This window comes from Megalops cyprinoides, chromosome 7 (genome assembly GCF_013368585.1).
Source record: "Megalops cyprinoides isolate fMegCyp1 chromosome 7, fMegCyp1.pri, whole genome shotgun sequence".
In the NCBI taxonomy this organism is placed as follows: Eukaryota; Metazoa; Chordata; class Actinopteri; order Elopiformes; family Megalopidae; genus Megalops; species Megalops cyprinoides.
The window spans coordinates 34,845,076-34,917,164 of record NC_050589.1 but is presented as its reverse complement, the minus strand read 5'-3'; the positions used below and the strand labels follow the sequence as shown (position 1 = coordinate 34,917,164).

At 44.1% G+C, this 72,089-nt stretch overlaps 2 protein-coding genes across 4 annotated transcripts; one reads left to right on the top strand and one right to left on the bottom strand.

Annotated features, from left to right (window-relative positions):
- The first annotated feature begins 13,407 nt into the window (after window positions 1-13,407).
- On the top strand, window positions 13,408-33,289 carry LOC118780676 (solute carrier family 41 member 1-like). Of its 3 annotated transcripts, none has more exons than XM_036533307.1 (11): window positions 13,408-13,456; window positions 15,373-15,696; window positions 22,339-22,446; window positions 23,141-23,212; window positions 23,633-23,777; window positions 25,607-25,753; window positions 26,762-26,906; window positions 27,766-27,845; window positions 30,994-31,128; window positions 31,521-31,669; window positions 33,046-33,289. In XM_036533307.1, exons 2-11 carry the CDS (start codon window positions 15,385-15,387, stop codon window positions 33,217-33,219), a joined length of 1,467 nt encoding a protein of 488 aa, XP_036389200.1. In that variant the 5' UTR covers window positions 13,408-13,456; window positions 15,373-15,384; the 3' UTR covers window positions 33,220-33,289. The 3 variants fall into 3 exon arrangements, with proteins under 3 accessions (XP_036389200.1, XP_036389199.1, XP_036389201.1); XM_036533306.1 differs by lacking the exon at window positions 13,408-13,456 and adding an exon at window positions 14,488-14,560; XM_036533308.1 differs by lacking the exons at window positions 13,408-13,456; window positions 15,373-15,696 and adding an exon at window positions 19,676-19,870.
- Window positions 33,290-38,182: 4,893 nt separating this feature from the next.
- Window positions 38,183-64,603, bottom strand: LOC118781213 (carbohydrate sulfotransferase 11-like). The gene is made up of 3 exons (XM_036534144.1): window positions 64,107-64,603; window positions 42,962-43,044; window positions 38,183-39,028 (listed from the first exon to the last, which is right to left on the bottom strand). The coding sequence occupies exons 1-3, from the start codon at window positions 64,198-64,200 to the stop codon at window positions 38,183-38,185; spliced, it is 1,023 nt and encodes a 340-aa protein (XP_036390037.1). The 5' UTR covers window positions 64,201-64,603.
- Window positions 64,604-72,089: the final 7,486 nt, after the last annotated feature.

Genomic DNA, 72,089 nt, shown 5'->3' with positions numbered 1-72,089 from the left:
ACCTTAATCCTGCCTAGTCTTTAGAGCCATCAGAGATTTGTGCGGAGTTTAGCATCGCTAACAGACACTCGCACATACACACCAAGGCTTACAAGACTGTGTTCAGTTTGCAGTTCATGTCTCTATGCATGTATGTTAGCATTCCTGTGTGCGAGTGTCAAAATGCCCACTAATCAAATGTATTAGTATAAAAGTGAGTGTAAAGTGTTACAACAGCCTTAATAAGCAGAGGCCCTCCTGTTCATATATTTTAGTGAGACAGAACCCACATTGTAGGCCATGTGTCAAAGATGAATAAAGACTGCAATGTAACAACTCAGATCAGGGCATCTCAAAGAGAGGGCTGTCATAACACTAATGGCATGTCACTAATACCACACTGTGGCCCGTATTCAGGGCCTGCATGTCCCCTTTGTCACTGGCAGTGTTACTGACATGTGACAAGTCACATGTCAGTCACCATGCACTTAACTAGGAATGTGCGAATGAGGGATGGATTGTGTGTGTTTGTGTGTATGTGTACGCATAATTGTGTATGCCTGTGTGTGTGTGTGTGTGTGTGTGTGTGTGTGCATTTGCTCCTGTGTGTATGACCATGTGTGCATGTTTGTGAGTTTGTTTGTGTGTGTGTGTGTGTGTATGCAGTTGTCTATGGCTGTGTGTGTGTGTGTGTGTATGCTGTGCAAAACAGAAAGACTGGATTTACCGGGAACAGCTGTGGTGTGGAATGCCTCCTGACCCAGCAGCCCCACCCTGCCCACTCTCTGTTCTACCCATCTTTCAGAATGTCCTGTTCCTTTCTTCTCCTCTTTCCATGAGTGCAGTTCCTAAAACAGCCCTCCGCAGTCCCATGGCCAACATCCTCATGATCCTTTTGGTTTCACAGGTGTCTGTTTAACCGAATCAAACCTCTGGTGCTGAGAGTGGAGCAACTCCTTGTCACTCTTAGCTCTTTTCTGTGTTCTTTAATTCATATTGAAGTTTGTCACCAAACATATTAATCATTAGCCTCAGTGTGTTATTAATTTCTCAAGCTAATTTCAGTTATAGTAACGCCAACTAATTACTTCAAGTAATTACTCCAACCAAAACATATATTCATGCAGCACTGTAATTATATGGATATGCCTTTACATGAAAGGAGGGAATTTTAAGAAACGATCAAACATTGCTTGACACTAAGAGAGAGGGAGGAAGGAAGCACCTCAAAGCTGTGGCCTTGCCATTCACTGGGTGATCCAGTGAACAGCCTTTTAGCCTGCAAGGTCACTGATAAAAAGGTAAAATACGTTTCCATGCAGACAGCTAATGCAACAGGAAAGAGAGGTTAGTTGACAGTTAAGATACATCATTTGCTTCGTTTGTGGAGAATAGGCATGAATAAAAGAACTTCCTGTCCTCCTGAACTTCAGTTATTAAACTTCGGCTCAGAAAGCAAAGTTCGCATTTCGGACAAAGTGACTGTTTAATGAAGCAATTTGGTGGATAGATACACACAAGAACCCATCCGCTGGCTCCTGTGTAGCTCAGTGGTTAAGGTTCTTACCTTGAGCACAAGCTGAGCTCTACAGTCTGGGTTCATGCCTGCAGCATGAAAAATAACTGTTGCAACTGTTGCAATAACTGCTGCATGTAAGAGTATAGGAGGATTGCGTTCATCTCACCTCACGTTTGACATTTTTCATCCAGAAAGTATTATTTGTCATGTGAATCTCTATATCATTGTGGTCGCCACAAAACCAGACAGCTGTGACATAAGAATTACCAAAAGCAAAACATTAAAATGAAGAAAGCACACAGCTCTTTAATGAGTGCTCTACATTCGGCCATACTAGATATTTACATTGTGATATGTTATTCTTTGTGTGCTGCTGACAGTCTAACCTACAGCATGTGAAAGGCCACATAGAAAAGGAACACCCGACAGCTTAGACAGTCATGATGTAAAGAATGGATAGCCTGACCATGGTGTGATGGTGAGAGCATTTTGTGAAGGTTACCAGTTTTCATTATGGAAATGTCAAAGGGAACTGTTCAACCTTTTGTGCGCTCAGATTATTTTTTACAGTATGATTTTTTCGAGCATTTTTTCCTTGAAATTTCTGTCGTTACATTACATTACATCCAAGATAAAAGTGTGATTGTGCTGTGAGATGTTTGTTGGGATAGAAAATCACTGAGCTTATTGTTTAAAGTATGAGCATTGATTGCATTGTATTTTGTGTCATTACAGACAAATTGTGCTTAAAGAGATGAAAAACATCCAAGATGGCTAAACCAAGGTTTTATTAGTAAACATTAACTTGCATCAGAGCTGGATAATTGCTTTAAATGCTTGCATATAACAAAAGTCTATTTAAATCTTTTTATATCTGCTGTTACGTTCTTTTGAACACTATCATTTAAACTTTTTTCTGGTCCTGAAAATGTGATTCAAATTGCAATCAATCACTATGCATTTCTTTGATGTGAATTAATAGCATTTGGATTTTAGAAATATTTGACTGCATTAATTTTGACATTTTACGGACAAAGCGCTTGTGTGTGCATGAATGTGCATTTGTGCAAGAGTGTGTGCATGAATATATGCGTCTGTGTGTGGATGGAACAGCAAGGGCATGTGTTTTTGTTTATGTCGTTTGTGTGTGTACATGTGCAACTGTGTGTGTGTGTGTGTTCCTACACGTGCCTTGCTTGTATATGTATGAGAGTGTGTGTGTGTGTGTGTGTGTGTGGGTGTGTGTGTGTGTATGTGTATGTGTGTGTGTCTGTACATGTGTGTGAAAGAAGATAACACCTGCTTCTGTTCTCGAACGGAACGGAACTCCTTCACAGTAGGAGTGAAAAATGTGAGATGGAGGGGCCACACTTCCACTTGCAGTGTGTGTCAAACAGGTTCCAGATTGGCTGCATTCCCTCCAGCGGGTCCAGCTGCTCTTGGTAATGTCAGTACATTTGCAGGTTCAGTGGGTGACGTGTGCTGCAGTTTCAGGGAAGCACAGGGTCTTGCTCTCGGGCTAGGGGTTCAGCTGCTGTGGGTGGAGGATGGAGGCCTCAGATCCTGTGGGGTGGGCTATGACCGTACTTGTGTAACACATACAATGTCAACCTTGTGATATAACATCCTCCTATCCATGAAATACCAACAATACCAACATTAGCAATATGCTCAACTTTTGTATTACACTGAATAAAAAATTCCACTTCATGCCTGATATGGGTTTGGTCATTCACTCTTCACTCAATACTTTGACTACGCTGTAATTTCAAGTGGAGAGTCAATTATGTCACAATTTTCACAAAGGATGCATATTTTCCTTAAAATCCAATGTTTCTCACACGATTCCATGATTTATTTCATTTCAAAAAGTTGGGTTACAGAACCCTGTTTGTAAACTACATGTAGCTCCTTTACTAGTTTAATTTACCCAGATGTGGCCACAATAAGTCTTTTTCAGCTCACTTCCTGTGTCATGCCTTTCAATAATGTGTTGCAAATAACTCTCAATGACACAGTGCCTGCTAGCCTGAGAGGTGAATACACGCCCACTTTGTAAAAATAATGTATGGGTGAGATTTTGGCTTGATTGTAAAATGGCCAGACTTTAACCTGTGAAGTTGCAGGTTCACATTCTAGGTAGGGCTCTGATGTTGCCTGAAGCAAGGATTAATGTAAAATACTACTAATGCAAATATCTAGCTGATGAATGAATGGGAAATATGTAAACTGCCCCAGGTGATCTGCTAAGAAAATGAGTAATTAAAAGCAACAGTGCCAAACATGGCTGCCATCTCTATATATTGGCTCCAGGTTTATCTGAATCAAGCTAAATTATTGGACACTGATCACTGCTTTGCTGTCATTCAAGACTGTGCCATGCCTGTAATTGAACTTGGAGTATGCTGTCATTTTAAGGAAACTCTGCTACCCGCCCTATTTATGGAACATTTTCTCCGCTAGACTTCCACTGTGTGAAACATATACTTATTAAATCTGTGCACAATTACAATATGATTAACTTACATGTATATGTAGTATATACAGACACACATACACGCATTCACTGTATGTGGGATTGTAACAAAAATGACTCAATGTGAACGTCATCTTATGCCTTTTGGTACCACACAACATTCAGCACTTAACCTTTTTTGTGTTTCATATACTGTGGTTTTTGTCTTCCTCTTAACATGTGGCAAAGCCAATGTTGCAGCCATTGCTAATGTCCACTGATGAAGAAATGCCATTGTGTCATGATGCTAGAGGAAGTACATGGTTAAAGGTAACATAACAACGTGCTGATCAGTCAGTACACGGACACACCTTCAGCTCATTAAAACTATATTCCCAGCCCACTTCCTCCTCATGCTGTTGCCTGTACCACATTTTATGTACTGCCACAATCATATTGGCTCCAACCAGAGATTGACAAGCCTATGCAATAAACTACTATACTTACGGTGTCAAAACTAGGCCCAGTATGTTACATATTAAAATACAGATTAATATTCGATAGGGCTCCTCTGGCAGCATCCTGCTTAGCCAGTGGTCAAGCACAAATTCTTTAGGTAGAGATTTTAGGAGGATAAAACATGTGACATTTATGGAGAGTGGGACAGCCTGCTTTCTCTTAGCTGAGCAGATGAGCCCAGGTTTGTGTGAAGCTGAGTTCAAAGACCCCTGACTGATTCTGAGGAACATATTTCTGTCATTTTTCGCTCTACATCTTCTCTGTACAATTCCTCTCCCTTCCTCTTCCTCTCCCACTCTTCCTCCTAAGGTGTGTTTACAGGGTGACCATCCAAAGGCTGTGGTCAATACCGTTCAACAGAAAGTGATGTGCAAGTGACCACAATGCCAGAAAGGATTTTGTTTGCCTGTAAAAGAACCTCCTTTAATGGATGTGACTTCTTATTTTCTTACACTTCATTGGAACAGCACTCCAACAAACTAGCTTTTTCGGCATAGCAGTCATGTCACAAAATAACCTGTGGTCAGGATGATTGATGAACTGTCAATTTTTTACAGTCCCGTGGTCTTCTTGAAATGTGACCGCTGTGTGCTAAGATCACAATGAAAAAAAAAACAACTGGGTGTGCAAAAACACAATATCAGTCTCACGGCTTCTTCCTGTTTGTCTCAGCTTTCACAATGTGCTTTCCTATAGAGATCATGTGACACCAGTTAAAGGGCGCATGAGGTTATTCACTGAAAAGTCATGATCATCACATTACTAAACATGTTTTTGGAGTTTGAATTTATTTTAGCAAGTTTTGTGAAAAAAGTATAGTATTTTAATTGTATAGTATTTTACAACCCCAGGGTAAGTGTTCAGCTGGACATCCAAAACCCTAAAGCTGATGGGCACATCTTTAGTTCTAACGAAGCACTTTCTCTGGGGTTTTATTTTTCCCATGGTGCCACACCATCAGCCTTTTAAATATGACGCCACCATCACTCCCAGACGTTAAAAAAGTAGGATATAGTTTCAGATTTGAAGATGGACTTATTTGTTGCATTTTCTTGTCTTTTGAAGCCAGTTCATGTTGGAAATAAAAATCTCTTCCATCCCGAGAGAACCGGGGGGGCCATCACCCGCGGCGGCTCCACTTCTTGGAATCGCAAACCCTCTCGTCTGATCTTTGTTCCTGTCATCACTCTAAATAAACCACTAGCATCCCTGCTGTCATCTTTGTATTTTGGGAGGGAGGAAGAGAGGGGTGGGCACAAAAAACATGTTCGTGTCACAGAGAGAGAGAGAGAGAGCAAGAGCGAGAGAGGAAGAGAAAGACAAAGTAGGCAATAAGCAGTATTATGCTGTTGCTGCCTTCTCAGTTCTGCGACGTTATGTAATGTTATTTTGACAGAGAGGGGTGGCAGGCGCCACGAAACAGCTGGCAAGCTTTCACACCCTCAGTCACGAACGCGTTTTTTGAAAAGGTGAGAGTGTTTTTGTTACGTATAAAAAGACTGCAATTTTCACCTCTGCCTAGGCTGGTGTACGTCAGCATCACCATGGCCCTCAGCTCACATCAGCTCAGATCAGCTCAGGGAAATGGCCTCCCTTGCTCATGACACTCTGGGACTTTGTTTTGACCATATTGGCTTAAAAAAGTATAACATGAGACTGTCTCTCTTTGTCAGAGTTTATTTGAAAAGCTTCTGCATTAGGCTTGACATGTTGACTAAATCTCTGAACTCTAAGTGTAAACTCATGGGTAAGCAATAACGGACAAACACACACACATATATTTACACATTCACTAAAATCATTTTTGCTCTGAGCAGGAAAACATGATCTTATGTGGACATTTTTTCTTTCATATCATGTTTTTTAATCTGTTTACTGTAATCAGGGGTGTGAAGTATGAATAGACAAAGAGGGCATTTTGTTTAAGGTCACCCAATCAAGCATATGCTTGGCGTACCCAACTACACACTCTCTGGAGTTGAAATGAAACACTTAATAACTTTGTTTTTTTTTTACAAATAATTCTTTCTACAAATAATTCATTCTTGAAAAATAAGACATAATTATGGTCAGTGATAGGTCTCCCATATTGAAAATACATAATGTAAATCACATCATTAACACTGCTTTAATCTTGCCCTCACAGACAATCCTCCTTTGTTTACAGATAGAGAAAATTTGCGCAAGCTGTTATTGGGATCTGTGCATCAAAATCCAGACAGTAACGCAGACGTCAGGTGTTTCGAACTCCCCCCCCCCCCGACTGCCCTCCTCCTGGTTATGTGAAGACATACCGAGGGGTCCGCAGCAAATTGAGGCCTTGCATTCGTTATCCATATTTTTCTCCTTTGTGAGCTTGTGAAGCTGTCCTTCCTTTGCGGATCTTTGGTAATAACTGTTAAATTCATTGGTTGGTGAAGTCATGTTCGGGCTGGAACAAACTGATCCCAGATCCCAGAACATCACGTCACTGCTTTCGAGCACGGCAGGAAGCAGGAGGCATTGGGAGGGAGGTGAGAGGAGGGAGAGGAGGCCGGTCGCCCCGGGGAGCCCTCGGCTAATCTTTGGGACGCTTTTAGGACCATCCATCCTGCAGGAGAGGCTATCCGCACCTGGGAAGCAGCTGTAGTGGTGATCTTCTCCTGTGATGTCAGCAGAAGCTTGTTTCTCTCACAGACCGGGCTATGGGCTGAGCTCACACCGTGCTGACTGCTGGAATGGGGACAGTGACCAGCGCTTCCCAAAAACAGTGGGGCCATGGCGGGGGTCAGATGAACCTTTCCTTTAATTACAGCCAGTGTAGATTTGACCCCTATGTGAATTTCCCACAGAAATATTCACAGAAACATGGTCTTACACAAGCGTAGAGTTTTGAATTGATCGTTATATCATTTTAATGTTGTGCAGATAAATGCCAGCAGACCACCACAGCTCTGAATGGATTCAACAGTAAGGATGTGTTTGTGTGTTGGACTTCCTTCCCATGCTCAGAGGTGTGTATGAATGTGTGTGCCTGTGCATGCATGTAGGTGTGTCTATATGAGTTATTGTGTTAATGTTTATGTGTTAGTGTACATGAATATGAGAGTGTATGTTTGTGTGTGTCCGTTTATGTGTCTGTGTGCTTATGCATATGTGTGCTTTTGTGAATGTCTGTATGTATGCATGTATGTGTGTGCATTTGTGAACGTATGTGTATATGTGTGTGTGCATTGTGCATGTATGTGCATGCATGTATGTATGAGCACCCCTATGGCGTTGGCCCTGGTGTGTGTGTGTGTGTGTGTATGTGTGCGTGTTCCTTGCAGTCCTGAGATGGTTCACCGCTCAGGATGCGTGTGTATGTGTTGGACTTCCTCTGCAGGAAGCTGTGTGCTCTGATCTGAAGGGTCCGCTGCAGTGGACATTAAGGCCTCTCTTTACTGTTATTGTTCTCTTGAATCTCACGCTCCAGCCATGACATCACCAGACCAGAGTCATCACCACCCTCTGCCAATACTGCCAATACTGTTCCAGTCCATCAGAGGGAAACACATGGAGCCTTTGTTTGCACCAGGATGGAGGAACAAGGTATTGGAACAAGTCAGGACCTGAGGATATTGTATCCTTTCAAGCAGTCCCTGCAAATGGAGTGCTAATACACTATAGAGGTGCCATGGAACATTTAGTACTTCTTCAGTTAAAAATGTTCTGTTTAAACAGTTGGACTATATGTCTTCTTTTTACTCCTTATTTTACTTCATCTTTTGGTGATGAAGATGTAAAAAACCACACAAACCCAGAATAGCATGCATTTTTTGCAAACTGTAAGTAGGAAAGACATCTTTCAAATTCCTCTGTCCCCAGCCCGTGTCCAAAGCTGTCTACAGACACAACATCCTTGTATACGTAAATATAGCAGTGGAGATATAAATGCACATGTATAAATACTCACAGTGCTCCATTCATAGAAAGTCTCACACTGTAGTCTCCAAAACTGGGGGGTCTGGCTGATCTGAGGTCAGCTGAGTCTTCAGGTCCCCCAGTGATACACACTGGATCTACTAACCACAGACTTAGTGGCAGCCACCGGCTCTAATTCGTCTGGCTCTAATTAACAACAGGGAGTCAGAGATGACCGCAGATGTGCCTCCTGCTCTGAGTGGACTCAGTCAGGCCTGCACCAACAGGGTTAAGGTGGGTGTTGGGCGAGGCCTGAGTTCAAAGGTCAAAACCTGGAGCCCTGGGTCCTTTTCTCACTGAGCAGTTTCTGGTATAATGGGGCCTACAAGAGGCCCTGCTTTTCTAAGTAATCATTACCCTTTGCCTTTCTTTTCCTTCCTCTCTCTGACTTCTTTTCAGGCCACAGCTTTTGTCTCTCTCTTTATCTCTCTGTTTCCTTTTCTCATCTCCCTCCCCTCTTCCTCTCGATAGCTCTCTAATTTTTCCCTCTCTCTCACTTCTTTGAAGGCCTCAGTATTTTCCTCTCTGCATATATCTCTTTCCCTCTCCTCTCTCTCACTATCTGTCTCTGTCCACTCTGTTTTTTCTCTTCCCTGCCATTGCCATCCATCAGAGGTCTAATTGCATTAGCAGGGCTCGCTGAAGATCCCTGTCATCTTGCCGAAGTTTGCTGTGATTGCGCGCTACTGTGTATAACTTAACTGCCACAGCTCAGCCAAGCGGCCCTGCCAAAGTCAAGACGTGTCATTAGAGGGAGCCTGAGGGTAACTGGAGAGGCCCAGGATGCGGACAGATACTCTTGCCGGTGCGTGCATGCTCAGACAACTTTACTAGACAAATCTGAGCAGTTGAGCTCCTAATGGAAAACCGTTAATGCATTTTAAATGGCACATCGGGCCTTTCCGTATGAAATGATCAGTGGTCTACCTAATAGCTACCATTGTACTTGGATACCTAATCGGAATCTAAATGAGCTGTAAATGTTCTGCTAAAAGTTCCAAAAACAAAAAAAGGTTCACTGAAATATGTCTGCTGAAAAAGACAGACTGTTGAAAGCACTGGCTTGTGTGACTCATTACCTTGACACCAAAGTCGTCACCTGCTCTTCAGATATCTGGCCAGGTTGTATAAGACCCTACCATATGTATGTTTTTCCAAGCATGAGAACAAAAGCATCCAACATATTTGGCTGAGTAGGATGAAAGTGCATCCTGTGATCTGCATGTGAGCGATGAAAACAGTGTATGGTTCAGGCATGGTTTAACGGGATCTGAGGCGGTCCTCTTGGCTCCACGGTGATGACGATTGTGTCACGCAGAGGTGTTCTGGGGAGGGAGAGGTGGCGAGAGGGGCAGCAGCACTGGGCTGAATGCAGAGACTCTGCGGGGAACAGGTGCCACAGGTCCTTCGACGGACAGGGACATTTATTTATAGCGGATGAATTTCCACCGCTCCGGCCAGAGAGTCATGTCTGAAAATACCCACAGATACCCTACAGTAACCCCGCTTGGGGGCTGCCTGGGCCTGGACATGGCTTTCAGGGACAGGAAGGAAGGAAAGGGGAGAGAAACAATGAGAGGGAGTGTGTACAGAAGAGTGTGTGTGTGTGTGTGTGTGTGTGTGTGTATGTGGAGGGCGTGTTGTGTGTTTCTGGATTGTATTGTATTTGTATAGGTGCGCAGGTACGTGTATGTATGGGTCAGCTTAGGTGTGTGTATGCATGTGTTTGTGTATCTGCTTGTGTATGTGTGTGTGCATATCGTCTGCATAAGTGTGTGTGTATTTATCTGAGTATGTGTGTGTGTGTGTGTGGAGGGGGGCGTGTTGTGTGTTTCTGGATTGTAGGTATTCATATAGGTGCGCAGGTATGTGTGTGTATGGGTCATCTTAAGTGTGTGTGCATGCATTTGTGTATCAGCTTGTGTATGTGTGTGAATGTGAATGTGAATGTATATGTGTGTGTGTGTGTGTGTGTGTGCGCGGGTGAGATATTCATTTTTCCTCCCTGTTCGGTTGTAGCTGATCCTGTATCTCCCATATTTAACACTTCACTTCATACTGTGAGCTCCCTCTCTCTCTCTCTCATTAAATTTAGCGGCTGTGTTTGTCTCCCTCTGTAGACAGCAGTGTTGTTTCTGCTTGTTACGCTGGTTCAGGTTTCCTGTGATATATAGTGACGTGACGTGTGCTTTCTAAAGCTGGAAAGACATGTCATGTTGACATGGCTTACTATGTCCTCAACAAAGTGCCATTCTAATTGTGAACACTTTGTGACAGAGCAGCGGAGCTTTTAGCGGGGCATTCCGAGCAAAGCGATTCGCTCAAGAGCACAGCAGCAGCTTCGCTTGGGGCTCCATCACCCCATACTCCGGAGCCCAGATCTCTCAGAGCAATATAGAATACACATGGCCTTTACATATGAAGTCTGCACAAGGTGTTAATGAGGTGTTGAAACTGCTGAGCACATGTGGCCTGCTATCTCCCTGCCAAAAAACGAAATGGCAAAAAAAAAACAACAGGATGAAAAAAGCAGAGCAGATGTGAGGATCAGGAGGGGCAGGATTTGATTATAATGTTATGTGTATAAACACTCTCTGACTGCTGACCCAATTCTCTACATCAACACTGGCTTTACCCAGTATCAAGAGAGGTTTTGAGCTCAACTCTCAGTGAAATACTGGGGGGGGGGTTCCATAGTTCAGCGTTCCTTGATAATAATATGAATAATCAGATTAAGAAAAAGAAAAAGAAAAATGGCTATAAAACTTCATTAAACACTTTGACTATATACATATCATTTTTACAGTGTATATGCAAATTTATGGTGTCCTCAGTATTTCTTGTATTTATTGCATAGCAATAAATGAGAATGGAGATACCCAATATCCATTTGCATAGAGCTTAATAAAGCTGAGTAAGAGATTACACCAGCAACTCATACTCCAGGAAGCTGCATTTTGTTTATCAAGGCTTATTAAGTTCCTACATTAGATGAGTACCCTTGATAGTGTCTTCTGTAATGTAGTGCTTGGCTGCCCCCTTGTGGTAAGAAATTTGACACTGCCCTGTCAAATGACTGAAAAGAGATCCCCAATAACAAACTTTTTGTCAAAGGTCAAGACAAAGGTTTAGGATTAAGCTTCTTAGGCTATATCATGGCAGAGGCCTGATCCTCACCTGGGAAACTGTTCACTGTTCAGTATGAAGCACATGCTAAATGTTCAAAGTGCTTTTCATTGGGGGGGGATGTAAATAACTTCATCCCCTTCCCCCCGTTTGGTGCACTGCAACCAAACCAAACTATTATGCATACACATCAAAATCCATTTGAGGCAGAGAGGAAAGGAAATATTTGGTAATGGTCTCCTGGGAGATGATTAGATTCTCTCTCACACAGACCCCCCCACACACACACACACACACACACACACACACACACACACAATATCAAAGAGATCTTTAATTATTACAACAAATATCCCTCAGTACACTGTCCCTGTCCCTGCACTGGTTCATTAGTTCACTGTTTGATCTACTGGGAAGACTGCCCCCTGCTGGTCCCCTATTCTATTACCAGTAACGGCCTACCTTCTCAACTGCAGTCAGATGAGAAGAGAAGGCTGCTGGGTGGAATGGCAGCTGGCTAAATTTGTTCTTCGTCCAAGAAATGCTGTCAGGTCTGAGGACAGAGCCATACCACGCCCCTCAGTTTTACTTTCTCTCCGGTTCCCTGAGTAGATGAGAGAGACTGCAGTCCAATCACAATACACAGTAAAAATGAAATGACTCCCTTGAAGCACTGGGACACAGTGAAAACACAAAGCAACATAAACTTGATTGAAATCGGGCTGTAACTGAGTGCCTGAAGCATGTCAGAGTCTTAAGACAGGGATACGTCTCGACAGAATACTGGATGACCATGAGGAGGGGCCCACACAGAGAGGAGGAGGAGACAGGGATGATGGAGACAAATTTGGTCTTTTCCTCCACTGAGGAAAAATACTCAGACATACACAGTAAACAAAAGATGAAAATACTCTCTGTTCACATCCTTCTTATTAATGACCCGCAATAATAGCCATTGTTATTAGAGGAGCGACACGAGACACAGCTACTTACCTATTATGAGGCAATGTGTCACTGCTTGGGGGATCGTGATTGGCCAGCTTGTGAAGAACAGGCATGGTCTGTGTCAAACAGCAGTGGTTTTCATCAGAAAATAAATAAAATAAACAACAGATGACTGATGACTTCATTTTCAGCAGAAAACATTTCACTACTTATTGCCAATATTACTGTTATAAGTATTTTATTGTTTATGTTGTTGTATTATATCTGTAACATTAATTTGCAATAATGAATGTGGTGTGATAAGTGTCTTCCTATGAAATATCTTTCAATTTGAATTTGACGGCAGTGGAAAATCTACACACAGGTGCATGTCTCAAGCACAGCCTATCCTCAGGACAATGGTATTTGCATAGGTACGCTGAAAATGCAACATACTATGGTTCTTGTGGCCTACAGGTTGTGGGTAACATATAACTAACAAATAATGAAAAAAATGTATTACTAGATTGTTAACGTGTATTCTGTGAAGCTGCAAACAACCAGTCATGACGAAACACAAATCCATACAAAAAAGTGGGTAATCTGAACTTCTTTTCCGTTTGCAATTTTAGCTCTGCAAAAGTGTTCCAGTTTCCTCTCCCCAGGTCCATGCAGTGACAAGTAACCCCAGCATGGCGGTGCAGATGCAGGAAGTATTTTTCTCCTAACAGGGGTACTGTATGCATGGGTTGAGAGGATGCTGAAAAACAAGGGATAGTAAGTCTAGTACTGTACACGCTGGACTCCCAAAAAAGGAGCTGGCTGGTGTCCTAATTTGCCAACTGGGCTGAAATTTAAGATAGCCCCCCCACCCCTCCTCCCATCGTGACGAAGTCTGCAGCCCCCATCCCCCATATCAGTTATTCCTGGTGTCCTCTACAGATTTCAGCGGCTCACTTGCAGCTCCGCTCAGATTTGAAATAACCCAGCAGGTAAGATATGACGCTCTCTATCTTTAATTGCAGCTTTCTGGCAAGTGAAGAAGAATATATGTGATGCATCCATAATCTGATTGGTGGGTCTTCAGGTAAAAGCAAAAGGAACTTATTTATTACATGAAAACTACTTGTATTATAACAAGATTGCCAAACATGGAATTGGTCAACTGTAGCAGAATCTGAATCTACTTAAAGTTCTGCTTTAAAATCTTGAAATTCTAAGCTGCATACATCTGTGCAAACATCAAGTATAAACAAGCATTATGGAAGCTTGGGAGGAGATTATTATTATTATTATTATTATTGTTATTATTATTATTATTATTATTACCCTATAATTATTATTGGTTGAGTTGGTAATAGGAGTGGTAGTAATGTCTGAATTGTATTATTAATATTATCATACTGTAACAGTAATAGTTTAGCACTTTAAGTTCATTTTAATTAAACACTAAACTGATGTATGATATGCCTAAGTTTTAAAATAAGAGGTGAACTTATAAATGTAAGTTACGAGTCGTGTCAATCGCTGTCATCTGTGCGCACACATGCTTTGGTCAGGCTACGATCAAGGATCACGGTCCCTCAAACCTCAGACTTGGACTACTCGAAGACACTACGTTATCTCTCTTTCATTTTTAAAGTTCCGGTTGCTAGTACGTGCTACCGAACATTGATTGAATTGAAGAGTTCCCATGGTGGCTCTTTAAAGGAACACCGAGTACGGGGATGACTGCATTACATAAAATAATAGCAAATGCAGCGTTACATCTTCATAGTATAGACGGTCTTGGTGCTGGCCCTCCAATCATGACTGTTGGTTGACACACCTCTGCTAAAAATGGCAGCGCCCCGTGAGCGCAAGGCAACGAGCTGTGCTCCTATCGTACATATACACGTATACAAAGTCGGTTAAAGTAGCTACTGAAATATCACATACTGGCATGATAATATCATTCAGAGTAGGACGTTTAGCTAAAGTCTGTAATTTTATTTAATACAAATAACTAGCTAGCCGGCTAGCTAATGGATACACCTGGCTAGCTAGCTATTGCCAGTGGAGAGTGGAGCGACCTGGTTTGAATCTGGGCAAAGATGGTATGGATAGCTTGACAGTTACCTAGCAGGCGAACTGGCGGCGTTTTAACAGTAGCCTACTCAGATTAGCTATCCTTGCTGTCTATATTTCAGATCTATCTCCGTGTTCATTCCATTTTTTATGGTTATCTGTGATAGCTATCTGACTAGCAAATTAGCATAGCACGCTGGCAATGCAACGCTGAACACGGTATTAACTTAGTGTAGTAACGTAAGTTAGCGAACCAGATAGAAGTGCATTACTTTAGGGTCCCTTTAGCCAGCTAGTCGCTTTAGCAACGTGACATGATCTATTACTTTGTAAAACAACGTAAGGTAGCTGTGGTTGATCCCTAATTCTTGGAGCTGGCTAACGTTAGTTTTGCATGCAGAAAATTTATGCACTTGAACGTATAATGTTATGCTAGATAGTCATGTTAGCAGTAAACCAGTTTTCCTCATTTTTTTTTGTCATTCAGTTTTAAAATGCTTTATTTGTAAACAAGCTTCTGCAGAATTATGGGGCATGGTGGGTACTCCAGTCTAACGGAATTCAACTTTACCGGTAGTTTACTTTCACCGGTTAGCTTTTTGGTATTACTGCAGCTACGCAGCATAGAGGCAGTGAGGGATAGGTATCGGTAATAGGTACCAATAATCAGTTGTTGGTTTAAACTCCGGGACACTGCCGTTGCATAGTTGGGTGAGAAAATCTAGGTAACGTTAGACTGCATAGCTTCAGCTCCAGCTGTTGGAACTGAATCTCTGTACAGTGGGGTTTGTTTAGCAGGTGATAATGTGTTTCTGTGCTCTTTAATTTGTTGTCAATGAAGAAGAGCACAGACATGCCGGGGGAAGAGCTACGCCAGAGGAAGGGAGGGGGACGCTCCAAAAAGTCCAAGGCAAAGGGAAAGAGCCGGCAGGGTGGCAGTGCGAGTGAGCGTCTGCTGAGCGGTCCGGATGGCCAGGAGGTGCCGCCGAGCCCAGATCCGTCCCTAGTCCCGCCCCCAAAAAAGGGCGTGGAGGAGAAGCCCAAGGCGGCTAAAGCCAAGATTGAGGAAGAATCCTTTGCCGCCATCTGCCTCCAGGTGCTGTTCCCTTACCTGCTGGCTGGAATGGGGATGGTGATGGCGGGGATGGTGCTGGACAGCGTACAGGTAGGTCCAGTCAGTCATGGACACTGACGTTTAAGAAAAACATTACATCCTGTTTCAAAGTATCAAGGTTTAAAAATGATGAGAAAGTAAAAGCAAGGGAGAGTATTTGGTTGAACCAGGCTTTGATATTATGTGTATTTGGTGCAGTACTTTTCACTTTTCATTAAAAAAATAATTTTCCCATGAAACTAAATTCTTATATGCACACACTCATATATATAGGTTGAAACTGTGTGGCATTTTTAAGGAAACAGTCCTTTGAATTGTAATGCCCTAGTTCTTTTGAGCAACAACATGCTTCAAATTCCTCCTAACTGTGCAAAATGTCAGTCCTCAAATTTTGAGAATTTATGGCTCCAGTACCAAAGCCAAAATCATATCCATACATACTCCCTTTTTTAATTGAACTAAATTCAAAGTGTTCAGATGCCTGAGTGGTCAGTCCTGAGTGTTCAGTCCTGAGAAGTGCAGAACAGACCCCCACAACTTCCTCCCGCCTTCCCCCAGTGCTGTGTTCTGTTACCGTAGACGGGAGATTCAGTTCAGCTGAGGCCACGCCCATGTCTGGACTCGTTGCTGTGCACATCAGACCTGACCTGTACCACCATCTGAAACATTAATGGCTTCTACTTCCTGCCACCATAAATTGACTTTGACAGCTTTAAAAGCCAGAGAGAGCTGTCACTCCTGACTTGTTTTTGGAGAGAAGCGGAGGGACGGTCCTTGCAGAGCGTCAAAGCGGAGGTCGCGGTGTCCCACTGGCACGCCATCTCAGGGAGAAATCTGCTCCTGGCCTGCTGTTGCTTGGCGTGTTTCTCAAGATTACAGGCCCACTGGGGGTTTTGGTTTGAAAAGCATCTGCGAGGTAGAGAAATGGTGTGGCTTTTGCTTATTTTATATGTGACTCAGAAAAAGCCTTGAATCATAAAGAGGTGAAAATAACAGGAAGCCAGAGAGTGATAAATCACCACCCCAGCTCGGGCTCAAGGTTGCATATTAGCTGTCACACCGCAGCAGTGAAATACGACTTCCTATCAGTCTTTTCACTTCATTTTCTCATTTCGTTCGTATTCCACTAACCCAATGAGGCGCCTGGTCGGTTGAACATCTCTGTTTCGATTGCTTGATTTTTAGACGTTATTGCTTGGTTGTATTCTGTTTTCTCGTGCACAGGCAGCCCTCCCATGGGCTGGTGGAGGGACGTGGGTCATTTTGATGCTTCACTAAAAACAGTGCTGTCTAGGGGAGTTGCAGGGAGGCCTTTACGTGTTACAGTCCAGTTTTGTGCTGATGTTCCCAAGCATCAGTCTGTATTTGCTGGGTGTACCGCCCCGCGAAAGTACATAACCTTGAGAACCATTACTAAAAATACGCTTAACTGATGGGTTGGCTGGAGACCAGTTGGCCCCAGAGCTCAGTTTCTTCCAAGCCTGCTGAAATGAATACTAATAGCTTTGTAAGAACGCTAAGTGATTCTTTTGAATGCCTGTATTAGATTCGCTCCCTCCATGGACAGTTTTCACTTAGGAGATGATAGTTATACAGTAGAACCACAGCCCTACAGGTGGCCACAGGTCAGAGGGCTTTTACCTGCACTGAAATTTGTAACTATACTCCCCACAGCTGACTTTGCATCAGGCTGTTGTTTGTCGTCTCCCCTCCCAAGATCCATTGATGATGCGCTCCAATGTTTTTGGTTATCACAGAGAAGACATGTTGTGTCACATAATAATTTGTGTGTGTGTGTGTGTGTGTGTGCGCGCGCGTGTGCATGTGTACATACAGTTGAGGTGGAGAGGCTGTGATTAATTAGCCAATTAAAGCTGTGTAATTCAATGGTCAGAGAAAGCAGTGGTGCTAGCACCCCTTGTTCCTGCCAGTAGTGACTCTGGATCTTTAATAATGAGAGCAGGAAGCCAGGGGGTGGGATTTGACATCAGCCAGCAGGCGGCATCTCCTGTCTCTGCTGTGTGTCTGGCTCAGTGTGCAGGGAGGAGTGTGCATGCTATGCTTACTTTATGCCTGAACAATGTGCGTTGTGTTTGCTGGGATCTGTGATGTCTGCCGTGCCTGTGGGCATGTGGGTGTGCGGTTTTGTGCGTGACTGGGTATTCATATGTGTGTGCTGTTTTGTTTACTGGGGAATTTGTGTGAGCTTATGTGTTTGTATGTGTGTTTTGCTTAGTTAGCTGAAATTATTCCGTGTCTGTGTGTGTTAAGTGATAAGACTTGGTTTATTTGGATGTTTGATGTGTTTGTGTGTGTGCGCGCACAAGAGGAATGTGTATATGAATTTTGTATAGTTTGTGTGTGTGTGTGTGTGAGTGTGAGTGTGTGTGTGTGTGTGTGTGTGTGTGTGTGAGAATCGGCCTCACACAGAGCAGAGTCTCAGAACACCTGCTCTACAGCAGCACAGCAGGAAAGCAGAGGAGAGGACCACTCACTGCACACCCCAGGGACTCTGGTGGGCAGGATCCCAGTTCTGGCACTCAGCCCCCCCCTCCCCACTTCCCCGTCCCTCGTCACGAACCACCAGCCTGCCTGCCTCTGGCGGGTGACTAATCAGAGAGAGAGGTGACTCTGAAAGCGTAACACAGTGTTGTTATCTGCACTTCACTTACAGCTGATAAGAAAGGGTGGGGGGGCAGACAGCAACAGGACTCTAGCACAGATCTGGGAGATAGAGATGGGTGGGGGGGGTGGGGATGAGTGGGGAGAGGGGCAGACTCTGTGATCGAGAGCAGATACCAAGAGGACACGGATGCTGTGCTGACACTGCAAAGGGAGGAGGAAGGGAGCAAAGGAAACACGCTTACAGCAGCGGGGAGAGCGGACGAATCTGCTTCATTAATACAGGACGTGCGTTTCTGACAGGTACCGCACCTGTTTGCCCATGCAGAGATAGAGAGAGAGAGAGTGAGAGAGAGAGAGAGAGTGAGTCACAGGGAGAGAGGGAGGGACTGCAATGTTTTAGTCTGCCGGCTGTTTTCTCCCAGACCACAGCATCGACACAACCCCTCCCCCTTCTTTCGGAGGTTCCTCTTGATCGGGGAACAAGCTGCCGGGACCAGACGGCACCCCCTTCCCTGGCCGCCGGCTGGCTGCGTCAGGGCGTGGGGAAAACAGCGGGCCGCTGCCAGCGAGACATCTCCCCCACCACCCACTACCACCACCACCTCCACCCTCCAATGTCACCCTGCCGGCCGGAGCCAGAACCGGAGCCGCCGACCCTCTCCACTGCGCGGGGTTCGCCCTGACGTCCAGGAAGAAGATGGGGGACGGGCCGGAGAGCAGTGCCGGCGATCAGAAGCAAGCGACCTCCAAGAGCAAGTTCGGCGCCTCCCTCGTGTCCCTGTGCCGGAGGACGTGGATGCTGCTGAGGGCTGGGGGACGAAAGGGGTTCGAGCGGAGCCCTTCTGCTGCGCGGCTGGTGGCGAGTGAGGTGTGAGGGAGAGAGAGAGAGAGAGAGAGAGAGAGAGAGAGACAGGGAGAGGGAGAGAGAAACACGGCTGCAAACGGGACTGAAGAGGCCCACGGCTCCTCTCTGGGGGGGGGGGGGGTCGTCCCTGCTTGACCTCTACGCGGAAGGACAAAAGTCTGGAAGCCGCAGGTGGAGGAGCACTGTGGCCAAGCAGCTTTGAACCTGTTTGAACTAGAGCACAGTGCATCATGGGATAAATCTCTCATTTTTTTCCCTCCCCCGAGAGCAGTGGAGAAAATTCTTGTGACCCTTGGGATTGCTGTTGACTGATTTTTCTCATTAAAATCCCTTTTCCTTTTCTTCCTTTAACTAGTTTAGAATTCTGAAAAGTAGCAATGATAGCTATTAGAGTAGGAGTCTCAGTACTGAAGTAGCAATACAGGAAGCGGTACAGGAGGCTTGTTGGCGGTGTTGGCGGTGTTGGCGGTGTTGGCGGTGTTGGCGGCGTTCCCCAGCACCATGCAGTTGGACGAGGCCGGGGATGGTGAAACCGTCCCCATGGTGGTGACGCAGCTGGATCTGGAGCTGTGCTACGAGGGGCGCCGCCTGCGCGGCTTCACCTGCAGCGTGACACGCTCCGCTCACGGCCACCTGGCCGAGGGCTCCTGCCGCATCGCTGCCCAGGTGCTGCTGCCCTACCTGGTGGCCGGCCTGGGCATGGTGGCTGCCGGCATCGTCATGGACGCCGTGCAAGTATGGGCTCACAAGCGCTGTGCTGTGTATGTGTGTGTGTGCGCACGCGCGTGTGTGTCTGTGTTTGTGTTTGTGTGTGTGTGTGTGTGTGTGTGAGTGCATGTGTGTGGAAGTGTAGGGTTTTTCATGTTTCTTTTTGTGTGTCTTTGTAACTATTGTTAGTATATGTACATGTATGTGTGCAGTGTATGTATCTGTAATGTGTGTGTGTGTGTGTGTGTGTGTGTGTGTGATACATCTTGTTTAGTTTCCTAGTCTGTACTAGCTGCACCTGTATGTGTTAACCAGCCCATATGTCCTTTTTGGCAACCGTACCACGCTTTTGTTGATCTAAAAAGAAAGTTTTTTTGATCTGAGAGAAAGTTTCAGTGGCATGTTGTTTTCATATGTATCTACATGTTTTAGTGAAACTGTTTTAGTGAGGGCAGTGTTGTGACTGGATATCTGAAAAACTGTGTATGTACAGCTCTGTATATTATGCACTGCACAGTCAGGTGAGAAAGAGAAATGACTGAGTCATGGAGGAATCAGTTTTGTCCAGTTAAACATTTTCTGGACACTGAATTCTATCTCTGGCCAGGCCAGCAAGGGTTAGTCCATTAAGACCTGCTCCTGATTTGTTATTGGTTCCTGTGTCATGTCTGCTATTATACTGAACAATTGTTCAAGCTGCCATTTTGAAATGAAGTCATAGCAATGGCTGAAAGCATACAGAAATCCCCCACAGTTTCAAGCTTGTTAATGGAAGGAATAACAGGACATACGCAGTTTGGATTGATAGGCCAGCTGCTGTCTCACTCAAAAGTGAAACAGAAACATAGTCTTCCTCTGTCTGAGGTGTTTTGTGAAGGTTGTGTTTGGTTTAGTCACCTTTCCCCAGACATGTCCAGCTGTAGCTGTTTGCTGTTCCCTGCCCAGCTGGGATGTTTCTGGAGCTGAAGGGCGTGAGGTTTGGGGGAGGGAGAAGGTGACTGCGGCAGAGCAGCGGAGTCCCTGATTAAATTTGGAGGGGGGGGGGTGGTGGCTGTGGGAGAGAGAGATGAATGGAGGTGCGGGAGGGGGAACTGGGCTCCCTCCCAAAACGAGGCCCAGTGACGTGATAAGCACCTGGTGGGGTCCCTCCACAGTGGTCAGGAGGTTAAAAATAACCCCCCGGCCGCTTTACAGTACGCACTCCTCAGAGTTTTCTTATCTGTTTATTTATACACATGTTTATTTTTGGGTCTGTGGCTGTTGTGGAAAGCACGCACAGCCTCCAGGCCTCCGATTCAATCTAGCTGCACTGCGCTCCATCGTCAGCTCTGAGTAACTTGTTGAAGTGCGGCTTAATGTCAGCTATCAGTGTAATCACTGAAAGCATGTTGTGTACAAGAAGAAAAAAGACTTAGTACAGCTTAGAATCACTGTGTGAGCACAACAGTTCTTCATCTGGAATTTTGAAACCCTTGAAGAAAAACAAGGGGTTCCCATTGGTGGAACTGGGGTGATGTTTAGACCACCAGAATGGGCAGAGCCGTCATATGCTATTTAGGGCCAAATGAATTCCGTGATGTGGAGAAAACTGAGGATTTAACGGAATCTGCGGTTTATCGTGGAATTTGTAAACTCGAGGAATCACTGCTAATTCCATCTGGGTAATGCTGCAAACATGTTGTCAATCCCGAATGCCCTGACAAAGACATCTCTACCTTGCTCAAGGACCAGTGATGCACAGGTCCTTGAGCAAGTTTTCAGTTTTCTTTCTTACCAACGTTGCATGATGCCATGATGCAGAGACATTAATTTGCTGTATATATCAGCTAGTATGTATGTAACAAGGTAGCTAGCAACTTAAATCATGTCAGTAAGAATGTCCAAAGAAAGCAGCAGAGAAACTCAGAAATACAGCCGTGTCGGAAATGTTCAGGGCAGATGATAAGATCCTACTTATTTTTATGAAACACTAGGGTTTACTGTTCTGCATATTTTACATAGAAACACAAATTTACATCTCTAATATTGCAGGAATAAATAGATACAGTGTATTCCAGCCTAGAATAATGTTTTTTTTTTTTTTTTATTTTCGTCATGTTTTCATTCTGTTGTTATTCTGGAAAAAAAAGTCAAAGTGAAAATGCCATATGTTCTTTTTATTACTTATCAAAAAGTTACTTGTCATTCTCATTGTTACAATGCAAACAGAAAATGTGATTTGAAACCAAGAAAACAAATCATAAATGAGAAAATTGAAAATAATATAAACTCCCTTTGAATCTAGTTATTCGCAAGCAAGATCATTTACTTTGCTCATACAGCTCATTGGGTGACACCAACTGATAGCTCCTCCCACAGAAGAGTTCATGAAGCCCCACTTCCACATTTGTGGTGTCCCCCCTCTGCGATGTCTTGTGTGGGTTGTGATACAGTGTTTGCAGGATTAAGCCATTGTCTTCGACAGGGTGGTTTCTCACTGTGGTTTGTGGTTTCAGCACTGGGAGGTCTTTAAAACGATCACGGAGGTGTTTATCCTTGTGCCAGCTCTAGTGGGACTGAAGGGGAACCTGGAGATGACACTGGCCTCTCGGCTCTCTACTGCAGTGAGTACACCGACACTCTTACTAATATGGCTGCTAATATGGTGTCATTTCTATATAAGAGTGAAGCTAGAGGAAATGTTAGCTTTCCACCATAGGCTACAACGGTTGCATGCGTATTTCCTCACTATACACATTTGTAAGGTTTTGCATAATTTCCCCATGACGCTAACAATATACCGTGGTAGAATGGTATATGGTTAGCGTCACGCTTATTCTGCATCGCATTAGTCCCACCTGCCCTCATAACCAGAATTCAGGTGGGAAAAACACTACACTTCATCATACACCTCGCCACAATCAGACTGGCCCAATGGTGATACTAACTCTATGATATTGTGACAATGATGATCAGTATGACAGACATTGATGAAAGAGATGGAAATAGTATGACAGACATTGATGACAGAGATGGAAATAGGACTTCCGAAAGATTTTGAGGCCTTCCAGGTCTTATGAGAGGCAGATTAACAAATGACCAAGAAGAAACTTCCATTTAGTGTACTCAGCTGCTTCAGACTCGACGGTGATGATGATGGTCTTGATTATTTGTTGAAGATGAGGATGCTGTGGATTATGATTGTGATGAACAACAATGTTTGGCCATATAAGTAGAGGCAGTGGGGTCTTCATACCACTGCAGCTTTAGAGCTGTGAGATCTTCTCATGCTTGCTGATCCCTCTCACTGTCTCTCAGGCGAACACAGGACAGATGGACGACCCTGATCAGCAGTGGCTGATGGTGTGCAGTAACCTGGCGCTCATTCAGGTAATCTCACCCAGACTGTGCTCAACACTCAGCACTGGTCATTTCCCTCTGGATCAACTCACCTTCACTACAGAAAAAGCTGAGGAAATGTGACATTTAAATAGAACAACCTGGAGACAATGTTATTTATTTAAGTAGTAGACGGACATATCCTTTTTACACACCATCAGTTTATACATCTGAATATTTTTTACTGAAGCAATTCAGGCCAGCTGTCTTACACAAGGCTACAAATGCATTAATCCCCTCGTTTGGGATTTGAGCTTTCACCCTTACGGTTACAAGTCAGGTTCCCCAGCCAGGCGTCCACAGTTCAGCCTGAAACACAGCGGTGCTTGCTTGAAGAGAGGGAGGTGAAAAAGTGAAAGAAAGACAGCAGTGCAGTCAGAGTCCTCCTCCTCCTCCTCCTCTGTCCCCCAGGTGCAGGCCACGGTTGTGGGGTTTCTGGCTGCTCTGGCAGCCGTGTTGCTGGGCGCTGTTTCCAGAGGCGGGGTGGAGCTGGACCAGGCGGCCGTGCTGTGTGCCAGCAGCGTCACCACTGCCTTTGTGGCGGCGCTGTCCCTCGGTAAGCCCTCCCCCCGAGCTGACACGCAAGCAGAAGGTACCCAACACCAGCAGGCGAAGTACAGGGCATTCTCACTGGGAAGGCATCACCCAGCGTTTATTTTGGGTTAGGTATCCCTCGGTAGACTGGCAGACCAACTCATGGACCCTCCCTCGAACGCCATGCTTCACTCAGTTCTTGCACAGACAACAATGCGACATTTGCAGGCATCATAAACGAATTATCTCAGGCAACTTCTAGTTTCAGAGACACGTTTATTGTGCTGCTGTTATGGTCAAAGTTTGTAAGTAGTTCTTTAGAAATGGCAACAGTGCTGTCGCCAGCAACTTTTAAGTGGCACTCCTGGTATAATCGATTTTCGATTGTTTGCAGCTTTTACAATGGAAGCATGTTTTTTTTCTTTTAACAATACAAATGAAACTGCAATTATGTCACACAAAACGACACTCTTAAAATCCAAAATCCAGCAGAAGATGCCTGGCAGCTAAGAGCCTTTGTTGTGTAAGTGTTGATGATTTTATTCTTTCCTAAGGTGCAGTCTGCTCAATAGAACTGATTTAACCCATACCTCAGGTAGTGGAGTCCCTGTGTGTGCCGCTAGTCTCTTAATCAGTCAATGTAATTGACAGCATGCATTCTAGTGCCTGAACGCTTTTGTCTTTAAATTGATTTGAAAAGACCACAGGTTTGGCTTGTAACGATTTGCTGCTTTATTTGACCTCATCAGTGCAAAAGTAGAGGAGAAAAAAACAGAACCATATTCAAGTCGCAGTTGCAGTTTTGTGGACCTTATTTGACTAAACTCATGTCAAATTAATTACATTCAAATGCTCAGAAGAACTATTTATTGAGTGCAGAAATCTTTGATTGCTAGGACAATTTAGGTGCATATATAAATGTGTAAATATAACGTGTATATATAAATAAACTTATTATTATATTACTTATTATTTTCGGGTTTTGGAAAAACAATAATACTGACTAATCCCAGTGTCACATGGCTAAAATCATAGAGTTGGCTTGTTGGTTATAATGTACAGCGCATTGTACCTTTTTAATGGAATAACACTATGTACTTTGTGCAGATTAAATTGAAATTGATATAATTGGAATGCATCCAAACACAGTGTAATTACATGCCCTCTAAAAACTGACAATGGGAACAAACCCTGCAATTGCTGTAGATCCTGGTTTTGTCAGATCTCGATAAACAATCTCAGAGTTTGTGGTTCGGAAAAGGCACAGTATGGTCTGATTGGGTAATAACTCTACCGGCAGTGGACTGTTGAGAGTCCCAGGTCATCATTACCATACTGCCGCATCTTGCCTTTGGCTGAATAGCGCAGGATATTAAGCAATATCTTACAAAATCTGTCATAAAAACCATATCTGTTCAATCTAGTCGATGCCGTCTCAACAAATCCCTGTAATTATAAGCCATTTTTCTTTCTTTGCTGAAAATTGTTCGAACTTTACATGTAATGAATTGTCATGAACAGATATTCTTATCCACTTATAAAGCTTACATATCATCCATTTTATACGGCAAGATATTTTGCTTAAGCAATTTGGATGAAATTCAAGCGTGTAACAGCAGTGCCCCACCTGGGAATGAAACTGGCAACCTCTAGGTTATGAGCCCTGGTCCTTACCAGCACACCACACTGCTGCCATCTTGTCATACCCGTTTGAAGGCAGCAGCCATTTGGAGGGTTTACTCTCATGGGATTACCCTCAAATCCGAAGACGTTTTTTGAATCACTAAAAAGAAATGTGATTATTCCAGTTTTTGACAAATCGCACCCCTCTCCTCACTCCCTCCCGCCCAGGTCTGGTCATGATTGGGGTGATCATCGGCTCCAGGAAAGTAGGGATCAATCCCGACAATGTGGCCACACCCATCGCCGCCAGTCTGGGCGACCTGATCACCCTGTCTCTGCTGGCAGGTGTCAGCAGCGCCCTCTACCAGTACAGAGGTGAGACTGCAGCATGGCAGCAACACCAGCACAAGTTTCATCAGCAGCAGCACGGACTGGATATGCAGACACATGCAGTAGAAAAGAGGAGGAGGAGTATCAGAGATAGGATGTATAGTTGTAGGAGTAGCAGTAGTAGGAGGAGGGGAAAGAAGTGAAGCTGTTGTCTGTTCTTAGCATGAGGTCATGTACAGTATGACATATTTCTTCATCTTTTGGGGGGGGGTCTGTGGTAGGAATCTACATGGCTGTATATTCTTGCATCAGTTTCTTAGCTGTTATACTTGCACTGTGTGACCAGCAGATGGCAGCACAAACGTAGATTTTAAGGTTCCAAACTGATGCTTAGATTTTATATCCATGCCAGGCAACTTCAGTATTTTAGGCTATTTGCAAGTACTCATGGCAGTCTCTACTGAGTCTTTGCTAAACATTTTGCAGGGACTGTTATGAGGCATCTCAAGGAATTAAGGGGCAGTAAGAGCAAGTGAGGAGTCAGAAGAAGATACATACAGAGCTAGCAGGAGTAGCACTACTTAAGATCTCACCTTCTTTTGGGTAACACTAGGAAAGTTACCCCATCAGAATTGATTTAGACTGTTGCAGTGTCTTAACATGGGCTCAGTTCAAAGTGGAGTCATACCAGAGACTGGTACCCAGGGGCCACCACTTTCTGTCTTTTTGATGCTCAGCATTTAAGACTGCAGAGACTTAAGACTGGTGCAATGTGGCAGGCTATGCCACAGAGAGAGAGAGAGAGTGAGAGAGAGAGAGAGAGAGAGAGAGTGAGAGTGAGAGAGTAAGAGAGAGAGAGAGAGTGAGAGTGAGAGAGTGAGAGCGTGAGTGCGTGCTCATTGTGTTCTTATTTGTAGCCCGTGTAGTTTAGACCTGCAGTGTGAGAACTGTGTATTCATAGCTGTGGTACCTGATTGGTCAGAGTAATTAGACTTTATATGGTCCAGAGTTATTAGACTCTGTTTGTTTTAGAGGTATAACTGTATGTTTCAGATGTGTGGTACCTCTCCCCCCTGGTGTGCGGCCTCTTCCTTGTTTTGATCCCAATCTGGGTGGTTATTGCCCGCCGTAGCCCACAGATCCAGGAGGTGCTGAGGTCTGGATGGCAGCCTGTCATCGTGGCTATGTCAATCAGCAGGTACTGGAGGGATGCACTGTGCATTTCATATTACACACTACACACAACACCCTGCACAAAACGTATTACCTACTACACACAACACACTGCACACAACACCCCATGCAAAACGTATTGCATACGACACATTACACACAACACCCTGCACAAACAGCATTACACACTACATATTACACACTACCTACAACACACTGCACACAACACCCAACACAAAACGCACTACATACTATGTATTACACAATACATGCAATGAACTGAAGCCCATACAAAATGTAGTGACAATAGACAATGTGTTACATTGTTTATTATACACTCCACACAATGCAGTGCACTCCATGTACTACACATTACACACAGTGCTCTACACACTACATACAACTCACAACACTCTCCACATTTCAGTACTAAATATAACCCCATATTACAGCACATGCACTTCAGATACATTTTAGTCCAAAACCAGTTTAACCAGCTGTAATCCTGTCCCTGACTATTATCTGAAAACTGCTGAAACTGATCCAAGATCAGAGCACAGGGACAGAATCTATTTACAGTGTGTCCACTGCAGCCAATAAACCGCAGGCATTTTAATATAGAACACTGCCTTACATTACAAAGCACAGTGCTGTAAATATTGTCACTGGAATCCTGGGGGCAAGCATGCTTTGCACCCACAGAGTTCAGATGTTCCAGATTAGGACCCCCTCTACACAACCCTACAGAGATGCATTTGGCAGGGGTGGTGTGGGGGTGGTAGGAGTAGAAAGGATGTGGAGTGGAGTTGCATTTATCTCTTCTGCACCAACAAACCCCTCTGAATGAAAACCGACAAAAAAAGCTGTGTGTTCTCTGTCCTCAGCATCGGGGGCCTCATTCTGGACAAGACGGTGAGCGACCCCAACTTTGAGGGCATGGCTGTCTTCACTCCTGTCATCAATGGTAAGGGGACGCGCCTTCTTTTTCAGATCAGGTCATGCAGGGAGAGTGGAGCGTTCTGTTAAAGGTCACCAGCAAGAAACCCAGGGAAAAGGCAGGGCTGCCCAGAAGCATTTTTGGATTGCCAAAAATGGGCCTTGAAGAGGGGCATGCTTGCTGCGTCCAACAGAGCACTTTCCCCGGGGTCTTCTGTGGGAGGTTTCCAGAAAAGTTGGAATTTGTTTGAATCTCCAGTTAGATATACTTGGTAAATGGTAATTGTGGGGCTCCTGAGTGGCTCAGCTGGCAAAGGCACTCGTCTTGAGGGCAAGCCGAGCTCTACGGCTCAGGTTGAAAGCAGCTGTGGAATCTGCCTGCAGTCACTGAAAGTCCACAGCGGTAGAGTAGTGTCTATCCTCCAGCTGGTGCTAACTTCACTGTGACGCACTGTGTGACTCGTGGTGTGAAAAACCATCATGTGCGTGTCAGAGGATTGCATTTGTCTCACTTGAGTGCTCCTGTAGAGGTTGTTGCGTTTAAATGAGCATAGCGTGCAATTGGCAGCCGTGTATGGAGAAGAAAGGGCATAAATAATAGTAAGTGTGGCGCAAAGTACTTTTAATTAATAACACTGACTGTTTCCCAATAAAAAAACCCACACTAGTCTGCCACAGGGATAAGAAATCAGGCGAGCGGAGCACACACCCTGCCCCCTCCCCCATCAGTTATCTGACCCTACATCTTTAAACTCCCTTAGATCTTCTGCAAGGTGAGTTACTGATGATTTTTCCATACAATAGCCCCAAGTAGCCTTTAAAGAGAGGTATCTCTTCATGTCCCATCTTCAGACCGCAGTGCACACTGACTCAGCCAGATGGATGGCAGGCTGGATAAACCAAGAGAAAACATAAAGGGAGGCAACTGGGCCAGTGATTCCGGTCTGTCTGCAGTTCATATCCTGCACAGTGTTACATCTGATACAGAGAAGGGGAGTGAAACCAGACAGGCCGGGTGTGCTGACAGAGGGCGGACAGAAAGCCCCCTTGAAATTTTGTTCATATGTTCTTGCTGTCAGTGTCAGGTGAGGTGTACCCTCAAAAATGAATAATCATCTCTGAGAAATGATGATTTCATGTATTCATATTTCAGGTTTTTTGTGCCTGCCGAGGTTTTCTTTAAAGAATTGCAATAGCATAGGAATGTTTGATTGAGATATGATAAAAAGACAAGCTTTGCATTATGTTAAATCTTGCACGTGGAGTTCTATTCCTTTGAGGTCGTTTTGGAAAGAGTGACATTCAGTCCCGCCTCATGGAAGATATGAGCATATCAAAAGCCACCTCCATTTTTTATAAGATGGAGCACATCTGTTATTTTTTAAACACAGCAAATTTTAGTGGTAATTATATAGTTTTCCCCAATTGCGCACACAGCATGACCCTGGTTAGTAATTATTTTTGTTGGCGTTGGAGTTATGAAATATTAGAGTGACCCTAATTGATATCAGATGAAGAACGCAGGTCCGTACAGCTTACAGTGATTACGCCATTCGTCATTCTCGCCGAATTAGCGGCCGGCGATCGCAATTTCATTCAGCCAGGAATCATATCAAATAGGGAGCAGGAGGAAAAATTCTTCCCAAGTGTTTGATGCTGTAAATCACCTCAGCGAAACGCAACTCAAAACCACCTAAAAGCTCAAGTCTGGGGGAAAAAAGAGGGACAGATTCCCTGCCAAAAAAGAAACCCTCCAGCTGCATGTTGAACGACAACATCACAAATGAATCTGTTAAACGCTGAGCTCCCCACAAATGTCAAAAACCCAAATCAGACGCTGGACGGACTGTGGCTTTGGAGGAAAATAAAAAGGCACAGGAATTTTTTGCAAAATGTAGTCCTCCCTGAATGCTGAATGTCTACAGCCTGGTTTAAATTTCCTTTATTTTTTCCTTGTTTTCAGCCCCTGTTTTTATTTATCTGAATGAACGTGTGTTGCTATGGGTTCCTGCCTCTGTCTTACTCACTCTTTGTTGTCAGTGGTGAATTAGTTTAGGGGACTTTGAACCAGAGGGTTGCGGGTTTGAGTCCTGGAGTTGACATTATAGTTTTGAGAAATGTACATAGACTGAGTTGTAAGCCATTTAGCTGTGTACATTAGGACTGAATCAATATTCAGTTGTTGGAATACTCAAGCACGTGATCAATAACCGAATATCTGGTTCAGTATTGAAATGCTTGTTAATGTGCAGAAGCCAAAGAAAATTTAGAGGTGTTATTCTTAGCAATAGATGTGAGGGAACGCCCATAGACCATGCACAGAATAACATAGAACATTCATGTTCTCCCCTGAAAGTGTGAACAAATGCAGATCTACTCACAGGGACTCATTTACAAAGCAAGATGTGGAGTTTCTGGGGTGAATCACAGTACAGTTATTCGAGTATTCGGTCTCGCACAGGGAGCTGTAAAATATTAAAATACCAAGTGATGCCAAATTCACGCCTCCAGTGTACCTAGGCAGCATGCGAGCTGTACGAGTGGCCCTGGGTAAGGGCATCTGTTCAGTAAATAAATAATGAGTCTCCGCGCCGCTGCTGCGGACAGAAGCTCGTGTGTGAGGAGCCAGCGAGTGGGGAGCTGCCGCTGAATGGCCACACATCCGAGCGGCTGGCAGAGGTACCTCCTGCAGTTCGCCTGCTCTGCGCAGTGAAAAGAGGCTCTGTGCAGCTGGGGCCCTGCTCTCTCAGTCCCACACAGACTGTTTTCTCCCACCACGTTCCCCTCCTGAGGCTCTCAACACCCTGCGCTGGGCACCGCTGGGAGAACCAGGAGGGGGCAGGTTCCAATCCTGGTTAGGTGCTGAGGAGCAAGTTTCCTAACCTAAATGGCTTAATTGCGTATCCAGCTGTATTTATTGGTTATAAGTGTAATATGGATAGTATGTAAAATGTGAGCTCTGTAAGTTACCCTGGAAAAAAGCATCTGCTGAACAGATTAAGTTATCTAATGAGTGGGAGGTCAATATGTGCTGTACATAATATCTCTGGATATGGATCAAGTTTTCTCTCTCCCCATTCTCTTTGCCAAAGGGATGCTGGCTATTCTAAGTATTACTGTATGCAGATGTGTACAGAGCAGACTGATCCATCTCTCCCCCCCCCTCTGTCTCTCAGGAGTCGGGGGTAACCTGGTGGCTATCCAGGCCAGCCGGATTTCCACCTACCTACACTTCTGGAGTGTGCCTGGGGTCCTGCCCCACAAGATGAGACAGCACTGGCCCAACCCCTGTGCCACCTTCTTCTCCGCAGGTATGCCCCACTCATGCACAGCAACTACAGTTGCAGTATGTTGTGATCATTTCATATGAATTTTACTGTCATTCCTCGTCTTTGGTTTGGCATGCACCATGCACATAAATATAATTTATAGGCGATTACTTAATCCCTGATGTGCATAGCTTACATTTTTACTGATAGCAGAATATTTTCTGTAAACAATTCAAATTAGAAACCTCACTGAAGGGTTATAGTAGCAGTATCACAGCTGGCATTCAAGCCTGCATCCTTCTCATTATAGGCCCAGTTCCTGTGCATCTCCCTCACCCTGTTGCCTCATGGTGTGTCTGTGATTGTTGAGAGTGTCGCCCCCATCTGGTGGAGATGACTGACCGAAACTTAACAACCCCCCCCCCCCCCAACAGGTGTCAACTCTAAGTCGGCCAGGGTCCTGTTCCTGCTGGTGGTCCCGGGTCACCTGGTCTTCCTCTATGCCATCCACCTGTTGCAGGGCGGCCACACCGCTGTCACCCTCACATTCACCTGCTGCTATCTGTGTGCGGCTCTGCTCCAGGTACGCCCCCTCCCCTCTGCCTGAAAGACGAGTGATTTTTCTTACACCTTGCAGTCGCCACCCAGTGGTCAGTCTGTGCCATTGCAATGGGTAGAGTCTATCGTGATTGGAGTGTAAGGAATTTTGAACGGTTCACTACAAATTGTGCATATGATAGTTGAAGCTCACAGGCGTTACTTTAAGTCATTGCTCAAGACGAATAAGATTCCCCCCTCTATTTGCAGATAACTCAAAAATGATGATGCTAATGCAGATGCTAGGTAGCAAAAGCTAGCAGCATTGGCCAAAGCCATACCAGTAGGTAGAGTTTACATTCAGCAGCTGTGATGTTTAGCCAGCAAAGTGGCAATAAACCTGCAATGACCTCATTGAAAAAAAGAGCATCAAAAGCTGGTTAAGTATACCAGGGAATTAGAAGGAGGTTTGATGTTAATTTTAAGGGTAACACAGTGTTATGGTGTACAGTGGTAGAATTTTCTTTTACATCGCAGTAAAACAAGCTAATTTGAAATTCTTTTCTGCTTCCATAGACACCTCATTAACAAAAGCCTCATACAAATTCATATTGCCATCTCTTTTTTGGATTTTTTGGATATAACAACTTAACTGTGCATGGTGGGGACTGAGGGCAGACAGGATCATGGTGGTTAATGACACTGTGGCATCAAGCAAAAAAGTATATATTAATGGATATGACTACCCATGGAAATGTATGTTGAGTGATGCACTGAACACCACTTGAGCACTTCTGTATTTCCGAGAGTGTCTTTCTGATGCTTCAGCTCAGCGGAAAGCCTTGGTGGCTGTCCACGTGTGTTACCCCACGAGCTGTGGGTGGAACTGGGGGGGGCTGCCACAGGCGGTACTTAGGCTGGTTGTTGGAGTCGTGCTGACTCATGAAGTCTCATCAAGAGAAAAGCTGAGACGACTTCACCATAAACAGAGACCTTGGCCCCTGCAAAGCTTAAAACCCTAATTACAGAACAGCTGTGACTCAGCATTCTGTCGGCGCGGCCCCCGCATGCTAAATTAAAGCAGTGTGTCTCGGAAACCAAGAAAACCAGCTCCTCTGTTTGAACTGTAGCTGACAGCTGGTGCTGCTTGGTTTGTGAGTGATTCACTGTGTGAATTAGGATATCTCTGCTATTGTGTCTATTTTAACACTGTGGAACTCTTATAAATTTTCTTCCAGAGTTTATAAATGCCAGATTATATTTGTGTGTGTGTGGGGTGTTTTGTGTTCTTGGAGAAACATGCATGAATAATTTACTTCTGTGTGTCTTCTTAGTGTGCGATTGTGATTGGCTTGTGCGATTTCCGCTGAACGCAGGGGTAAATAAATGCTGAGGGTGACGTGGCGAATACCGTTTGTCCAGGTGGGGATCCTCCTGTACGTGGCTGACCTAATCGTGCGACTGATGTGGAGGCGGGGCCTCGACCCGGACAACTTCTCCATCCCGTACCTGACGGCGCTGGGAGACCTCCTGGGCACGGGCTTCCTGGCGCTCTGCTTCCACGTGGTCACGCTGGCCGAGGGGGTGGGCCTTTGAGAGACACAGTGGGGGGCCCCTCTCACACATCCGTCTCCCCTCCCTGGAGTCAGCGCACAGAGGGCCCCCCCCCCCCCCCCCCCCCCCCCCCCCGGCCCGCCTCCATCTGGACACAGTGTGGCATAGGCCTCGCGAAATGCCGTCTGTGTCCCTGTCCACGTGTTTACCTTAGGGGTCATGACCCCCGACCCTTTAGGACCTGACCTCGGGCAGTGAAGAATGCACACGCTGTCCTCTGGCCTCTGCTGCTGCAGGGGAGGGACAGACGCACACACACACACACACACACTTAGTATTTTTTTTAATTGGAAACACTTGTGGGTCTGTATATTTTATGAGGTTCTGGAGTGCCATATATGGATGTGTTCATTTATGAGGGACACGGTACCTCCCAACTTTCTGTGAAGGACAATTCTCTTAATTCAGTACGGGACCGGACATAGCCCTTCTCTTCTTATCCATGACGAACTAACCAGGAGTATCTGAAGACCACAGCCTGACTTTCGTCCTCTTTTGCCTTTAACTGGAATGATTTTGCCACGAATGCAAGCGCTGCTGTCCCACCTCAAACCACCAAAGTAGATTTTCATTCGCCTAGCAGACGCCTTAATCCTGGGTGACTTCCCTAGCCTACATTTTACAGTAATGATAAGTTCATTCACACAGTGGGACATTTTCTGAAAAATTCAGGTTGAAACGCTTTGCTGGAGGGCACAGCAGCAGTTCCTCAACCTCGAATCAAACATGCAACCTCTTGGGGACAAACCCAGCTCCTTAATCATTACATGACACTGCTCAACTGGAAGGGGGAGGGGAGAGGTGGCCTTAAAGGATGCAGAAAGAGAGAGAGAGAACTCTTTACAGTGAAGTCGCTCTCAGGCCTCCCTGCAGTTTGCCAACAAGACTATCAGTCTGTTAACAGTTTAAATGTACACAACTGAACTTCTCTCAGCAGAGGATCAAATAGCTTAGCAGTGGTTAGTTTCATGTATCTTAAATATTTTTGTGGGTAGTTAAATGGTTAATGTTTTCAAGCTGCCTCAGAGGGGAACTTGGCTCTCGTCAGAGTATTCATTTCTTTTCTCATGATCCACCAGTGGGTTGTAGTAAACATGATTTTAATTGAATTCCTGGAGAAAAGACACGGCAAGGGAATAGGAATTTGTATCTGTTTGCTAATACTAAAAAAAAAACATACCAGGGTTGTGTTTCTAGAGTGGCCTTTCCTTGAGCAGAATGACAGGCTTGTATTTGTCCAGATTCCGGTCTGTTTTCTGTAATACTATGTGGCTGTCTTGTCCATCTGTAAGCTGCATTCATAGATTGAGTACAGTGAGTGGACAGTTGTTTTTCCCCACGTCCAGGTTCTGCTGCCATCGTTTCTGACAGTCTCCTTGTGTGCTGCCTTCCATGTTGTATGTGCTGTATGCGTGAGAAAGCTTTCCGTGTGTGTGCTGGAGACACACTGGAGACAGTAACTAGCGATGGGAGAGTGAGGACCCCATGAACCCCACAGTGGGTCGAGCTACCCTATTCTGTCAATCACTGACCAATCAGAACACTTTGCCGCCCATGGCAAGACACTGGTTTAAATTAGTGAATCACATGTTACCTCCACCCATTTTGAGGTTCATGAAGTCTCACTACCATCACGATTTTCCTGTTAGGATGTGCAACCATAATTTGTTTTTGAATTGAACACTAAAACCGAGGTATTTGTCCAGACAATATATTTATCAATTAATGTAAATGTTATTCTGCTAATTCAATTATTGTTATTCAAAGTCTGTGTTATTCTATTTTTGTATTCCTTAACCGGAATAAAATAAAAGTGGATAAATCTGCAATGGAAATATGTAACCTTTTCAATTGAAAATTATCACTACAAAAAAGACCTGTGTAAATCTGATATCACAATTACTGCATATTTCTCAGGACTTACAACAGCAGCTCTTATAATATGACTGAAAACATGCACGCATGCACACAAACACACTCTACCTTGGTAAAGTAAGTACCATCATGGTAATGATATACACCTCAATATTGAATGTTTTATTTGAAACAATGTTACCGCAGTGTCATTGAAATGATAGGATTCACATGCGTATGTTACAGTACAGTAATAAATATCGCTCTTTCTTTGCCACATCAGCAGCATCGGGCTTTGAGAAAACTCAGGTTCCCTCCCCTCAAACATCTTTTTATTTACAGTTTTTTTCCCATTAGATTCACATGACGTCTTCAACAATGTCAACACACACATGATAATTATGAAGAAAAATACGCTTTCTTCAATCACTGTATTCCCTGTAGCTCCAGTCTGAGGTATTAAAATAAAATGACCTCTGACCTCCATGGTGACTGTTAGTCTCAGACATGTTTATTAGGTGAGAGAGCATCTCACAAAGGGTGCGGAGCGTAATTTGTGTAACGTAAGAAATGCCGAACGGTTTGCTCAGTTGCACTCACTCGGAGCCACTCCATGCGGCCGAGCGATCGGACGCTTATTAGAGAGAGCACTGAGAAACCAGGAAGTTGGCTAACTTCAAAAGCCCAGATGACTTCTACATTTATTTCCCCACACAATGTTAAGATATCTTATTTACACATGCTTAACTCTAAATTGTGTTGATAAATAATTACTGTTGAGGTGACTTGGATGTTTGTGATGAGAACAGTATCAGCTGAAAAGCTGAGCAAACCATTTGGTGTTCTTCGCCTGCACTCTGTGAGCGCTGAGCTACTTAACGCTCGCCACACTTCGCTACTCAGAACCACACCTCAAAAGCAAAAGTGTTAAGCCACACATACTGAAATATTGACAGTCTGCTTTGTACTGTCTAGTGCACACTGACTATTTTCACAGTTTCTAGGTTCATAAATACACACTTTCATGCACAAGTTGAAGAGGGTGCAGATCCTCTGCATTTGAAATCATCAGGTTTGCCCAATCGGACACCAGCATAGGAGAGATGGAAAAAAAACAATGCAAATGTAACATTTTCAGTTTGCCCTATGAAATAAAAAGTCAGCAAATGAGCGCACACACACACACACACAAATGAGATTGCAAGACCCCTGTGACAATGAGAGTACAGGACTTTGAGAAGCAGCAGTTCTGCCTGTCCAGTCCACTGTGCAACCCCTAATGCCGAAACACCACTGAGAAAAGGAAGAAGGCGCTCTCTCGTTTCAGCTGGAATCCAGAATCTAGACTCCCCTGGATCAACTCCAGTGACTCTGCTGAATTCTCTGAAGATATCAACAGCGTTCCAACACCACAGCCGTTGCTTTATGCAAGAGACGAGTGGGAAAGGGCTTTCCAGAAGAGACTATGGGCGTGAATCAGATGGCTACAGTCCAAGCCCACAAACACTCCGCCAGTGACATCACAATCCTGTGTGCATCAGGACAGTGGAAGGTCATCCATGACACCAACCGGTCACTTGTTATGTAGTTCCACTCAATAACAATCACTTAATGGCAAATATTCATTACAAACATTTGTCTTGCACTGAATTCTAGGCCACTTTATGCCTAATCTCCATTTTTTTCTACTTAGCTACACCCCAACCAAGCTGCCAAGCTTTAGTTAAATTTAGGCCTTTTTTCTGAGGCTATTCTTGGGCAACCCGAGAAATATCCCAACCTTTTACTGCACTTAAAGGCACTCTGTACCACTGAAGACATCTTGATCATCAGAAAAGACTATTATTTGAATGAATCATTAATTTAAAAAGTAAATGTCTTATAATAAATATGACCACTGATAGCTATCTGTATCCTCTACTTTTTTACCTGTTACAAAAGACTGGGGTGGCGTACTCAGAAGCATCATACCTAATGGCCATGCATTGTTCATCCAGCTGGCTGGGTACTACATTGCAGCACTCATGTCTATAACAAATGGCGATGTCACTGGTATCAGTGTGGCCTGCAGGGTTTTCTGGGAACACACTCCAGCCTCTGTCCACACTGCATCAGCATTGCCACATCATTAAATGACTGACCAGGCCGCCTAGACAGGCTGCAATTAACTGACATCACCCTGCACTAACAGACATGACTGCCACGCTAAGAAAATAAGATCACTGTTAGGCCAGCAGCCTACAAAGTATATGTTGGGCTGGCTTGGGTTGAAGGCTGTTAGCTAAAAACAGCAATGGCTCAGATCATTGGATTTATGAGTATATTATCATTTCATAATGAAATGCTTTAAGGAATTAAAAAATGCGTGAAATATCTCTCTCATTTGAGAATTGAAAATAATTACCACCTGACTAAGATGGCTGTTTAAGGGATGTTGCCTGAAGCACTGCAGTGATGTGTCTACTAAAAGGGATTGGCTGGAGCAGTTGAAGCAAGTGGGAACTCCTCATGCTAGAACATAGTGGAAACAGCATTTCATGGTAATTTTGACATTGAATTTTGACAATTTAACTACCCTCCCATTTCATATTAAAACGGATTCAGGAAAAAGAAAACATTAGTTGTGTGTGAACAGTAGAGTTACAGCCTACAGTATAGCCTTTACTGAACTAAAATAGGAAGAAAAATGTTTCATTGAATGACCACTGTCTTAAAATACAATGATTTGTACTGTGACTAAAGGACTTTATGACTTGCATTTGTTGTGATAGCCTTGTAAAATGCCCAATGCAACACAAAAGAGGCGTTGCAAAAGCAAGTCCATTGCATATACTGTGCATATTCTCTCAACTGGAGCCAGTGATGAGCATTGCATTTTGGCAACAGTAAGGCAACAGGTGAAGTTTTCAGAAAGAACTGTCCACTAAAAATCTCTAGTGGCTGACCGATATACAAGTGTTTTCCAATTAAGGCATTTCAAAACTCCCTCAGTACCAACAAAACAGTACACACACACACACGCACACACACAATGATGATAATAAAAAAATAGATCATTTGAAACCTAAAAAAAAAAAAAAAGGATCTACTCTCATCTAAACCTCAGGTAAGCGGGTGTGGAGTAGTTAAAGAGCAGGAAGTCCATCCTGTACAGGTTGTAGAGCTTCCTCTGGTAGACGGGGCTGATGCCGCGGAAGAACTGGGCGGCCATGTCTCCCGTAGTCCTGGTGCTCTTGCCCGAGGTGGGGAAGCGGACCTCGCCCTCGGCGCCGGCCAGCCGCAGCACGTAGCGCGAGTCCTGCTCCAGCGTCTCGTACTTGCCCACCACGTCGTAGTGGATGAGGCAGGGGTGGCAGAGTGCGTGCACCCGCTCCCAGTGCTCGTTGAAGGGCTCCTCCCGCTGCGTCTGCGGGTCCACCAGGTAGCGGACGAACTCCTCGAAGGAGACATCGTCCCCGCGCTCCAGCGCCTCGGGCTCCGGGTCGGGCCGGTGCCGGCGGACGATCTTGGTGCCGTAGCGCTTGTGGAAGGCGGTGTTGTAGCTGCGCGTGAACTTGTTGCGGTAGGCGGACACCAGGCGCTCGAAGGGCTCGCGCACGAAGACGAACTTCAGGTAGGTGCGCAGGCGGTGGTTGATCTCGGCGGTGGAGAACTCGGACAGCGAGCGCAGGTTCCCCGCCACGTGCGCCTCGTTGGCCGGGATCTGCAGGGGGTCGCGGTAGCGCCCGTCGCCCGTCAGCACCATCAGCACGCGCTTCCAGTTGGTGCACGCCACCTTGGGCACGTAGCAGTACAGCAGCCCGTGCTGGTCGTCCACGATCAGGTGCTTGAGGTCCTCCGGGATGAGCACGCGCCTCTTCCTGGTGTGCGTCCGGCACTCCTCCTCCAGCAGCTCGCGACGCCCCTGGTGCGTCACATGCACAGCTGACACCTCCAGCTGCGGGAGGGGAGAGAGAGGAGGTGCGGAGTGTAGCGGGAGAGGGACAACGCCAAGCAGAGGGTGAGGGGGACAGACAGAAGGTTACAGGGGCACCACGAGGATGGTTGGGGAAGAGGGGGGTGAGTGGAGTCAGAGAAAGGGTAAATGAGGACAGAGGGGGTGCGCAATGAGAGACAGGGAGGGAACACATTACACAGGCAGAGAGGGTGTGACAGACAGGTGGTGCAGGGAAATACAGGATGAAAAGAGGAGAAGGAACACAGAGAGAAGAGGTGGACAGTAGGAAGCAGAATAAAAAAAATGAGAATAAGAAAGAGAGAAATATCAATTAGTGACATATAAATTTCAACTGTCAAAGCTCTCTCTACAGCTGCAGGCCGCTCGTATCGGCAGCATGGAGCAAACTTAACTGAGCTTCCGATACGAGCGGCCTGCAGCTGTAGGGTCAGTACTGGGCAGGAGACGGTCACTGCCAGTGGGACAGGGTTTGGAGACGGACAAACAGATGCACCTCTGTCGCTTCAGCAACCTGAAGCTGTCTAAGCCCCTACAAGCAGTGTGTGTGCAGATGCACATGCACACCCAGGATCACACCCAGCAAAAAGTGCAGGCACGCACACATTCCTTTGAAGTATAGCCTGAAAGACATGCATTGCAGACATGCAAAAACCTATTTAGACTGAAAGGAGGCAAAGGCTGTATCTGAGACCGCTTGCAATGAGGTTTTAAACTACTTTTCCATTAAAATTGCTAAAATTACAAGTTATATTATGTGATGTGATAGCCCTCAAACTAAACCTATCCTGTCAAATGCTTCATGGCTACTCCACTAAATTTACCCTGGCTAATTCCAAAGCCATAACCACATTGATTCACAAGGTGAAAGCCACACCCAGTTTCTTGGATCACATCCTTTGAATCTTATTTCTTCCTTGTTCCAAGGCTCTTTGCCCACAAGTCCTGCAAATAATACATTCATCCTGAAGTTATGGTTTTGTCCCTTCAATCTTCGAAAATAGCTGGCGTTAAATCAGCGCTTAAAAAAAGGACAAGCAAGTTGCACAAAGGCTCAGTGCCTACAGGCCTATCTTTAATCTCCCACTCCTTCATAAACTACTCAAGCACATTGTGGAATAGCAAATGACCTGTTCTTAACACAACTTTGAAACATTCCAATCATGTTTTAATGAATGCCATAGTCCTGAAAGTGTGCTTCTGACAGCTAGCAATGGATCTTCCTCAGACTCAGGGGCTCTGGCTGTACAAGCTCTGTCGGACCTCTCTGTGCTTCATTCGACATCACCAGTCATAATATTCTTCTGGATCATTTCGAGAATAAGGCTGGTGTCACTGGTCCTACCCTAACTGATTCAGTTCCTATTTTCAAAGGAAGAAACATTGTATCTAGGGCTGGTTTTACATTTCCAGGAGTTTAATTACTTTCACAGTCCCTCAGGGTTTTGCTCCTTGGCCACTCCTCTTCAGCATCTCTATGCTGCAAGTCCAGGAAATGCTGTGCAATTATGGTGTCAGTTTTCATATATAAATTTATGACACTCACATTTACAAACCGAGCCTGACTGGTTTGCTGAATAGTCTGTAATTTTCTCCAGCTGAACAGTGATAAGACAGAGGTGATGTTAGAAACATCTACAAATCAAGGGTAGCCAATCAAGCATGATCATTGATCAATGTTTAGTCCGAATTTGTCACCAACTTTAAGATTCTTTGTATAATCTTTCACTCATTTTCAGCTTCCATATTTGTAACATGACAAAAACTGCCTCCTTCACCTTTGGACCATTTCCCATTTTCACCCAAAGCTGTCCAAACCCACCACTGAGAAATTTATGAGTGCTTTTGTTTCATCCCGTTTTGATTACTATAATGCCCTTCCCACGGGCCTGCCAAAATGCTAATCTTACTTAAACCTAGGTCGGTTCGGAACGGGAGGGATGGGGGATTGTCACTGCTACATGCAATCAGTTTTATAAAATTCCATTACCCAGCCACGTGTATTCAGTATGCTATTCATCCAACAAGCACCCAGTAATATCACCAATATTACTGAGGACTTCCAACACCTTTAAATCTATGTATCAATATAATGGTCTTGGTCAATGCTGTCTGTGACCCCACATTCAGGTGGAAGTCCCCAGTGCCTTTAGTATAGACACAAAATGTAATGTTTGTGGAAAAAACATTGTGGGGCACAGTACTGAGGTGGTTCCATAGTAATCCATGTAAAATGAAAGCTATACAAGTCAACCTGGATAAAGGTGTCTAAGATATTATAAAAATGTGATGCCTTCAGCTGTAAAATGTGAAGACAAAGAAAGGTACTCTGCACACCCCCTTTCATGAGGTTCGGGGGAAAGAATCTGTTTATAGAATGAAGCAACATCATTTGGAAAACACAAACCACAAGCTTTGAAACACAAATGATGTCTTTATAGCCGCTTGGCCTCTCGCCAGCCCCTCTCAATGCCATATGTGCTTTGATGAGCTAAAAACGGCTTTTTTTCCCCCTGAAGTCATTTAATAGGAGCTGGCTTTTCTCCCTCCCGCTCAGGTCTTATCTAGAAGTTGAGCCGCAGTTACACGTCCTACACAAGAATGGGTGATTCTAAGAGTGACTTTTTCCACCTTCTACAAAATCATCTTTTAAAATCTGCTTTCTGGTTTCTCACTTGCTGATTTCCCCCAAAAACTGCATGAGCTGCACCATTCTGCTATGGAAACATAATTTAAAAAATTCCAGCAATCATAACTTAATTGTTCTAGGTAAACCTGGGAAGAGGCGAAAGGCATTTCAAATGGATAGATGGGCAGACTGCACTCCTTTTCCACAGCTCTGTTGTTACTGTCTTGAAGAGGGGAAGAGGGGGTGAGGGTTTGGGGGGGTCGAGGGCTGGAAAATGAATAAAGTCGGATCACATTTGCACACTTTCAAAAGGAGGCTTCAAGCTTCTCAGGGCTGTGCGCTGATTAGCAAAAGTCACCGAATTGGAAAAATGAAAACCTTAAACAACAGTGCTGGCCCCCGATCACACACAGCAAACAAAGGCAAAGTAAAGGCTTTTCCACTTCACCAAGGACGTGCAGACCTCCCACTGAGAGGGAAGACTGAAGACCTTGGGGGGTGTGGGGAGAGATGCTTTTTTTGTTTTGGTAACATTTTGCCTTGCTGCTGAGACAGGCCCACACCTAATCTCCATCTCAGAACAGAGACCCTGAAAGCCCTTTTTCAAATTACTCTCTGTCAGCACTGACAATGACCAGGTTTTGGCTTAGAATTTGCAAAGCTAAATTCCACCTCTTAAAACAAATGAATTATTCTTCCTATTGATTATTCTGTGAGATATCACAGAATAGCCCACACTGGTATGTTTCAGTGAAAAGGTGCACAACTGAGGCATTTTACCATTGGGGTCGGCCAGACTCAAGAACATGTGTAACAGAGGAGCTTTCAAACCTAGCCTTTTTTTCATGTGATTTTAACATGACATTTTACTAAAATAAATTATTGTTTCTCCCTCACTAATGACATTCAGGACAAGAAATTCAATAAAGCATGAAGGAGATCTTATAAAAGTTAGGGGCAACTAAAGGACAACTTCATCAATCTCTTCCACAGAAATTGTAACATTTTTAAATTTTAAACATCACTGACTTCATAAAAACTGAAATCAATGTCTTCATGTTTTGTGTGACAGAATATCCACAGCCTCATGCTACCAACTGGAACATCCTAAAGGCATAACAGCTAAATATCTGGTCAATAAATTGAATATCTGCAGTGAGGGTCCCTCTGTCTGTGAAGCAGTATGAGATATGAAAGATGCAGCTACTATGATTGGCAGTAAAAGAGAGTGGGGCTGAAAGACAGTGTTCTTCAGTGATACTGTGAGGTCTGTGGGTGAGGGTCACCTGGTCACTCTCATACAGCGCCTGCAGAGGGCTTCTCCTCGACTTCCCCCGCCAGCTGGTCCTCCTGCCTCCCTGCTCTGCTGCTGGAAACACACACACAGCAGGGCGAGTTAGCACATGGACACACATCAGAGAGAGAGCACGCACACACACGCGCGCACATACGCACACACACACACACACACACACACACACACACACACACGTGCGCGCACATACACACACACACACACACACACACACACACACGCATGCACATACACACACACACACACACGCGCGCGCACATACACACAGCCACACACGCACACACACATACACATACACACACACACATACACCAGGGCAAGTAAGCATGCGCACAAAAACACCTCTCTGGCGAGACTGCTTGGATTTGTGTTTCACACTGAGCACACACACTGTCTCGCGCACATTCTTAGATAAAGAGATGACACTGCAGTCTCATCTTGTGAACGTGTTTGTACATGTGAGGAGGGGTGTTTTGTGTGAGAGTGTGTGTGTGTGTGTGTGTGTGTGTGTGTGCATCCGTAAGAGAGACATACAAAGTGTGTATCTTAGAGACAGTGCATGTGCGTGGTGTGTGCGAGTGTGTATAAGCGGAAATGAGAGCTTTTTGACAGTAGGCCTGTACTCCTTCAATGTTGGCAAGCAGCAGCCTCCTGAAAAGACCACCGCTGTCTCAAAGTGCACACTCTGCATCAGCCTTTTCAGAGAGATGACTCACGTGATGAAAGAGAGAGCCATTAGAGATCAGAGTAAGTTAAGAGGATGATTTCAAACCCAAGGGGAGCACTGAAACCCCTGGCACCTGGCCACCAAAAAGTCAGCTAAAATAGCGAAGTTGAATGTCGGGGAGGCTCCCAGCTTGACGTTTCCCCTAGATCTGACACTCCCGTCTCTGCCTCCTTCATCGTAGCTTAAATTCTTCTTTAAATGGATGAGAACACTCTGTTCTCCTCCGGAGCCCCGATACACACCCCCTCAACACACGCCCACCCCCCACCCCCAGGCCTACAGGGTCTGCAGCCTGGCTCTGCCGGGGCCTGTGGTGCTGAGGGGCGAGTGATTGGTTTTGCACATGTGCCAGCGCAGTGAAAGGGATCGCTTTACAGCACTGAGAGAGGACAGAGAGCAAGGGAGAGAGAGAAAGAGAGCAGGAGAGAGATGGCTGAGAGCTCTCCCAAACTCCGGGTCTGCTGGTGTCTGAGGAGCTGTGTTACAGTGTGTGCAGGCTCCCGATTCGGCCCCCCCACCCCTCGCTCGCCTGCTTGCAGTACAGTACTGCAGTATTCACCGAACACTGCGCCCTTATGAAGTGTGGAGGGGAAGCTGGGAAACTGGACCCTGGGTAAAAATACTGTAACCACAGCAGCACCAAGTCACCGGTGGTGGAAAAACACCAAGCATAAAGGAGGACACCAATGTGTCAAATAATTACCTTGTGTACATGAAAAAGAACACAAAAAACAGATTCTATCACCAAGAAATTAAAGATGCAGAGCAGGCTTCTGTCCTCAGATTTTATTGGCAATTTACTTTTCAAAAAATCCTTTAAAAGTTCTACATTCGCGTTTTCACAGTTATGCTTCTTAAAATGATGCTTATTTAAGCATATAGGTATTTTTGCATTTGTCCTATCAACCCATATACACTAGGGTCCAAAATTAAGTGTGGATGTGTCAATGCAGTTTTTATCACTCAAACCTAATTTATGGTGTGGTGAAAAAAGATACATGTTTTGGCAACTATTAACATTTTCAAAACATCTCTTTATGTGGTTGGCACACGTTTGCCTGATGACTACCCTTATTTCCAACATTTTAATAATATGTATGACATTAATTCTGCCAAACAAACTGACAATTCCATGACATTAACTTAATTTTAAAAGGTACCTACATTCTTATTGAGTGCAGACAAGTGAACAAAAATGACCATCACTTCAATTAGGCCTGATTGAACGTTGCCCTGCCCCCTAATTGAACACTCATACTGAAGCCTATATAAACCTAACAAGGTTGGAACATGGTCACAGAAGATGAAGCTGAAACCGACATTGACATAAATATGACTTTCCCAATGTCTGATGGAATATGCAGCAAAAATATTGGGGGTTTTCAGAAAAAAAAGTGAGTGTCCCAATAATTTTGGACCCCAGTGTATGTCAATAGGAATAATAAGTTGAGGGTAATGACAAAAGCAAATCACAATGTATTCAGATCATTATAGTACAGAGCAATGCCTAGCTCAGTGGCCCAAACATTCGTCATCGTAATCAAGGATTTCCACTTCACTCTTTTCAATTCCTCCTTGCAGTAAACACGTCTAGGAAAACACACTTCAGAATCATAGTGAGGTCATATGAGCCTTTGAATTATAAAGCTCTCACAAGCACCATTTTCTGTGGTGAATACAATAACCCTACAGATATAGTAGACAGAGAGCTCTATACTGTAAACACATGAGAGTGTGTACCAACACAGAGCAGCTGTCAAGTGTGGTTAGTTAACACAGTCAAAATGACAGCTGAAGGTATGCAGAGGAAGCAAAGGAAAGTCGATGAGTATGCTTTTTCCACTAAGTGTTGTTGAAAGAACCCTGATATCTATCATGATTCTGTCTGTATGAAAGATAAGGCAGTGAGGGGAATCACCATTAGTGACATAGCAAAGCTGGGACATAGATCATCTTTATGTAACTGGAGTTTTAAACTAAGATTTTGGAGAGAAATTTATAGTCTTTTCACGCAATGACCTGAACTTGTTAAACCAGTTTTCCATATATATGCGCTACATGCCTTCACACTCTTCTGTCAGAATCCCTTCTTCTTCTTTTTTCCTCCATCTCTTCTTTTGTCTGTGAGATTCAATTGCCCTGTCCTTATGGTCAGGTATGACCCCTCACACAGGCTCTGAGCCACAGAAGAAATGTATTGAAATGAATGCAAGGTCTATCGGTCTAGAAATCGATTGGCAAATTTACATTACATGTACAGTTTGTCATTTAGCACTCACTCTTACCCTACAAATGGCAAGAGCAAAGTGGCATACCAAGACATTTTGAAAAATGCTATGCTTCCAACTTTGTGGCAACAGTTTGGGGAAGGCCCTTTTCTATTCCAACGTGACTGCGCCCCAGTGCACAAAGCAAGGACTATAAAGACATGGTTTGATGAGTTTGGTGTGGAAGAACTTGACTGGCCCGCACAGAGCCCTGACCTCAACCCCATCGAGCACCTTTGGGATGAACTGGAACGGAGATTGCGAGCCAGGCCTTCTCATCCAACATCAGTGCCTGACCTCATAAATGCTCTACAGAATGAATGGGCACAAATTCCCACAGAAACACTCAAAAATCTTGTGGAAAGCCTTCCAAGAAGAGTGGAAGCTGTTATAGCTGCAAAAGGGGGACCAACTCCATATAAAAATGTATGTATTTGAATACAATGTCATTACAATGTAATGGTCAGGTGTCTGAATACTTTTGTCCATATAGTGTACATAAGTGCTTTTGATACATAAGTGCCAATATAGCCTACAGTAAGAAATAGTTGATACTCAGCAACTACTGCCGTGTTGTGCATTTTCAGCTGTATTTGCTTTTACTGTTGAATTAATCCAGGACTCCGCTACTAATTAACCTTTTTGATGGGGTTAATTTGTCATTTTCTGGAAATTGGTGTTTTATTAACAAAATGTAACATCTGGACTCGTGTGGGCAGATAGATCCGGGTGCACCGTGCCTGGAAATGCAGTGCACCACAAGAGAGACTCCAGTGGTGCATCGGAAGGTTCGCGTTGGTCTGGCATTGTGACCGTTGTTGTGCAATGGTTGTACATATTGCACATCGTTATCCAGAAAAAATAACTAAATCCATCAAGTGTAAAAAATGATTAAATGTCATATGGTCCCTGAGTTCTTCACATATAAAGTACAAAACTAACCCACAATTTGTTCCCCAAATGCGGTGAACTACCAATAGGAAGTGAAACCATCTTCTGTTCTATAATGAGTAACATGGACGTGTGATGACAACATTTTTCTGGAAACCACACAACACGAGTCACAGAAACTTCACCAGAAAGAAACGTTTACGTGCTCCTAAAACTGCAAACCTTTCACATACATTTTGATTGGTGAATGTAAGGCTTTGCTCAAGCGGTATGGCATTGGGTGGTTCCCTGACTGCTTCCACGGCAGTACGACTGAGACCCAACAATGAGTCTCAACTGTAGGCAAACATTGGAAAATTATAAGCTTTAATAAAGAAGGAAAGAGCGAAATGATAATGTTCTATATGGTTATATTAGAGTGGTGGCAGTTAGTGAGCAGAATAGCCAGTCTAGTTATTTTGTATGTCATTGCTACTCTTTTGTCAATCTGATCTGATTACCCCTCCCCCACAGAATGAATACTATTTTGCCTGTACATTGCGAGATCCATGAACCCCTTTTCCACTTATAACACTGACAGTCAGATTTCCTAAAGGGCTGCATGTGCATTGTTGATAGAGAAAGCCCACAAAACCATCTGTGGCATTTATGAACCTGTCGTGATGGGCAGAATTCTCAATGCGGAGACAGTGACACAGTGCCCCTGCCCTTCATGCAAATGAACATTCACTGATCATCTTAAACACAGCAGGGGAATCACATCCAGTCCGTTAAGACTTGAATTTACCAAAACCATATTGTATGCAAGCATGCATATTTGCTTTCAATTTTAATGACCTTTGAAAATAAGGCATATGCTTCTCCTTCCTCCAAATAAGGCTCTATGAACTGCACCACAAAGAGGCACAGCAAAGCTTAAGTGTGGAAATCAAATGCTGCTATTTTATAGGTTTCTTCAACCTTTCTCATGCATTTTAACATGTGCAACATTATAGTTTGTAGACATAAAGACACTGTAAGTGGATACTGTATCATATAGACATGCCGATAATCACTAGTCGTCAAAGTGTGGACTACATTTTGGTTACATCGTGGAATAAAAAGGAATACCCTGAAGACACAAAAAGCTGTGCTGAGAATGAGGAATTCATCCTGGGCAACCTGATATGACCAAATATCTTTTAAGATCAGTTTCATCCATGTCAATTTAATGTCAAATATTTTTATTTTAGTTCCTTTTGGAGCTTCCTCAAATTTATGCAGAATAACCAAATTACCATAGGCTACATCGCAATAAAAGCAAGACTGTAAATGTAAAATGCACATTCAAATGCTTCACCGGATTTCATGTTTCCAGTTTGGAAATGCACTGTGCATACCTTGATTCCAAGGTCTGTTCTCGTATCTCCTTTGACGTTGTAAGAATTGTTTCAAATTAGCCCCAGACACGTGTTTGCATGTGTTCCCACAGGGACCAGGTAACATGCTGTCCCCTGTGCTTTGTGGTGTTTGTTTCCACAATAGTGTGACCGCAGTATACCCACACGTGTTTGCATTGCACCTATTGCTTTGATAAATTTGGCCCAGAGTGAACTCACCCAGCCCATTTTAATTCACATTCACACTCCCATGCAAAGCCACTGTAGCAGGTCTGGAGAATACAATCAGCCACAAGTTAAAAAAAAAAAAGCCACAAGGCTGCTGCCTTGTTTAAATATCTGTGTAGATGCCACAGCCATAAAGAAGAACTGTCACATTACATTCTCTCAGGGGCATCTCTCTCTCTGTTTTTTTTTCCTCTGGGGGATTTTTCTCTGAGGCTTTTTCCTATAAGGCATCTCTCTCTGGGGCTTCTCCATACAGGGTATCTCTTATTGGGGAATTCCCCTATGGGGCATCTTTATCAAGGGCATCTTTCGCAACAGCATATCCCCCACATCTCCCAGGAGTGTCGTCTTCTGGTGAATCCCTCTCTCTGGAACGTCTCTCAGGGGCCACTGAGGCATCTGCAGCCTAACAAATGGCACAGACTCCATGGGGGCATTGTTAGGCTGCTCAATATTCTGTACATGGGTGCTCCTCTGTATTATGCAGCAGATGCTTTTCAGACTGATCACAATCATCCTGGATGTGTTGTATTTGTGCTGGTTGTCTAGGCCAAGGATTAGTAGAGCTCTTCTAGGAAAACCTTGGCCCACTGTCTACAGAACACCCACTGCCAATTTTCCAAAACCATTTTGCTCTGCTAACAGGCAATAGATGAAAAGTTTATAAGACAAGTGAATTTATATAATCTTAAGTGGCCCATTCATTCTCTGTCTCTTCCCTAATAAGGAGAGGCCAGACACTGAACAAATTCCAAGAAACAGATAGATTCCCAGTGTTTAGTTACCGTGATCAATAAGGGAAGGCCTTTGTGTATACAATTGTAAGGATACTGTCACAGTGTGGATCTCATCAAGCTACCACTTAAACACATAAAGTTGACTTTAACCTCCTCAATGCAACACAAAGATTTTTTGAAAGTCTGGAAATTTCCACTTCAACCACTATTCTGATAACGCAACTGAATGCTGCTGCTCACAGTAAATGCGTAACACACACTGATGTGTTTGATAAAAGGGATGCTCATTTGTTAAATTTATTTTGTGTGAAAGGTTTCTCTCGACAGTCAAAAAATCAAGTCAAGGCATCATTTATTTGGAAATGCCCTGGATAACACGGGACAATGAATTAATGAAGAGAAAAATGAGACAAGAGAAAAATGAGATAACAGTGTTTACAGAGATTACTGGACAACATACGAAGAGTCTACGATGGAGTGCTGTCACTACGGTTGAGTATGCGCTCTGAGTGCCCTACCAACGAGCCTGGCTCTTTGGCGTCGCGGTCAAAGTCGCATGGTTGGTACCCCGTGGACCTGGGTTCGAGGCCAGGTGGGGTGACTGCTCTCGCCCTTTGCTACAGTCCCAACGTGCCCTGTGCATCCCAGACCAAACTTGTCCCAAACCAAATTCCTAAGCTTTGGTGAGCACACATTTCTCCTTCATTCATCTCACCATCTAGTCTATTCCAAAATGATTTCCAAATGTAACCTTTAAATGCTTTTTTAAGTAAAACAATAGAACACAAATAGTATTTACATGAGTTAGCAAGTTTATGCAGGCACACACACACGCACACACGCGCAGACAGACCACAACTTAAACTTCTGTCTTCCACAGAATTAAGCTATCACGCCACAGTTTCAACAAGCCACTTCTCTTGCTGCAATTAGATGGCAAATGATAACTCTAAAGGAAGACACTGCTGTTTCATGTCAGCTTTCTGAGAGATACATGGGATCTTGATAATTTTATAAAAAACACTTTATAATTTTATAACCTAAGGTGTACTGCTAGGGTCTGCAAAGCCTTTCCTGCAGACCCACCACAGTGTGCCCTGGATGAACACACTGTGAGAAAAGGAGCCCTCTGCTTGCTCAATGCGAGAGTGACTAGCAGCAGCAGTGAATAAAGACGTTAGCCTCAGTGGCAAACCATACCAGCACAAGAGTGTCAACACCTTTTGGAAGAAAAACTCTCAGCCTTAGCTTTAGCATTAGCATACTGTATCCAAAAAATATTTTCAACCTGGCTTGATATAACTAGCTATCTACATCATTCATAAATGAGGATAGTGTTCTCCACTGGTGGAGGTAGGTAAACTGGCCTCTTCAGTCTCTCCTACCTAGAATAAGGGCTGCTATTCTACCAATTTTCACTGCTGTGAATTTAGACCACCGTTTCATAAGCTCATCTGGAGTAGTAAAAAATATCTTGCTAGCTAGCTGGCTAAGGTTTGTCACAGAGAAATCAGTAATGTGTCACAAAGTTCACATATTAAACTTACTTGGTCAACTAACAATAAAATATGCAGCTTCTAGGAATATAGTTAGCCATTAGGTGAAAAGTGTCCAGCATGCCAGAGTGAAACACAGGGCCTCTGGCAAGCCAGTCTACTTCCTCTCCATACATTCAATTTTTCATAGTTCGAGAGCAACACTGTGACCGTGTTTAAACATGGCCACATTCCGTTTAAATTGTGAGATGTTTTCAAATCCAGTGGAAGCACTCTCGTGTTTCCTTTGAAAAATCCTGAAATTCCAGAGACACATTGTGGCATTCTATAAACGCTTTGCAGGGGATTTCAGTTCTGTGGACAGACTACAAGAAAAAGTAATTTCAATTAAAAGTAAGTTCAAACACCCCTGCACTGATGGATGTTCATTCATTATTATTCATTAAGTGCACATACCCCATGGACAAAAACTAAGGAAACATCTGTAAAATGTACACAATAGCCGGCACCAATGTTAGCCTAGACACCAATGTTAGCTATAGGCTACAGAAAAGGTTTACACAAACCAGCACTTTTTCACGTCTTGACTCAACAGGCAAACAGAGAGACAGGATCCCCTTTATTTGGAACCCATTTGCTAAATCTCAGGCTTATTCATTGTTCCTTCTGCAGGCCAGGCCTGTGAATCTGCTTTCATGTACTTTTCCATGTTGGTCTTTTGTCTTTCCTTAGCCCTCCACAGCTCCTTTCAGCTCCTCCAGACTTTATGCAGCCCCCGCCTGAACTGGAAAAGTGGTCTTTATCAGCTGGCAAATGGCCATCGCTGTCTTCCGTTTCACTCTTCCTGCATAGTTCATTCCAAGCAGGCTTTCTGTGATAATGCAAAGGAGTGAGGGAAGAGAGTGTTTTGGAGAAAAGTCTGGTTTACTGCATCTGAGGGAGTTGCCGTAATTCAACACGATGACTCAACCCCAGGGTGATTTCATTTATATTGCTTTGCTATAAATCTCAAAGTTGTGCTGCTGGTCTCTTGGAGTTTTGGCATATAATGTAATAATATTAATTAAAGTACAATTATTATATCACAGCAACAACAGTGCTCAAATCTAGCTGTGTATATTTATTATGATTTATTAAAGTGTAAGTATAAGATCCTTTTTTTCCCCACCTGAAAGCACTGCTAACATGCTTCTCTCGTCATGAAGGATATTACAGCCATTGCTTTGACTTGGCTGAAGAATTTCTTGTTTTGAAACCAAAATGGCTACATATGTTTAGCGCAATAAAGGTCTGGGATTGATAGTTATGACAACTTCTTTGTGGGTATCTCCCTACAAATGCTATTTTTTTCTTTTCATTAGAGACACACAAAGTTTAAGCAGATAGATTGAGTAATAAACTCCATGAACCTTTGACTTGGAAAATAAAGGTATCCCTATTTTATTTGCCATTAGTTGCAATCCTGTCAACCTCCATTGTTTAATTTAGGATTCTCTGTAAAATGTCCAAGTGTGCACGCAAGCCAGATAGTACCTTCATATAAGTAATCTTCTGTCTAAGACCAGTGGCTAAGAGACAGAAGGCACAAAAAATGAACATGAATATCATTTATTTTCTCTTCATATGTTGTGAACATGGTTAATTTCACACTGTGTGTTTTTCTGCATGCCACACACAACCCTTCTGCCAATACACAACCCTCTTGCCCCATCCTGAAATACAGTTGTGGAGCACAAGACCAAAATGCTGAATCATGCAAAGACAATGTTTCCATCAGAGATGCCTCAAAAGAATGGCTCCTTCTGGGAGAAAATGACAGGGGAGAGAGAGATCTCAGCAAGCTAAAGACACCTCAAACCCAGTGATGTGCACACTTAATGCTGATCCAATTTCCATGTGCTTATGAAAAAAGGAAAAGAAAAAGTTCAACTGCCATTTTTCCATTTCATGTGCTTTGATCAGCTTATCACGGAAGCTTAAACCCAGAAGCATAAAGGCCACAAGTACAAATCTCTCTCTTTGTCTTTACTGACTCCATGTCTTCAAGACATCATTGTAAACCTGTTACTATGCAGTTTCCATAAGTCAATTATTTCGAAAGGCAGGTGAGATCCCAGCACATAAAAACCTCACAAACCCAACCATACTAATTTCTTGGCAATGTCCTCAAAGCCACCCTGACAATATAATTATACAGATAAAGAAAACGGTGATTGATTAACCCACTTGGTGACATTGTGAAGTACCAGCTAGAGTGCTGGGCTTAATGCCAAGATGTGAAACCACTGCTGTGACCTTGACTAAGGAGGTTTACCTCCAGATACCTCCTCTATACCCAGCTCTTTAAACGGGTTAAAGAATACTGGATAAAATCTGCTTAGTGAATGAAGAAAAAAACAATGTAAAGGTTAATCTCTCATCTATGGAGCTATTTTGTTTAGATGAATTGAATTGCTGCAACAGAGAGCGCAGCCGAGCTGCCAGAAATGTCACCTCTGAGGAAGAATGTCAATGAGATGAAGAACCAGCGCCAGGTTTTAAGAGCTACATTAAAAGAGGCCATTGGAATGGCACTGCTTAAGCACAATAAAGTGCTGGGTGAAAGGCAAGGGTGTGCCATGATTAATTCAACAAGCTGCCACCTCCAGTCCATCCCCCAGAAGTACAAGCAAAGGGTTCCATTTTATTACTCTCTTACACACAATTTAAAATTTATAAACTTATGCAAATACCGGTCTTGTTCCCCCAGTGCAACACATACCCTCTGTTAGTGTCACTGGAAAGTGAAAGAAAGCATGCGCTGAATAAGCAGCTTGCTTTTCTCTCATTCATTTGCATGTCTTGACATAGTTTCCAGCTCCTACCGACGTGGGTTCGATGATTCAATGGTTTCTGCTCAGGGCTGCTTTCACTCCGAGTGGCGAACGTTACAACCCCCTTTTTCCAGTGCAATAAATGATATTGTCTCACTCGCCACCACACAGGAATTTGCACGGTGCAACCCACAAACTTTATTCCACTTGGCTGCCATTCAATAAAAAGTGCTCTTTCCTGTCCAATCAAACAGGGCACAGCACTGATCCTGTTTCTGTGATGGACTGCAATGGGGACATCGCTTTTATATGTGTGTGTGTGCCTGTGCAGCTTCCAGTGCTTTCTGCCAGTCTGCACGTGTCTTGCATGTAGGACAGAGCAGTACCTAGGCAGTTATGTCTGCACTGATGCCACAGAGTCAGTCTCAATGTCTGTTTTGAGGGTGTCAGCCTCTAGCACATATTTGTGCCCGAGCCAGCAACATTGTTTCACAGTGTGTGTCTGTGTCAGGGTCTCCCCCAGCAACAGAGGCCCCATTGTCTGCTCCTCATTTCCCGGCTCTGGCCTCCCTCCAGCAGGCCGGTGTTGAGACCCTGGAGAAACAGATCATTCCTTTCGAGTGGGACATATGGAAGCAGTGTGGGCCTGACTGAAATGCATCTCCCCCCGCCATCCGCCAGCATCTGTGCCGATCCCGCAGAGCACCGTCCGCTCAGATTAGAGACAGACACCCCACAGAGCTTACAATTGCCATGCCAGCATAACTCACCGGCGTCAGTGAAAACACTCGCAGAAGGGGTTAGCCAAAATTAAACGATAAAGGCTGACTGGCACCTTGCCTTGGCTGAAGCTGCTAGTTCCGGCAAGAGGTTTCCACACCCGTGAAGGGTGACAAAAAAGAATCCCTTTCCAGGAAATGCCGGGGCAAACCACAAAAGCTGAACCACATAATGTACACAGAACCAGTTAATGGGCTTTACATTCAGCAGTGAAGACAGGAAGCGGTCTACTCGAGTGGCAACATGTGCAACACTTCATGCTTGTCCCATTTCCAGTTACTAATGAAGATGAGTCAACGTGAAACTGCCTTTTTCCCCTTGTGTTTGCCTTGATCAGCACATAATCAAAACAAAGGAGCTCTTAAGTCGCAAGTATGAACCTCTCGCTCTCCCACCTCACTCATTCCACCTCATCAAAACACCAGCTGTTCTATACCGCTTCACAGTCACTTCTGTGACATGTTTCACTTTCAAATGGCCATCAAGGCTGACAGCAAGACAGGGACTATATTGCTTTCTGATGGGATTTTCTCAATGAACACACATAGCGTTAAGAATCCTTTGCATGGATTTCCCATTGCATATCGTAGGTGCTGCGTTTTCAGTCCATTTGATGAAATGAAGAAAAAAAAACACAAGCACATGTATGCACATATACACATATACAGGCATGCAGCCATTATCTGAACAGAATGGAATTTAGCTTGACACATTTTTACTTTACAGACTGGAACACAAATCCCTTAAGACTTGGGGCCCCTTCTCCACCCAGCATCAGAAGAAAAACTGTGAATGAACTTAAAACACAGAGGTCTGGGGGTGGGGGATGTAGCAAGAGACTCTTTTCTTTCCACCCCAAAACCTGTCTGCCACGTAAGCAAAATGCAAGCAATCAGAGGACCTGCATAGCAACACTTGCTTACAATGGACACTAATCCACTGACTGAACTGCAATAAGAACTGCTCCCCAGTACTGTACTTTTGGGTTACAATTACAATGTGCAAGTGAGAGATTTGGTTTGGAGAGGATCATTACTGGAAATTATTATACTTTGAATGCTATCACACAATGTGTTCTCATGGCAACAGTGCTCATAACCAGTGGAAATAGGGCAAATTACCTGTACAGATCCTCTCAAGAAATCTCACTCAATCCTGAATTCCATTAGCTCTCTAAACAGTAAGACTTTAACAGCAATAAATTCCATAAATTTTGACTGGTTTCCTTTGAGACAAAAGTTACTCAGGGATGCTGTGTCTATACAATCTGTGATAGGTCGGTCAGTCTGATCAGTGCCTAACACCTCAGAAGACCAGCCATCATAACGACAAGTTACAGACATTTCCAAACAGACATCTGATGCCCCTTTTGTGTCTCCCCTCTCCCTAGTGTACACACACAGTGAGGTGTCAATAAGATGGAAAGACTCAATACAGTGCCTCTGCTAAAGACCAGGGCACAACACCCAGCACTTAAGACAGCAAAGTAATAGTAACTGTGACAGTAAAGAGGAGACAGGCTGTGGATCCCATTTCCCAAATGCCGTTCCCACAGGCTCAAAATTCAAAATCTGACTCACCTCATCCACTCATCTAACTGGATTGCTATACAACCTCCATATTTCATCAGTCTTAAATGGCTGGAAAAAGTTATCTTTTGACAATGCGTTAAAGACAGTCAAGGATGTCACATTTTATGACCATACTAGATGAACGTGTGTTAAAGCCTTTGTTATGAGTCTGTGGATTACTGTAGGAGTCCATCTTTCCGTCACATACTGAAACAGCACAATAGATATTACTTTCACTTAGCTGAGTCTAGGGCTGGGCGGTATATAGACTTTTTATGGTACATCGATATATTTTCAAATGAGATATAGGATGAGACATTATATCAATATAGTTTGATGGTTCGTTACATAAACTGTTTCTTCCGTAAAGCCACGGCAGTGTTTGCATCTCTCCTCTCTCTGGCAAAAATCATAATCACCATTATTTTGGTCAATATTGAGATCACAATTATTTAACATGATTACTCACTGACTTTGCAAACATCATGCATTTATTGATCTTAAATAAAAAGAGATAATACATATATATATTTCAATAAATAATGTGGCACAATAATAATTTTATCTCGATTATCTTGTTTTCATAATCAAGAGCATGGAGGGAGACACAGCACCGGTCCACACTGCTGAAGAAGACCTGGTTTATTTCAAACAGGGAAGGAAACCCTGTCTTAGCATTTTATTTGGTCATAGTCTGTTAACTTTTATTAAAAGTGCTTGTGACATCTCACATGTGGCTCACATGTGACTTACAACTGAACATTTAGCCCACTTTGTAGAAAATACCGAGATATATATTTTGTATCACCATTCAGCCTAAAAATACGATATGATATGATTTTTGGTCTATATCGCCCAGCCCTAGTTGAGTCTCATACTATGGACATTCAGACACAGCTGAGCCCCAGAACTGGGTCACAAAATGCCAGTTACTAGGCTGTGACAGGACTGTCCTCAATGTACATGTCCAATACTTAAAATTAGCCTTAACAACAGAAGAACAGAAGAACATTATACAGCCTCTGTTTAATACACAGAATTAAATAAATATCCACCACAATTCATTCTGAATGAACATATATCCTGTCAGATGTTTCATTTAGGAAATGTGACTGGGTTAACCACAGATTAGCGATAATGCCTTCCAGTCATAGCCTTGTAAGAGGAAACTCAAGATGATATGGACAGATTAAGCAACCTACAAAAGTAGCATCACACTTAAAGAGCTGACAGCAGCACCCTGTAGGCCTCTGTATCTGTTTTTTGGTGTATGATTCAGATTATTTAGCAAAAGCACCCACAGTCAGTAGCAGGACTGATGTGGCAGCTGACACTGAGTATGGTATGCCAGCCTCTGATTGGCGAGTGGGTTTATAAAGATGTGACATCACTAGAAACCTGTCCAGAGACCTCAAGCAGACGTTCTAAAGGGAAGCCGGAGTCAGTGGCAAACAAATGACTGCCCGAGGCCAGAAAACAAACTCCTGCGTTTATATAACAGCGATGTTCAGCTCAATGGCCGCAGGGGCTGTATGTATGTATGCATATATGCCGGTGAATGTCAGAAGCTGCAAACATTTTCCCAGAGGCATTTCCCCCAATACAGTGCAGTTCAAACAGTCACTGAATAAAAATAAACAAAAGAAAAGCCAAAGCAAATCTTCAAGAAGTACGAGCATATTCTCAACAAATGTAAATATCTGCGCTAATTACATACTTAAAAGCACAAGTGACAAAATGCACATGGTTCTCCTGAGGCTGTGTGTGACAGCGCTGGCATAGAACACAGGTATGCTTATCTACAGGATTTCTCCTGGGAGATGCCCTGACAGTGACACAATGGTGAATACAGGCATGCTTGGAGAACAGACAGTTTGACTCTCGCAAGTACAATGTCACAAACTGTGTACGTGAAAAGCACCTGTTACAGATTACAGTTTGTTGCACACGCTGGGCTGTGGTAATGTAGTGTATTCCTGGGAGGTATGAACTCTCCCACAACAAAAGAAATCAGCTGAGCAGAGGGATGAGTGCCACTGAACTCTGTGTGCAGCAATAATGAATCATTAGGAATGAGTTGCCTCAGCGTGCATGGCCTTGATGTGTCGCCAGTTCGGCGTAGAGCACAGATCATTGAGTAATGTCCAGCGCGTGGACGGCTGACCTCAGTCCCGCGGAGCTGGACTCTACGCTTTCCTTACACTCAGAGGCTGGAGGCTGGATCCATCAAAAACTCCAGAAGGTAAACCTTATGGAAATACTTACCAAAATATGGATGCTGTTCAGAAGACAAACTTGATAACCATACGCAGTGATCACTTTCTCTCAGAACATACGAATGATACGAAACATTTCCGAGAGGAATTTTTTTCATGAATGCTGTTTCTCTTAAGGATCAGTCCATTAAGAAAAGTCATAAACCTTCTCAGCACTGTTTGGATGGAACACATTTAAAACTCTCTTTCCTTGTTCAAGCATATGAAAAAAACAGGCTATTAGGAAATCCTTTTTCATAAGAGCTTTTCAGTCTGGCCCCAAGACATCTGGGTTCCTTGTTTCCAGTCTCTACAGCGCGCAGCACCAGCAGAAAGAAACACTTCCACTTCCTCATCCCAACACAGCAACATAGCACGCTCCCAGCAGTACAAAACAACCATATACTCAAGTGCTCAACACATGCATGTTGTTTGAAAAACATAAGTAGAAGCCTAGAAGCCAACATATAGCCTACAGAAAATTTGATTATACTGACCAAGGATTTTTCTCTGCATGGCACAACTGTAAGTGTGTGAGAAAGACTCTGTATGTGTGTAATCATCTGTGTGTGCATGTGAGAGGGAATAAGTATGAGGATGTATGAGAGAGTTAATGTGTGTGTGTGCGTGAGAGAGAGAGAGAGAGAGAGAGAGAGAGAGAGAGAGAGAGAGAGAGAGAGAGAAAGAGTATGTAAGAGAATGAATGTATGCATGTGTAAGAGAGAGCATGTGTGTGTGTGTGTGTTTGTGTGTATGCATGTGTGCATGCATGCGTGCGTCTGGCTGGTCAGAGGAGGGCACGGTGGTGATGATGCATTTCCCTTCCACCAGTGTGAGGCCTGGCGCAGCAGGCCCTGCTGAACAGACTAAATCTCACACTCTGCCAGCCCAGCACTGGCAGGGAGAGGGACTGTGGACAGAGGTGAGGCAGAGAGACAGAAAGTGACACAGTGCAGAGAGAAGGAGAGCCAGCTGGTGCAGAGAGGCTGACTAAGGGCTTTTCATTCTTCTGGAGGTGCGTAACTGAGAAGTATTCCCATTGCAAAGGCAGCTCTGTGATTAGCAACACTCTTGTCCAATGTTTATTTGTCCAGTTTATTTTACCAATCAATGACTGAGGGTGTGTTCCAGCTGCCAACCCAGCACCGCTGAATTCCAAAGGCAAACAATTCCTACTCCACATTTTGATGTGGATGAAGAATGCCAAAATGGCGAGAATACAAACAGGGCAAGTACAGAGAAGATGTATTAAATTTAACCATGCAGCGTAAACACTATGGTACAAAAATGTCAAACTGCTCCCTTAAGAAAGCTGCAATTTCGTTCCCATGAAGTAAGACTTCGTGTTAATTTCGAAGTGTCAAACAAACAAACTAGACAGAAAAGATATGCATCTTTTGTGGCAAGCAGTCAACAACTTCAAATACTCCCACAGCACCCTAGAATCCAAGCAAACTCCTTCATCAAGTGGTCCGGGCCAGCTATGCCGTTTGCAAAGGCAGACATAACAGATTAGAAACATGTTATCACATGCTGCTTTCTAAGTGGAAAATGGACACGTTTGAAAGCTTCTTCAACGTAAAGCAGACAAGAATGTGTCTGACATGACAGGAGGAATGTGCTTTTGCCAGCGTCTCTGGGCCGGAGAGCCGCGAGAGAGCTGACCGCAGGTCTGAGAAGTCAGGGGTGTGAATCTGCTGCAGTCAGAGAGGAATGTGGCCCTGTCGGCCATGCCGCACTTCGCACATCTATACAGTGACGGCTCACCGCACTCCCATGAAATGCTACACGTTTGCATGGACACAGCAAGGCTGCCGGCTTGCACTTTGCCGGCTTGCGTCCACTCCCGCTTCTGTGGCAACCAGCGGCTCAGGAAGGGCCTGGCGCAGTGAATGTGATGTGTGTTCCCATTCCTGTCATGAATGCGTCTCTGTGCAAGGGGCCCTGCGCCATGAGGGCCTGGCTCGGGGGGACTGTTTGTGTGACCTGTGTGTGTGAGAGTGTGCGTGTATGCCCCTGTGTGTGTGTGTGTGTGTGTGTGTGTGTGTGTGTACACACCCATACACTCATGCCTGTGTGTGTTTGTGTGAGTGTGTGTGCGTGTGCGTGTGTGAGAGAGAGGGAGAGAGAGTGAGCCCAATGGGTGTGTCTAAGCATTCTCTTAAAAAAAAGAAAAATGTTACCTGGGCACTGCCATACATGGTGCAGAACTGTATTTCAGGTTATTTAACACACACGTCAGGGTGAGGGGTGTGTCACATCAGCTGAGAGGAACTGACAGTGAGGGAGGGTCTACAGCATGAGGATCAATGGCTACGATAATAACGCAGGCCACATGTGGCTTTCATTCCAAGACCACAATTGAAACAATATGCTCTGTGCTGTTTTTTCTTTCTTTTTTTTTAAACAAATGCACTTTCTGCTGCCGCCTTTTTGCCCAAAACTCTCCGGGCCGGAGGCGACGGCAGGCCACTCCACATGCTCCAAAGGCTGATCTCAGAACAGCCACACCCACGCCACGGCCCTCTGCTGAGAGCAGTGGGGAAACAGACACTGGACGCCGTCCAGTTTTCAAATGTGTCTCTTTTTAATGTTTGGTGAGGGGGGGGGGGGGGACTCACTGCAGTCTAGAAAACCCTGGGCTTCCATTGTTTATATCTTAATTTCTTGTGCATAAACTGAATCACTGTTTCAATTTAATGAATTAATTCATTTCCTTCCATTGAAAGCTATGAGGCAAGGCTGTCGATCTCAATTCCTGGCGGGACATGCATGCTGTTCTTTTGTTCTTCTATCCTGCTGGTTTAATTAATGGTCAAATTAGAAGTAATTAAGTAATTAAGACCAAAGGTTTGTGCGAAAGACACAGCATGCATGTGGCCTTCTTGTAAATGAGATACTTAATCTTGCTGCAGGGTGACAGTGTGCCACTAGCTGTCTAAATGATTCATAATAAGGATGAAGGTGAGCTCATGGCATACAATTAAAAAAGGAATAACAAACAAAAAGAAGTAATCATTTCACAAATGAAGTTTTAATCCTGAAGCCATTACCCCTCTTGGGATGATCAAAGTCTGCCAGTTTGTGGTGGCACAGGAGGGCAGCCAGATGTGAGGCAGGATTGAGGTGGTTTTAAAAGACCATCCAGAACTCCGGGGTGGATAAAGGAGTCCCGAAAGCAACAAACACCCAATCAAACTCTGGCTACGCTGAGGAAAATAAAAAGGCTGCGTTTGAGGAGGACATCTCAAAGAGCCTTTCATTAGAGCTGCAGAGCTGCTGACACAGCATTGGGCTCATTCACACGAGCCCTGACAGAACAGGTATGGGATGGCCCCACCCAAGTGTGTATGTCTGTGTCTGTGTCTGTGTCTGTGTCTGTGTGTGTGTGTGTGTGTGTGTGTGTGTGTGTGTGTGTGTGTGTGTGTGGTGGGGGAGTGGGGAGGGGCTTTCCATTAGTGTCATTCCCCAGGGAATGTTCATCACTTCCTGGTGCAGTACGGGAGCTCCTCTCCTCTCCTCTCCTCTCTCTCCCTCTCTCTCTCTCAGCCCCTCGCTCTCCCTTCCATCTCCAGCTCCTCCAGAGACCGCTTCTCCTCCAGCAGAGAGCCACGTACGAAAAACTCAGGAGCTTTACGAGGAATGCGCTGAACCCCTCGGCGGGGGGCTCGCAAAACATTCCACGGACGCTCTTCTAGCTTCTCTTCCTCCGATATGCATTTTCACATCTCATTTACTCCCTCTTCCCGTTGTGGCTGCAACGGTTTTTTATTCCCACAACACCCCAGGGTATTAATAAAAAACATGGATCCCGTCCTAGACAGCAGGATTCTGGATGAGCATGGGGCTAATTTAGTAACACCACTGCAGGGGTGTTTGTGTTCTTTTTGTTCCTCGACCGGAAAGGACAGAGCTGATGAAGGGCATATGGAACAAACATTTGGACAGTGCTCCTTGCGAGAGTAATTGTCAAGGCAGACACAAGAATGGGAAATCAAAAATATCTAACTCTCTCCCCACTGCCAGTCCCATTCTGCCTTTACCCAGTATATCACAGAAGCAAAGATGTGAAAAGGGGGTGGACTCAATGTGGTCTCCATCTAAGATAAGCACAAGACTTCATGCTGAGCAGGGACCAGATGAACCAGCACACCTTCACCCTGTCATGCAGTTTAGAGTCAAGATTCCATTCAAATCCTGCTAAGCAGAGGGAAGTTCAGGATCAGACTTGGTTCAGTCCCTATCTTTTCTTCTCATCCAGCTGCACTATGCATTAGCCCCTTAAACAAGCTCATTCCTGCATTTCAGAGCGTAGGTCCACACCGCAAAATGAGTTCCAGAGCTATATGTGCGTGCTGTGTCAAGGCTGACAACGTGCCATATGTTTTTCTGTGAAATCAATCACAGTGGACCACAAATGGTTCTGCAGACAACTCACCACTCACCTCGGAATCATTGCAAAAAACCCTAAGGACTGCTCATCGTTTGCATTCAATCATTAAAACACCTTTTTATCGGAGACAAAAATGGGCAACATTGTAATTTAACACACCACAGAACTCAAAACAGGTCTTGAGGAGTGACCTAAGCAAAGTCAACTAAGCAAAAAAAGATAGTTGTGTAGGCACTGGCCAGGGGGTTCAGTTCATGAAACTGACCCAAAGGTAGGGGGAAGAAACCAGCTAATTCCTGATGTGATCTTGATTTATCCTGAATGCTGCTTTTGTTCACACTCGGAGGGACATAACGGCCGCGCAAGTAGGGTTCCTTGACGACGCTGCCCGCAAATCTCGGGCTGGTCCACCTACGCCTTTCGGGCTTTAAACACCATCACAGGAAACGCAGCTATCAACCGTGAAATTTCACTGAAGCTCTTCTTTATCACATCCACCGACAGACATTTAGCGCAGCGGAACGTGCGGTCGTGCAATTCTATTAACCGTCAAGGGCCTTCTCCAAGCGCGACAAAACACACAGGACTCGCGTATTGAGGTACTTATTCAGATGAAAAGCGGTTGTAGAGGCAGTGGCCAAAAAATGCAATATCCGAAGATTTTCTTCATCTGAATGGAAACGCACTTTATACTAATGATCAGCTTAAAATAAATCATGAATTTAAAAGGCACGGTGCCCTCAGCTGGTATCAGTTAAATGGTAATGATCTTTATCTGTCACGCACTGAAATATCACTTACAAGGAGGTTGTAAATCATTCGCACTTGAGGCAGGAGCGCAGCACACTCCTAGTCTCAGTCTCCGTGAGCAAATATCTCAAATGTCTCCAATATTTCGACTTTCTGTTCTCAACAAAGGAATCTTCACAGACTGCAACACCGTGTTCACCTGAATTTAATGACTAGATATTTAGAAGTGACTCAATTCAAGCGGATTTTTAAAGGTCTTGGTGTCTCGTCACTTACAGAGTAAAACACTCCTACGTCTGTAGGCTACGTTAAACCTAGCCATTTCGATAACTTTGTTTCATACTGTTGATTTCTGGTGGAAGAAACTTAGCAACGTGTGAAAACCACTTACCTTTGTCAACGTAATGAAAACAAGGCCTGTAGCATACAGTGATTTACACTGTTACCGTCATTTTGGGAAAGAACTGAATTTAATCAGTCCAGACCGTTGTTCATTCCAGAACAATAATGAGTGCAGCGTCAGAACAACTTGGACAATAGTATGTTTGTTTCTGGTTGGGTTTTTTTGTCTTCATTGTAACAAATTAGACAATTTAACCTGCGTTAGGCGACATCATTCATTTTAATTAAGGAAGCTCAGCGGGAAGTCAACCCTTCCGTGCAGTTGCAGGTAACTCTCAAAACGTTTTTATTTAAGTTCATTCACTGCATACTGTCTTCATACTTACAGTGTTGACTAAAACATGCACACGGCATAATGCGTGCTGCCAACAACTCACTCTAACAGCAGTTACAGCTGTGTATCTGGCTAAGTGACTTGATACGTTACCTGGCTTCAAGTGGCTCTGGAAGTAGAATATGAGGATGAAGAATGATCCGACGCAGGTCGCCAGAACCATCCGACCCACTTTCGGCCTCCTCATCCTGAATCTTCGAACTGGCAAAGCCGAATCCTGGTCCCGCAGAGGCTCATGCGAATCTACCCGTTTGGCGACGTCTCAGAAAATAAAAGATGCCGTGCTTGTGGAAAAAGTCCTCAGTTTGTAGATAGGTCCCTTGCTAGCTACTTCATGTACAAGTCATGTACAAGTCAGTGATGGATAGTGACGGTAGTGGGGAAGGAAAATAAAATAACTGAATCGCCAACTAGCTGCTATCGATGAAAATCCATCAAGTTAACTACAGTTGACACTGTTAGAAGTTCTCGTCGCGGTAATATTTTCCACAGAAGCCACCAGGACTAGCTGTGTTGCTAAACCTTACCAACGCGGGAGAGCTGCTGTCGCTGTTCTTTTAAAAGTTTATGATTCGGTAATAAAACGTTCGGCAAAGTTCCCCAAAACATGGACGGCAATGCAACTAAGATGACGTCTGCAGCCCTCCTGCACCCTGCCTATCAATCAGTCAGCGCAGCGCAAGCCAAGCTGGTGCGTTTCAACAGTTGTAGGTGGCGAATTGCGAAAGAGGTTGGACCTGAATCTACTTGAGCTGAGTGAAAATAAAATGGAAACCACATAACGGTTGTGACATTGAACGTTGTTTCTAGTATTTGTAGTTTTTTTTTTTTCCCAAAATATCCGCATTTAGTCTTGCGCTTTGGGGTGCCACTATTTTTAAATTAACACATACACGTTAATCTCTCTCTCTCTCTCTCTCTCTCTCTCTCTCTCTCTCTCTCTCTCTCTCTCTCTCTCTCTCTCTCTCACACACACACACACACACACACACCGCGCGCGCGTGAAAAATGTATTTGTACACTTTCGAAGAATTTAACAATAGTCCTCATTGTCATGTCTTAAACACTTGACAGCGTTCATTGAAGTGATCCGAGCTCGTACCCTTCCCCTGTGTACACCGAAACGCTAGCACTAAACTTATGAAGTTACTGCGAAAACAAACTGATGAACAATATGGAAAAGTGAAAATAATTATTTAAGAGAACGACAATTTAAATATAAAATGATGAATTTTGCTGCTCCCTCTGCTTCTCACTTATTCGTCGGCAGTTTAATTTCTAATTGCTGTTGCAAATATAGGTCATTATCACATACGCTTAAAACACAGTATCTGGATAGATCTGAAGAAAAATGTAGTATTGGGTGGCAGGGTAAGGCACCATATGACTTTTCTTAAAATAAATTCAGTCATGATACAAACTCAGAACTAGACAGAGTTTCCATATGGTGTATCTCAAATTGGCTCCCTAAAATTACAATCACTGTTAAAAGCAATTTTATTATTTGTGACTCTAGATTCCTCCAATTATAGGGGTCATAATTTTCTATTTTGTCATTACAGTCACTGTAGCCCCCTCTAGTGGTCATAAAATGCCTTACTCGTGCTATTATTTGGGGAATGATGCAAGACCTCAAAAGTACAATTCACAGATGGATATATACCAAACTCATTCCATACCTTGCTCAGGAATACAACATTAGTGTCACTTATGGATTTTAACGTATAAGCTTCTGGATAAGAAATTCTGTCCCCATATCTTTATGCAACACAAATTTCAAATACCTCAGTAACACCCAGCATCTTCAGAAAGTGTAGGAATGAATGCACAGAATATTAGATGAGTTCAGCGTTACACTGTTGTGGAAGAATAATGTTAGCGTGAAAGTTGTTCATGGAAATCTACCACTCAGCCTGTTGTATAATATAGTGTACAATGCTTAAATAAGCAAGAGGCCTCTCCCGAAGGGGGGATGATAGTTAACTACTTGCTCCTTTGGGTCACCGCGCCCTACCACAAGGACACCTGCGAACCAGAACCCGCTCTGAGCGGTTCTGTATAGTCAAAACAGAAAGATAAAGAGAGGAGTCACATTGGGTGCGAGTGTGTCCCGAGTCATATATACTCTAGAAGGAAAACCCTATGTAAGAGAATATTTCTAACTTTATAATAGAGTTGACTGCATCACCTGTCCAGCGTGCATGTGCTGACTCTTCCATGGGCACAAGAATAAAGCTTTGCTCCTCTGAATCTGAACAACTGCCCCGGCTGAATTATTTCTTCAACAACTGTGTTACACCAAACTGCAAGAGATTTTGAAAGAAGTGTTGCTCAATTTTAGTGATTTTTTTCAGACTATTGTGTGCTGTCAATGGCAAAGGAAATTGATGGGTTCAAATATTCTGGCTGGGATTCTGATGCTAAAGAAGCATGAGGAAAACAACTGTCAGGGCTCCGCCCCCCTAGCTGTGGTGTTTTTGTTTCTCCCTGTCCATGTGCTTTTTGTTTTTCCTTGTGTTCCAGCCCCACCCCGCTCCCCGCCTGGTCCCCGCCCACCTGATTGCCCCATTACCTTCACCTGCCCGCCTGCTCACCTGCATCCCATCTCCTCATCAGCCCAGCCCTATTTCTACCCTGCTTGTTCCTGTCTTGTTTGCCAGTTTGTTGCAGTGTGTTTCGTACCTGTTTCGTTCCCGCAGTTTTTTGGATGTCTGATTTCTCCGTGCTTGACTCTGCCTGCCGTTTTGTCCCGTTGCCTGATCGTTTGCCTGCCCGGTTCCTGACCCTGCCTGCTTCTGTTACCGACCCTGCTTTTGTCCACGGACTGCCTTCTGGTTTTCGACCCTGCCTGCTTTTGTTGCGCAACTTGCCTGCCGTCATTAATAAACCCACCTGGAACCTGAAGCTCTCTTGGTCTGCAACTGAGTCCTTGCCTGAGCCCTTACAACAACATTCTATTGCACAATTTACATTAATTCAGTATGAATTTGAGGAAAGACAACATTTTGCATAAATGGACACTATGTAAAAATGCAAGCCGTGTAAGCCACTCTGGACAGGGGCATCTGCTAGGGAAATGCATGGTGCAGGTAAATAACAGTAAGGGAAGCTGTAGCAGAAGTAGTGGGAGCAGTAATTGGAACAGGCTGAGGCAGAGGTGGTGGTTATCAATTGCTTGTACCATTTCAGCCATTTGACCCTCCTCCTGCTGTGACCCAAGGAGTGTGTGACTACTGTTACCTGGTCATTTTGACTTTGATTTCAGCTGCTCCATAGTCAGATATGTTCGCCCTGACCCAGAAGGTTGTGGGTCAGTCCCCACCCCACAACCACCCCAAAAAAGTCAAGCTTAAACATACAGAGGGTACCCGCTGCCCCCTCTGTGTGTCATTCACCATGAAAAGAAATGGATTATGGGCACCAGCCCACATTTTCTGTTGCAGCTTCACAACAAGCTGCTTCATAACACAGAAATCAGGGCAAACTGCAACCATATTGGCCTCACAAGCTTGGACACGGATGCCAGGTTTCCACTCACTTTTGAAAGGAAACCGTACAAAGCAATACTTAAACACACATCCGGCCCATCACATCACCCTGTTGGGAGTGCGCTAATTTGAGCTCAACTACCAAACAAGGGGTAGAGAAATATTTATGGAATTACCTGAGGGGTGGCACACGGTGTTTTTCCCCTGCGTGAGAGAGGGCTGCAGTCAGCACAAAGCCACCTCTCAGGGTACATAAGGGGTGTCCCAGCCAGGCAGAGTCTGGAACTACCTAACACCAAGCCCAGCCAGAGGTGTTACTGACACCCAACAGGGTATGAGATCACATCCTAACACCCCCTCCCCCCACCACCACCATCACTGCCCGAATCTAAACTGCTGTTGCAGTAACGTCTCACATCGAGCTGCAAAAACATTTTAGCCCCAGCAATGTGTTAGAGGCAGGCACATTGTGTTCTGTCTGTAATTAACGGGATCTCAGAAACTCTTTTCAGACTCTTCAAAACTGGTTTAATGATGACGATCATTGTCTGTACAAAGAAAAGATGAATTGATAAAATGTGCAATAATGATGCAAAATGAATTCAGCTCCAACAAAGGAAGGAGAAATTGTGGTACCAGTTGTGTGGATACTGTATCATCTAATAAAGGAAATGAATTGCTTATATAAAAGGGTGTGGGTGTGTGAGAAAGAATTTTGTGGTAAACAAAAAGGACAAATAAAGAGGGTGAGAAATGCATCAAGAGTGTGTGTGTGTGTGTGTGTGTGTGTGTGTGTGTGTAAAAGAGAGAGAGAGATAGAGACTGTGTGTATTTGTGTGAGGGAGCAGGATAGAGAGAGAGAGTGTGTGTGTGTGTGTGTGTGTGTGTGTGTGTGTGTGTGTGTGTGTGAAAGAGAGAGAGAGAAAGAGAGATAGAGACTGTGTGTATTTGTGTGAGGGAGCAGGATAGAGAGAGAGAGTGTGTGTGTGTGTGTGTGTGTGTGTGTGTGTGTGTGTGTGTGTGTGTGTGTGTGAAAGAGAGAGAGAGAAAGAGAGAGATAGAGACTGTGTGTATTTGTGTGAGGGAGCAGGATAGAGAGAGAGAGTGTGTGTGTGTGTGTGTGTGTGTGTGTGTGTGTGTGTGTGTGTGTGTGTGTGTGTGTGTGTGTGTGTGTGAGCGCGTGTGTGCACGCATGCATTATGACTCATTAAATCAGGAGGTGACATCACCTTTGTTAGCTTTGAGCAGTAGAGAGGTTGAGTACTTGCAGCTTTTGAATTGGCCACTTCAGGGGTGGGGGGATTGCAGACATGGCGGTGTCTGTGTGGGAACCTAGAGACAGCTTTTAAATTTATTAGAGGCCCATCAGAGAGACTCCACCATAGAAACTAGTGGTACGATTTCTCTCCCAGCTTTATTGAACTGGCATTACAAACCTTCATGTGGCACCCTTATGGCCTCTGCAATGAAAATAGTGTATTTAATGCCAAAACGATCGTGTATGTGATCAGTGCATTCCTTGTATCACTCTTCCAAATAGAGACTAAACTAAGGTCTAAGTCCAATCTAACTGAGATCCTTTCTCCTTAAGTTGGTATCTGGAAATTCTTTTACACTAAATCACTCTCTCTTTCTCTTCTCTCTTTCAGTACATCATAAAATCTCAAACTAAAACATAAACTGCTACTTTCCTACAAGACGCACATGTAACCATGTACACACACACACACACACACGCACATGCACACACACGCACACACACATGCACTCACACATACTGCAGTGTACTACTGGGTCTCCCATAGAGTGAAACACAGTACTGATTGATGTGGCTCTTGGGGAACATTTACACAGGAGCAACATTTCCAGATGGGTGTGTGGTCTGGGAAGTGGTCATGCGGTTCATTTTAATGGCAGTTTTAGGTTTTTGGTTTGTCTTTAAGGTTTTGTAAACACCGCCCTATAGCTTTGGTTGCGGTTGAGGTTAGGATGAAAACATCAGGAATACATACAGTAGATGCACTGCGAATGTTCTACTGAGGGATCGGCCAGGTCTCAGCAAGGGAAGTGTGTTTCTGTCCCTCGAAATATGGTGATCTCAGCCCACGATGACATCACTCAGGACGGGGTGGAGCAACAGGTGAGAGACAAGGGCACAACCCCCAGAACCACGTTCTCTGTCTCCACAAAGTTCAGTATGCTCACTATTTGGGGAGGGGGAAAAGGCTGAATGAAAAGCTTTCTTTCTTTGTATATTGTTATGGCTTGGAAGGCTGTTGACTGAGAGTACAAGAAGTCTGGTATCAATTTCCAAAACGCTGAATGTAGTGCACATTTTTAAGATTGTTAACACATCTGAATATATTAAATTTCAGATTAAAAATAATGCAGTTTAAGCTAAAACAAAACAATGCCCTTTTTATTTGTTATGGAATCTTGGGTCAGTTGGCTTTGTGCTTTCATTGGCATGACAAATCCTCTTACTAATGTAATATACAGGAACAAAATCAAAACAGACACAAATAAAGACAGCAGCAAGAGGAGCCAAGCAAGTTCTCTCGAAACGGTGGACAGTCCACTGCTTATGCTTGACTTTGCCGAAACTGATTCTGTCTAATTAGTGAAAATTAAACAAACCACGTTTGTGTAAAGCTTTGCCAGCCAAAAGCAGATGCTGAACCTTTTGCAGTAGAGGTCTGTGGAAGTGCTGTGTAGGTGACATTTCCTATGAAAGAGAGAAGCACATGTAGAAGTGAACCTTGGCCTTTTCACAATATCAACTGCAATAATTTTACTGTAAACACCCATGACTGTATGCTGTATAAGTGGTGTGAATCACTGTGGGATGTGATAAATCGGTAACCACAGCCCAGAGAATCAAGCAATCTATGTCTGCTACAGCTTTAGGGTGCAGAATGACAAGGTGTTTAAGGAAACTTGCTAAATCACCACACATTAACTATCTCACATGAAGTACGAGCCACATGTCTTAGACTTATGTGCAATGCTATGAATTTAGGTTTCTAACAACCAGGATTCTGTCAGATTGTATTGTATTGCTCATTTTTTTATGTGCAAAAAGAATTAAATTGGGTTTTAAAGAAGCTGATTAGGGAATATTGTTTGAGTGCAGCTCTCAGAGATTAGAGAGTGGGCCATGTAGTTAATGTAAAGTAAGCTACAAAGACCTGATAAAAGCAACATTGGATGCAGGCCAGATGTTGCCTGGAGACATGGCTTTTAACATTAAGTCATGCCATTATTTTTTAGTGGAAGATGTCCTCAAAATGGACTCTGGATTTCTGCACCTCACGAGAAAGCAGCAGAAGCAGTGCTGTTAACTTTGTTAGGGTTTTGGCTGCAGCTCAGAAGAGGTTATCAGGGATTGTGGAAAATCTTGTAACGGATGGTTGACTGGGTTGTTAGTATGGAGGTGGCAGTGGTTAAACACCCCAACCCTGTAGAGTGCTACAGGAGAACAAAAAAATAGTGTCAAGGTAATTCATCATTTTGGTGAATTCCAAGCGCTGGACCTCGGCAACCTCCTCATGAAATCGCATCGGTTGCATTGACTGCAATGCATGCGACTGGTAATAACCTGTTTTGCGGCGGTGTAACTAACGTGTGACGAGAAACAGGGTGAATTCAGGGGACTGAATAAATCTGTGAAGCAAGGGAGCACACAGCAAGCCACATAAAGGAATGTAATAATAATATCTCCTAATGTCATTAACTCAGTCATAATGTCCAGGTTTTTCACAGACTTCAGTGCCCAGTGAGTGCAGGCCAGACCTCCTCAAGCTCAGAAACATCTGCCAAAACTTAAAATGCAGTAAAATGGAAACAGTGAGAACAGGTGGACACAGGTAAGTACTCGGTGCTTGGACTTGCCACCTATTTAATGAGAACATTTTAAAATAGAAACATGCTCTTTATATTCATGATTAATTGACGGAAACAATGAATTGAATGAGAACAAAATATTTCTCTGAAGCTTAACAAAACATGCTGCTCCAGTGTGTTAGGTGGTTTTTTGACATATAAGGAGATGACAAAAGGTTTCACCTTCCCCTGCTTGTATCTGCTTTCCTCACAACTTTGGCAAACACTTTGTTAATACCCTTGTGTGTAAAAAAAATGATAAAGACATAAAAACATCTTCTAGTACCTTTTGAAACAACAAAAGTCTGTCACAGACCTCTGATGTTATTTGGATTATGTGAATAACGAGAAGACAGGGATGTTCAAAGAATCTTTGACTGCGTGAAACAAACATGGCAAACTCAGAAACAAACAAGCAAAGCAGGCATAAATCAATCCACCTGAGAAGCAGCGTTTTTGATTGCAGACATAAACTTGATTCCGATGAGAAGAGTTAGAGTTAGAGTTAGACACATACAGAAAAATTCATGCAGTGGCTGCAGTAGCTTCTGCAGTAAGACAGCCATGGTGAACAGGCAACTGAAGACTTTCTGTGACCTCTGTGTCACGAGTCTCAGTGTTCTCTTGAATTTAGATCTGGGTGTCTCTTTGTTCAACTCCCGTCATCCCTCTTTTCTTGTATTAGCTTGTGACACTTGTGCTCGGT

What these genes read in the sequence shown, in the direction of transcription:
- LOC118781213 (XM_036534144.1), bottom strand. Translation starts at nt 64,200, where the DNA reads ATGAGGAGGCCGAAAGTGGGTCGGATGGTTCTGGCGACCTGCGTCGGA. An exon ending in CCAGAGCCACTTGAAGCCAG is followed by an intron (nt 43,045 to 64,106) that starts GTAACGTATCAA and finishes GTGTGTTTCCAG; the next exon opens with CAGCAGAGCAGGGAGGCAGG. An exon ending in CGCTGTATGAGAGTGACCAG is followed by an intron (nt 39,029 to 42,961) that starts GTGACCCTCACC and finishes CCCCTCCCGCAG; the next exon opens with CTGGAGGTGTCAGCTGTGCA.
- LOC118780676 (XM_036533306.1), top strand. An exon ending in TGTGGCGGCGCTGTCCCTCG is followed by an intron (nt 23,778 to 25,606) that starts GTAAGCCCTCCC and finishes CCTCCCGCCCAG; the next exon opens with GTCTGGTCATGATTGGGGTG. An exon ending in GTGGCTATGTCAATCAGCAG is followed by an intron (nt 26,907 to 27,765) that starts GTACTGGAGGGA and finishes CTCTGTCCTCAG; the next exon opens with CATCGGGGGCCTCATTCTGG.